The sequence below is a fragment of the Nothobranchius furzeri genome, chromosome 15 (assembly GCF_043380555.1).
Source record: "Nothobranchius furzeri strain GRZ-AD chromosome 15, NfurGRZ-RIMD1, whole genome shotgun sequence".
In the NCBI taxonomy this organism is placed as follows: Eukaryota; Metazoa; Chordata; class Actinopteri; order Cyprinodontiformes; family Nothobranchiidae; genus Nothobranchius; species Nothobranchius furzeri.
This window is the reverse complement of record NC_091755.1, coordinates 17,307,566-17,379,654: the sequence shown is the minus strand read 5'-3', so window position 1 is coordinate 17,379,654 and position 72,089 is coordinate 17,307,566.

Below are 72,089 nucleotides of genomic sequence, written 5' to 3'. Positions count from 1 at the left end.
CCTACAACCACAAAAAGGAATGGAGTCATTAGCACTTATGGTTTGTAAATGGCACCCAGAATTACGTTGCACGAAGCACAATTTCACATCATTCTGGGATCATTTGTATGAAAACAAGGTCCAATCAGGCTGAAATGTTACAGGAAGGTAGAATCTATTGAGTTGTAAGTGATCTGAACGTTTCATGATGATAGCACTTTCCTAAGGGGGTCAAACCATGTCCCAAAGGTCACCGGATCTGGTGTCAATTTAAAGAAGTAGTCCAGTTACACATTTGTGGGCTTATAACTTGGCTTCTGAATGTCCTAGAGCGATCAGGTTTGTTTTAGTGTACTCCAATCAACAGCCCCTACAACCACAAAAAGGAATGGAGTCATTAGCACTTATGGTTTTTAAATGGCACCCAGAATTATGTTGCACGAAGCACAATTTCACATCATTCTGGGTTCATTTGTGTGAAAACAAGGTCCAATCAGGCTGAAACGTTACAGGAAGGTAGAATCTATTGAGTTATAAGTGATCTGAACGTTTCATGATGATAGCACTTTCCTAAGGGGTTCAAACCATGTCCCAAAGGTCACCGGATCTGGTGTCAATTTAAATGTCGTCCAGTTACACATTTGTGGGCTTATAACTTGGCTTCTGAATGTCCTAGAGAGATCACGTTTGTTTTAGTGTACTCCAATCAACAGCCCCTACAACCACAAAAAGGAATGGAGTCATTAGCACTTATGGTTTGTAAATGGCACCCAGAATTATGTTGCACGAAGCACAATTTCACATCATTCTGGGTCCATTTGTGTGAAAACAAGGTCCAATCAGGCTGAAACATTACAGGAAGGTAGAATCTATTAAGTTGTAAGTGATCTGAACGTTTCATGATGATAGCACTTCCCTAAGGGGGTCAAACCATGTCCCAAAGGTCACCGGATCTGGTGTCTAAAAAAGTAGTCCAGTTACACATTTGTGGGCTTATAACTTGGCTTCTGAATGTCCTAGAGAGATCAGGTTTGTTTTAGTATACTCCAATCAACAGCCCCTAAAACCACAAAAAGGAATGGAGTCATTAGCACTTATGGTTTGTAAATGGCACCCAGAATTATGTTGCACGAAGCACAATTTCACATCATTCTGGGTTCATTTGTGTGAAAACAAGGTCCAATCAGGCTGAAACGTTACAGGAAGGTAGAATCTATTGAGTTGAAAGTGATCTGAACGTTTCATGATGATAGCACTTTCCTAAGGGGGTCAAACCATGTCCCAAAGGTCACCGGATCTGGTGTCAATTTAAAGAAGTAGTCCAGTTACACATTTGTGGGCTTATAACTTGGCTTCTGAATGTCCTAGATCGATCAGGTTTGCTTTTGTTACTCCAATCAACAGCCCCTACAACCACAAAAAGGAATGGAGACATTAGCACTTATGGTTTTTAAATGGCACCCAGAATTATGTTGCACGAAGCACAATTTCACATCATTCTGGGTTCATTTGTGGTAAAACAAGGTCCAATCAGGCTGAAACGTTACAGGAAGGTAGAATCTACTGAGTTGTAAGTGATCTGAACGTTTCATGATGATAGCACTTTCCTAAGGGGGTCAAACCATGTCCCAAAGATCACCGGATCTGGTGTCAATTTAAAGAAGTAGTCCAGTTACACATTTGTGGGCTTATAACTTGGCTTCTGAATGTCCTAGAGAAATCAGGTTTGTTTTAGTGTACTCCAATCAACAGCCCCTACAACCACAAAAAGGAATGGAGTCATTAGCACTTATGGTTTGTAAATGGCACCCAGAATTATGTTGCACGAAGCACAATTTCACATCATTCTGGGTCCATTTGTGTGAAAAAAAGGTCCAATCAGGCTGAAACGCTACAAGAAGGTAGAATCTATTGAGTTGTAAGTGATCTGAACATTTCAAGATGATCGCACATTCCTATAGGGGGTAAAACCATGTCCCAAAGGTCACCGGGCCTGGTGTCACTTTAAAGAAGTAGTCCAGTTACACCTTTGTGGGCTTATAACTTGGCTTCTGAATGTCCTAACGTGGTTAGGTTTGTTTTAGTGTACTCCAATCAACAGCCCCTACAACCACAAAAAGGAATGGAGTCATTAGCACTTATGGTTTGTAAATGGCACCCAGAATTATGTTGCACGAAGCACAATTTCACATCATTCTGGGTCCATTTGTGTGAAAACAAGGTCCAATCAGGCTGAAACGTTACAGGAAGGTAGAATCTATTGAGTTGTAAGTGATCTGAACGTTTCATGATGATAGCACTTTCCTAAGGGGGTCAAACCATGTCCCAAATGTCACCGGATCTGGTGTCAATTTAAAGAAGTAGTCCAGTTACACATTTGTGGGCTTATAACTTGGCTTCTGAATGTCCTAGAGAGATCAGGTTTATTTTAGTGTACTCCAATCAACAGTCCCTACAACTACAAAAAGGAATGGAGTCATTAGCACTTATGGTTTTTAAATGGCACCCAGAATTATGTTGCACGAAGCACAATTTCACATCATACTGGGTTCATTTGTGTGAAAACAAGGTCCAATCAGGCTGAAACGTTACAGGAAGGTAGAATCTATTGAGTTGTAACTGATCTGAACGTTTCATGATGATAGCACTTTCCTAAGGGGGTCAAACCATGTCGCAAAGGTCACCGGATCTGGTGTCACTTTAAAGATCTAGTCCAGTTACACATTTGTGGGCTTATAACTTGGCTTCTGAATGTCCTAGATCGATCAGGTTTGCTTTTGTTACTCCAATCAACAGCCCCTACAACCACAAAAAGGAATGGAGACATTAGCACTTATGGTTTTTAAATGGCACCCAGAATTATGTTGCACAAAGCACAATTTCACATCATTCTGGGTTCATTTGTGGTAAAACAAGGTCCAATCAGGCTGAAACGTTACAGGAAGGTAGAATCTACTGAGTTGTAAGTGATCTGAACGTTTCATGATGATAGCACTTTCCTAAGGGGGTCAAACCATGTCCCAAAGATCACCGGATCTGGTGTCAATTTAAAGAAGTAGTCCAGTTACACATTTGTGGGCTTATAACTTGGCTTCTGAATGTCCTAGAGAAATCAGGTTTGTTTTAGTGTACTCCAATCAACAGCCCCTACAACCACAAAAAGGAATGGAGTCATTAGCACTTATGGTTTGTAAATGGCACCCAGAATTATGTTGCACGAAGCACAATTTCACATCATTCTGGGTCCATTTGTGTGAATACAAGGTCCAATCAGGCTGAAACGCTACAAGAAGGTAGAATCTATTGAGTTGTAAGTGATCTGAACATTTCAAGATGATCGCACATTCCTATAGGGGGTAAAACCATGTCCCAAAGGTCACTGGATCTGGTGTCTAAAGAAGTAGTCCAGTTACAAATTTGTGGGCTTATAACTTGGCTTCTGAATGTCCTAGAGAGATCAGGTTTGTTTTAGTATACTCCAATCAACAGCCCCTACAACCACAAAAAGGAATGGAGTCATTAGACTTATGGTTTTTAAATGGCACCCAGAATTATGTTGCACGAAGCACAATTTCACATCATTCTGGGTTCATTTGTGTGAAAACAAGGTCCAATCAGGCTGAAACGTTACAGGAAGGTAGAATCTATTGCGTTGTAAGTGATCTGAACGTTTCATGATGATAGCACTTTCCTAAGGGGGTCAAACCATGTCCCAAAGGTCACCGGATCTGGTGTCAATTTAAAGAAGTAGTCCAGTTACACATTTGTGGGCTTAAACCTTGGCTTCTGAATGTCCTAGAGCGATCAGGTTTGTTTTAGTGTACTCCAATCAACAGCCGCTACAACCACAAAAAGGAATGGAGACATTAGCACTTATGGTTTTTAAATGGCACCCAGAATTATGTTGCACGAAGCACAATTTCACATCATTCTGGGTTCATTTGTGTAAAAACAAGGTCCAATCAGGCTGAAACAATACAGGAAGGTAAAATCTATTGAGTTGTAAGTGATCTGAAAGTTTCAAGATGATCGCACATGCCTATAGGGGGTCAAACCATGTCCCAAATGTCACCGGGCCTGGTGTCACTTTAAAGAAGTAGTCCAGTTACACCTTTGTGGGCTTATAACTTGGCTTCTGAATGTCCTAGAGAGGTTAGGTTTGTTTTAGTGTACTCTAATCAAAAGCCCCTACAACCACAAAAAGGAATGGAGTCATTAGCACTTATGGTTTGTAAATGGCACCCAGAATTACGTTGCACGAAGCACAATTTCACATCATTCTGGGATCATTTGTATGAAAACAAGGTCCAATCAGGCTGAAATGTTACAGGAAGGTAGAATCTATTGAGTTGTAAGTGATCTGAACGTTTCATGATGATAGCACTTTCCTAAGGGGGTCAAACCATGTCCCAAAGGTCACCGGATCTGGTGTCAATTTAAAGAAGTAGTCCAGTTACACATTTGTGGGCTTATAACTTGGCTTCTGAATGTCCTAGAGCGATCAGGTTTGTTTTAGTGTACTCCAATCAACAGCCCCTACAACCACAAAAAGGAATGGAGTCATTAGCACTTATGGTTTTTAAATGGCACCCAGAATTATGTTGCACGAAGCACAATTTCACATCATTCTGGGTTCATTTGTGTGAAAACAAGGTCCAATCAGGCTGAAACGTTACAGGAAGGTAGAATCTATTGAGTTGTAAGTGATCTGAACGTTTCATGATGATAGCACTTTCCTAAGGGGTTCAAACCATGTCCCAAAGGTCACCGGATCTGGTGTCAATTTAAATGTCGTCCAGTTACACATTTGTGGGCTTATAACTTGGCTTCTGAATGTCCTAGAGAGATCACGTTTGTTTTAGTGTACTCCAATCAACAGCCCCTACAACCACAAAAAGGAATGGAGTCATTAGCACTTATGGTTTGTAAATGGCACCCAGAATTATGTTGCACGAAGCACAATTTCACATCATTCTGGGTCCATTTGTGTGAAAACAAGGTCCAATCAGGCTGAAACATTACAGGAAGGTAGAATCTATTAAGTTGTAAGTGATCTGAACGTTTCATGATGATAGCACTTCCCTAAGGGGGTCAAACCATGTCCCAAAGGTCACCGGATCTGGTGTCTAAAAAAGTAGTCCAGTTACACATTTGTGGGCTTATAACTTGGCTTCTGAATGTCCTAGAGAGATCAGGTTTGTTTTAGTATACTCCAATCAACAGCCCCTAAAACCACAAAAAGGAATGGAGTCATTAGCACTTATGGTTTGTAAATGGCACCCAGAATTATGTTGCACGAAGCACAATTTCACATCATTCTGGGTTCATTTGTGTGAAAACAAGGTCCAATCAGGCTGAAACGTTACAGGAAGGTAGAATCTATTGAGTTGAAAGTGATCTGAACGTTTCATGATGATAGCACTTTCCTAAGGGGGTCAAACCATGTCCCAAAGGTCACCGGATCTGGTGTCAATTTAAAGAAGTAGTCCAGTTACACATTTGTGGGCTTATAACTTGGCTTCTGAATGTCCTAGATCGATCAGGTTTGCTTTTGTTACTCCAATCAACAGCCCCTACAACCACAAAAAGGAATGGAGACATTAGCACTTATGGTTTTTAAATGGCACCCAGAATTATGTTGCACGAAGCACAATTTCACATCATTCTGGGTTCATTTGTGTAAAAACAAGGTCCAATCAGGCTGAAACAATACAGGAAGGTAAAATCTATTGAGTTGTAAGTGATCTGAAAGTTTCAAGAAGATCGCACATGCCTATAGGGGGTCAAACCATGTCCCAAATGTCACCGGGCCTGGTGTCACTTTAAAGAAGTAGTCCAGTTACACCTTTGTGGGCTTAAAACTTGGCTTCTGAATGTCCTAGAGAGGTTAGGTTTGTTTTAGTGTACTCTAATCAAAAGCCCCTACAACCACAAAAAGGAATGGAGTCATTAGCACTTATGGTTTGTAAATGGCACCCAGAATTACGTTGCACGAAGCACAATTTCACATCATTCTGGGATCATTTGTATGAAAACAAGGTCCAATCAGGCTGAAATGTTACAGGAAGGTAGAATCTATTGAGTTGTAAGTGATCTGAACGTTTCATGATGATAGCACTTTCCTAAGGGGGTCAAACCATGTCCCAAAGGTCACCGGATCTGGTGTCAATTTAAAGAAGTAGTCCAGTTACACATTTGTGGGCTTATAACTTGGCTTCTGAATGTCCTAGAGCGATCAGGTTTGTTTTAGTGTACTCCAATCAACAGCCCCTACAACCACAAAAAGGAATGGAGTCATTAGCACTTATGGTTTTTAAATGGCACCCAGAATTATGTTGCACGAAGCACAATTTCACATCATTCTGGGTTCATTTGTGTGAAAACAAGGTCCAATCAGGCTGAAACGTTACAGGAAGGTAGAATCTATTGAGTTGTAAGTGATCTGAACGTTTCATGATGATAGCACTTTCCTAAGGGGTTCAAACCATGTCCCAAAGGTCACCGGATCTGGTGTCAATTTAAATGTCGTCCAGTTACACATTTGTGGGCTTATAACTTGGCTTCTGAATGTCCTAGAGAGATCACGTTTGTTTTAGTGTACTCCAATCAACAGCCCCTACAACCACAAAAAGGAATGGAGTCATTAGCACTTATGGTTTGTAAATGGCACCCAGAATTATGTTGCACGAAGCACAATTTCACATCATTCTGGGTCCATTTGTGTGAAAACAAGGTCCAATCAGGCTGAAACATTACAGGAAGGTAGAATCTATTAAGTTGTAAGTGATCTGAACGTTTCATGATGATAGCACTTCCCTAAGGGGGTCAAACCATGTCCCAAAGGTCACCGGATCTGGTGTCTAAAAAAGTAGTCCAGTTACACATTTGTGGGCTTATAACTTGGCTTCTGAATGTCCTAGAGAGATCAGGTTTGTTTTAGTATACTCCAATCAACAGCCCCTAAAACCACAAAAAGGAATGGAGTCATTAGCACTTATGGTTTGTAAATGGCACCCAGAATTATGTTGCACGAAGCACAATTTCAGATCATTCTGGGTTCATTTGTGTGAAAACAAGGTCCAATCAGGCTGAAACGTTACAGGAAGGTAGAATCTATTGAGTTGAAAGTGATCTGAATGTTTCATGATGATAGCACTTTCCTAAGGGGGTCAAACCATGTCCCAAAGGTCACCGGATCTGGTGTCAATTTAAAGAAGTAGTCCAGTTACACATTTGTGGGCTTATAACTTGGCTTCTGAATGTCCTAGATCGATCAGGTTTGCTTTTGTTACTCCAATCAACAGCCCCTACAACCACAAAAAGGAATGGAGACATTAGCACTTATGGTTTTTAAATGGCACCCAGAATTATGTTGCACGAAGCACAATTTCACATCATTCTGGGTTCATTTGTGGTAAAACAAGGTCCAATCAGGCTGAAACGTTACAGGAAGGTAGAATCTACTGAGTTATAAGTGATCTGAACGTTTCATGATGATAGCACTTTCCTAAGGGGGTCAAACCATGTCCCAAAGATCACCGGATCTGGTGTCAATTTAAAGAAGTAGTCCAGTTACACATTTGTGGGCTTATAACTTGGCTTCTGAATGTCCTAGAGAAATCAGGTTTGTTTTAGTGTACTCCAATCAACAGCCCCTACAACCACAAAAAGGAATGGAGTCATTAGCACTTATGGTTTGTAAATGGCACCCAGAATTATGTTGCACGAAGCACAATTTCACATCATTCTGGGTCCATTTGTGTGAAAACAAGGTCCAATCAGGCTGAAACGCTACAAGAAGGTAGAATCTATTGAGTTGTAAGTGATCTGAACATTTCAAGATGATCGCACATTCCTATAGGGGGTAAAACCATGTCCCAAAGGTCACCGGGCCTGGTGTCACTTTAAAGAAGTAGTCCAGTTACACCTTTGTGGGCTTATAACTTGGCTTCTGAATGTCCTAACGTGGTTAGGTTTGTTTTAGTGTACTCCAATCAACAGCCCCTACAACCACAAAAAGGAATGGAGTCATTAGCACTTATGGTTTGTAAATGGCACCCAGAATTATGTTGCACGAAGCACAATTTCACATCATTCTGGGTCCATTTGTGTGAAAACAAGGTCCAATCAGGCTGAAACGTTACAGGAAGGTAGAATCTATTGAGTTGTAAGTGATCTGAACGTTTCATGATGATAGCACTTTCCTAAGGGGGTCAAACCATGTCCCAAAGGTCACCGGATCTGGTGTCAATTTAAAGAAGTAGTCCAGTTACACATTTGTGGGCTTATAACTTGGCTTCTGAATGTCCTAGAGAGATCAGGTTTATTTTAGTGTACTCCAATCAACAGTCCCTACAACTACAAAAAGGAATGGAGTCATTAGCACTTATGGTTTTTAAATGGCACCCAGAATTATGTTGCACAAAGCACAATTTCACATCATACTGGGTTCATTTGTGTGAAAACAAGGTCCAATCAGGCTGAAACGTTACAGGAAGGTAGAATCTATTGAGTTGTAACTGATCTGAACGTTTCATGATGATAGCACTTTCCTAAGGGGGTCAAACCATGTCGCAAAGGTCACCGGATCTGGTGTCACTTTAAAGAATTAGTCCAGTTACACATTTGTGGGCTTATAACTTGGCTTCTGAATGTCCTAGATCGATCAGGTTTGCTTTTGTTACTCCAATCAACAGCCCCTACAACCACAAAAAGGAATGGAGACATTAGCACTTATGGTTTTTAAATGGCACCCAGAATTATGTTGCACGAAGCACAATTTCACATCATTCTGGGTTCATTTGTGGTAAAACAAGGTCCAATCAGGCTGAAACGTTACAGGAAGGTAGAATCTACTGAGTTGTAAGTGATCTGAACGTTTCATGATGATAGCACTTTCCTAAGGGGGTCAAACCATGTCCCAAAGATCACCGGATCTGGTGTCAATTTAAAGAAGTAGTCCAGTTACACATTTGTGGGCTTATAACTTGGCTTCTGAATGTCCTAGAGAAATCAGGTTTGTTTTAGTGTACTCCAATCAACAGCCCCTACAACCACAAAAAGGAATGGAGTCATTAGCACTTATGGTTTGTAAATGGCACCCAGAATTATGTTGCACGAAGCACAATTTCACATCATTCTGGGTCCATTTGTGTGAAAACAAGGTCCAATCAGGCTGAAACGCTACAAGAAGGTAGAATCTATTGAGTTGTAAGTGATCTGAACATTTCAAGATGATCGCACATTCCTATAGGGGGTAAAACCATGTCCCAAAGGTCACCGGGCCTGGTGTCACTTTAAAGAAGTAGTCCAGTTACACCTTTGTGGGCTTATAACTTGGCTTCTGAATGTCCTAACGTGGTTAGGTTTGTTTTAGTGTACTCCAATCAACAGCCCCTACAACCACAAAAAGGAATGGAGTCATTAGCACTTATGGTTTGTAAATGGCACCCAGAATTATGTTGCACGAAGCACAATTTCACATCATTCTGGGTCCATTTCTGTGAAAACAAGGTCCAATCAGGCTGAAACGTTACAGGAAGGTAGAATCTATTGAGTTGTAAGTGATCTGAACGTTTCATGATGATAGCACTTTCCTAAGGGGGTCAAACCATGTCCCAAAGGTCACCGGATCTGGTGTCAATTTAAAGAAGTAGTCCAGTTACACATTTGTGGGCTTATAACTTGGCTTCTGAATGTCCTAGAGAGATCAGGTTTATTTTAGTGTACTCCAATCAACAGTCCCTACAACTACAAAAAGGAATGGAGTCATTAGCACTTATGGTTTTTAAATGGCACCCAGAATTATGTTGCACGAAGCACAATTTCACATCATACTGGGTTCATTTGTGTGAAAACAAGGTCCAATCAGGCTGAAACGTTACAGGAAGGTAGAATCTATTGAGTTGTAACTGATCTGAACGTTTCATGATGATAGCACTTTCCTAAGGGGGTCAAACCATGTCGCAAAGGTCACCGGATCTGGTGTCACTTTAAAGAATTAGTCCAGTTACACATTTGTGGGCTTATAACTTGGCTTCTGAATGTCCTAGAGAGATCAGGTTTGTTTTAGTTACTCCAATCAACAGCCCCTACAACCACAAAAAGGAATGGAGACATTAGCACTTATGGTTCTTAAATGGCACCCAGAATTATGTTGCACGACGCACAATTTCACATCATTCTGGGACCATTTGTGTGAAAACAAGGTCCAATCAGGCTGAAACGTTACAGGAAGGTAGAATCTATTGAGTTGTAAGTGATCTGAACGTTTCAAGATGATCGCACATTCCTATAGGGGGTAAAACCATGTCCCAAAGGTCACCGGGCCTGGTGTCACTTTAAAGAAGTAGTCCAGTTACACCTTTGTGGGCTTATAACTTGGCTTCTGAATGTCCTAGAGAGATCAGGGTTGTTTTAGTGTACTCCAATCAACAGCCCCTACAACCACAAAAAGGAATGGAGTCATTAGCACTTATGGTTCTTAAATTGCACCCAGAATTATGTTGCACGAAGCACAATTTCACATCATTCTGGGTCCATTTGTGTGAAAACAAGGTCCAATCAGGCTGAAACGTTACAGAAAGGTAGAATCTATTGAGTTGTAAGTGATCTGAACGTTTCAAGATGATCGCACATTCCTATAGGGGGTAAAACCATGTCCCAAAGGTCACCGGGCCTGGTGTCACTTTAAAGAAGTAGTCCAGTTACATCTTTGTAGGCTTATAACTTGGCTTCTGAATGTCCTAGAGAGATCAGGTTTGTTTTAATGTACTCCAATCAACAGCCCCTACAACCACAAAAAGGAATGGAGTCATTAGCACTTATGGTTTGTAAATGGCACCCAGAATTATGTTGCACGAAGCACAATTTCACGTCATTCTGGGTCCATTTGTGTGAAAACAAGGTCCAATCAGGCTGAAACGCTATAAGAAGGTAGAATCTATTGAGTTGTATGTGATCTGAACGTTTCAAGATGATCGCACATTCCTATAGGGGGTAAAACCATGTCCCAAAGGTCACCGGGCCTGGTGTCACTTTAAAGAAGTAGTCCAGTTACATCTTTGTGGGCTTATAACTTGGCTTCTGAATGTCCTAGAGAGGTTAGGTTTGTTTTAGTCTACTCCAATCAACAGCCCCTACAACCACAAAAAGGAATGGAGTCATTAGCACTTATGGTTTGTAAATGGCACCCAGAATTATGTTGCACGAAGCACAATTTCACATCATTCTGGGTTCATTTGTGTGAAAACAAGGTCCAATCAGGCTGAAACGTTACAAGAAGGTAGAATCTATTGAGTTGTAAGTGATCTGAACGTTTCATGATGATCGCACATTCCTATAGGGGGTCAAACCATGTCCCAAAGGTCACCGGGCCTGGTGTCACTTTAAAGAAGTAGTTCAGTTACACATTTGTGGGCTTATAACTTGGCTTCTGAATATCCTAGAGAGGTCAGGTTTGTTTTAGAGTACTCCAGTTAACAGCCCCCATTACCCCAAAGAGGAATGGAGTCATTAGCACTTATGGTTTTTAAATGGCACACAGAATTATGTTGCACGAAGCACACTTTCACATCATTCTGGGTTCATTTGTGTGAAAACAAGGTCCAATCAGGCTGAAACGTTACAGGAAGTTAGAATCTATTGAGTTGTAAGTGATCTGAACGTTTCATGATGATAGCACTTTCCTAAGGGGGTCAAACCATGTCCCAAAGGTCACCGGATCTGGTGTCAATTTAAAGAAGTAGTCCAGTTACACATTTGTGGGCTTATAACGTGGCTTCTGAATGTCCTAGAGAGATCAGGTTTGTTTTAGTATACTCCAGTCAACAGCCCCTACAACCACAAAAAGGAATGGAGTCATTAGCACTTATGGTTTTTAAATGGCACCCAGAATTATGTTGCACGAAGCACAATTTCACATGATTCTGGGTCGATTTGTGTGAAAACAAGGTCCAATCAGGCTGAAACGTTACAGGAAGGTAGAATCTATTGAGTTGTAAGTGATCTGAACGTTTCATGATGATAGCACTTTCCTAAGGGGGTCAAACCATGTCCCAAATGTCACCGGATCTGGTGTCAATTTAAAGAAGTAGTCCAGTTACACATTTGTGGGCTTATAACTTGGCTTCTGAATGTCCTAGAGAGATCAGGTTTATTTTAGTGTACTCCAATCAACAGCCCCTACAACCACAAAAAGGAATGGAGTCATTAGCACTTATGGTTTGTAAATGGCACCCAGAATTATGTTGCACGAAGCACTATTTCACATCATTCTGGGTCCATTTGTGTGAAAACAAGGTCCAATCAGTCTGAAACGTTACATGACGGTAGAATCTATTGAGTTGTAAGTGATCTGAACGTTTCATGATGATCGCACTTTCCTAAGGGGGTCAAACCATGTCCCAAAGTTCACCGGATCTGGTGTCAATTTAAAGAAGTAGTCCAGTTACACATGTGTGGGCTTATAACTTGGTTTCTGAATGTCCTAGAGAGATCAAGTTTATTTTAGTGTACTCCAATCAACAGCCCCTACAACCACAAAAAGGAATGGAGTCATTAGCACTTATGGTTTGTAAATGGCACCCAGAATTATGTTGCACGAAGCACTATTTCACTTCATTCTGGGTCCATTTGTGTGAAAACAAGGTCCAATCAGGCTGAAACGTTACAAGAAGGTAGAATCTACTGAGTTGTAAGTGATCTGAACGTTTCATGATGATAGCACTTTCCTAAGGGGGTCAAACCATGTCCCAAAGGTCACCGGATCTGGTGTCAATTTAAAGAAGTAGTCCAGTTACACATTTGTGGGCTTATAACGTGGCTTCTGAATGTCCTAGAGAGATCAGGTTTGTTTTAGTATACTCCAGTCAACAGCCCCTACAACCACAAAAAGGAATGGAGTCATTAGCACTTATGGTTTTTAAATGGCACCCAGAATTATGTTGCACGAAGCACAATTTCACATGATTCTGGGTCGATTTGTGTGAAAACAAGGTCCAATCAGGCTGAAACGTTACAGGAAGGTAGAATCTATTGAGTTGTAAGTGATCTGAACGTTTCATGATGATAGCACTTTCCTAAGGGGGTCAAACCATGTCCCAAATGTCACCGGATCTGGTGTCAATTTAAAGAAGTAGTCCAGTTACACATTTGTGGGCTTATAACTTGGCTTCTGAATGTCCTAGAGAGATCAGGTTTATTTTAGTGTACTCCAATCAACAGCCCCTACAACCACAAAAAGGAATGGAGTCATTAGCACTTATGGTTTGTAAATGGCACCCAGAATTATGTTGCACGAAGCACTATTTCACATCATTCTGGGTCCATTTGTGTGAAAACAAGGTCCAATCAGTCTGAAACGTTACATGACGGTAGAATCTATTGAGTTGTAAGTGATCTGAACGTTTCATGATGATCGCACTTTCCTAAGGGGGTCAAACCATGTCCCAAAGTTCACCGGATCTGGTGTCAATTTAAAGAAGTAGTCCAGTTACACATGTGTGGGCTTATAACTTGGTTTCTGAATGTCCTAGAGAGATCAAGTTTATTTTAGTGTACTCCAATCAACAGCCCCTACAACCACAAAAAGGAATGGAGTCATTAGCACTTATGGTTTGTAAATGGCACCCAGAATTATGTTGCACGAAGCACTATTTCACTTCATTCTGGGTCCATTTGTGTGAAAACAAGGTCCAATCAGGCTGAAACGTTACAAGAAGGTAGAATCTACTGAGTTGTAAGTGATCTGAACATTTCATGATGATAGCACTTTCCTAAGGGGGTCAAACCATGTCTCAAAGGTCACCGGATCTGGTGTCAATTTAAAGAAGTAGTCCAGTTACACCTTTGTGGGCTTATAACTTGGCTTCTGAATGTCCTAGAGAGGTTAGGTTTGTTTTAGTGTACTCCAATCTACAGCCCCTACAACCACAAAAAGGAATGGAGTCATTAGCACTTATGGTTTGTAAATGGCACCCAGAATTATGTTGCACGAAGCACAATTTCACATCATTCTGGGTTCATTTGTGTGAAAACAAGGTCCAATCAGGCTGAAACGTTACAGGAAGGTAGAATCTATTGAGTTGTAAGTGATCTGAACGTTTAATGATGATAGCACTTTCCTAAGGGGGTCAAACCATGTCCCAAAGGTCACCGGATCTGGTGTCAATTTAAATAAGTAGTCCAGTTACACATTTGTGGGCTTATAACTTGGCTTCTGAATGTCCTAGAGAGATCAGGTTTATTGTAGTGTACTCCAATCAACAGCCCCTACAACCACAAAAAGGAATGGAGTCATTAGCACTTATGGTTTGTAAATGGCACCCAGAATTATGTTGCACGAAGCACAATTTCACATCATTCTGGGTCCATTTGTGTGAAAACAAGGTCCAATCAGGCTGAAACGTTACAGGAAGGTAGAATCTATTGAGTTGTAAGTGATCTGAACGTTTAATGATGATAGCACTTTCCTAAGGGGGTCAAACCATGTCCCAAAGGTCACAGGATCTGGTGTCAATTTAAAGAAGTAGTCCAGTTACACATTTGTGGGCTTATAACTTGGCTTCTGAATGTCCTAGAGCGATCAGGTTTGTTTTAGTGTACTCCAATCAACAGCCCCTACAACCACAAAAAGGAATGGAGTCATTAGCACTTATGGCTTTTAAATGGCACCCAGAATTATGTTGCACGAAGCACAATTTCACATCATTCTGGGTTCATTTGTGTGAAAACAAGGTCCAATCAGGCTGAAACGTTACAAGAAGGTAGAATCTATTGAGTTGTAAGTGATCTGAAGGTTTCATGATGATAGCGCTTTCCTAAGGGGGTCAAACCATGTCTCAAAGGTCACCGGATCTGGTGTCAATTTAAAGAAGTAGTCCAGTTACACATTTGTGGGCTTATAACTTGGCTTCTGAATGTCCTAGAGCGATCAGGTTTGTTTTAGTGTACTCCAATCAACAGCCCCTAGAACCACAAAAAGGAATGGAGACATTAGCACTTATGGTTTTTAAATGGCACCCAGAATTATGTTGCACGAAGGACAATTTCACATCATTCTGGGTTCATTTGTGTGAAAACAAGGTCCAATCAGGCTGAAACGTTACAGGAAGGTAGAATCTATTGAGTTGTAAGTGATCTGAACGTTTCATGATGATAGCACTTTCCTAAGTGGGTCAAACCATGTCCCAAAGGTCACCGGATCTGGTATCTAAAGAAGTAGTCCAGTTACACATTTGTGGGCTTATAACTTGGCTTCTGAATGTCCTAGAGAGATCAGGTTTGTTTTAGTATACTCCAATCAACAGCCCCTACAACCACAAAAAGGAATGGAGTCATTAGCACTTATGGTTTTTAAATGGCACCCAGAATTATGTTGCACGAAGCACAATTTCACATTGTTCTGGGTTCATTTGTGTGAAAACAAGGTCCAATCAGGCTGAAACGTTACAGGAAGGTAGAATCTATTGAGTTGTAAGTGATCTGAACGTTTCATGATGATAGCACTTTCCTAAGGGGGTCAAACAATGTCCCAAAGGTCACCGGATCTGGTGTCAATTTAAAGAAGTAGTCCAGTTACACATTTGTGGGCTTATAACTTGGCTTCTGAATGTCCTAGAGCGATCAGGTTTGCTTTAGTGTACTCCAATCAAAAGCCCCTACAACCACAAACAGGAATGGAGACATCAGCACTTATGGTTTTTAAATGGCACCCAGAATTATGTTGCACGAAGCACAATTTCACATCATTCTGGGTTCATTTGTGTGAAAACAAGGTCCAATCAGGCTGAAACAATACAGGAAGGTAGAATCTATTGAGTTGTAAGTGATCTGAACGTTTCATGATGATCGCACTTTCCTAAGGGGGTCAAACCATGTTCCAAAGGTCACCGGATCTGGTGTCACTTTAAAGAAGTTGTCCAGTTACACATTTGTGGGCTTATAACTTGGCTTCTGAATGTCCTAGAGAGGTCAGGGTTGTTTTAGTGTACTCCAATCAACAGCCCCTACAACCACAAAAAGGAATGGAGTCATTAGCACTTATGGTTTGTAAATGGCACCCAGAATTATGTTGCACGAAGCACAATTTCACATCATTCTGCGTCCATTTGTGTGAAAACAAGGTCCAATCAGGCTGAAACGTTACAGGAAGGTAGAATCTATTGAGTTGTAAGTGATCTGAACGTTTCATGATGATAGCACTTTCCTAAGGGGGTCACACCATGTCCCAAAGGTCACCGGATCTGGTGTCAATTTAAAGTAGTAGTCCAGTTACACATGTGTGGGCTTATAACTTGGCTTCTGAATGCCCTAGAGAGATCAGGTTTGTTTTAGTGTACTCCAATCAACAGCCCCTACAACCACAAAAAGGAATGGAGTCATTAGCACTTATGGTTTTTAAATTGCACCCAGAATTATGTTGCACGAAGCACAATTTCACATCATTCTGGGTTCATTTGTGTGAAAACAAGGTCCAATCAGGCTGAAACGTTACAGGAAGCTAGAATCTATTGAGTTGTAAGTGATCTGAACGTTTCATGATGATAGCACTTTCCTATAGGGGGTAAAACCATGTCCCAAAGGTCACGGGGCCTGGTGTCACTTTAAAGAAGTAGTCCAGTTACATCTTTGTGGGCTTATAACTTGGCTTCTGAATGTCCTAGAGAGGTTAGGTTTGTTTTAGTCTACTCCAATCAACAGCCCCTACAACCACAAAAAGGAATGGAGTCATTAGCACTTATGGTTTGTAAATGGCACCCAGAATTATGTTGCACGAATCACAATTTCACATCATTCTGGGTTCATTTGTGTGAAAACAAGGTCCAATCAGGCTGAAACGTTACAAGAAGGTAGAATCTATTGAGTTGTAAGTGATCTGAACGTTTCATGATGATCGCACATTCCTATAGGGGGTCAAACCATGTCCCAAAGGTCACCGGGCCTGGTGTCACTTTAAAGAAGTAGTTCAGTTACACATTTGTGGGCTTATAACTTGGCTTCTGAATATCCTAGAGAGGTCAGGTTTGTTTTAGAGTACTCCAGTTAACAGCCCCCATTACCCCAAAGAGGAATGGAGTCATTAGCACTTATGGTTTTTAAATGGCACACAGAATTATGTTGCACGAAGCACACTTTCACATCAATCTGGGTTCATTTGTGTGAAAACAAGGTCCAATCAGGCTGAAACGTTACAGGAAGTTAGAATCTATTGAGTTGTAAGTGATCTGAACGTTTCATGATGATAGCACTTTCCTAAGGGGGTCAAACCATGTCCCAAAGGTCACCGGATCTGGTGTCAATTTAAAGAAGTAGTCCAGTTACACATTTGTGGGCTTATAACGTGGCTTCTGAATGTCCTAGAGAGATCAGGTTTGTTTTAGTATACTCCAATCAACAGCCCCTACAACCACAAAAAGGAATGGAGTCATTAGCACTTATGGTTTTTAAATGGCACCCAGAATTATGTTGCACGAAGCACAATTTCACATGATTCTGGGTCGATTTGTGTGAAAACAAGGTCCAATCAGGCTGAAACGTTACAGGAAGGTAGAATCTATTGAGTTGTAAGTGATCTGAACGTTTCATGATGATAGCACTTTCCTAAGGGGGTCAAACCATGTCCCAAAGGTCACCGGATCTGGTGTCAATTTAAAGAAGTAGTCCAGTTACACATTTGTGGGCTTATAACTTGGCTTCTGAATGTCCTAGAGAGATCAGGTTTATTTTAGTGTACTCCAATCAACAGCCCCTACAACCACAAAAAGGAATGGAGTCATTAGCACTTATGGTTTGTAAATGGCACCCAGAATTATGTTGCACGAAGCACTATTTCACATCATTCTGGGTCCATTTGTGTGAAAACAAGGTCCAATCAGTCTGAAACGTTACATGAAGGTAGAATCTATTGAGTTGTAAGTGATCTGAACGTTTCATGATGATCGCACTTTCCTAAGGGGGTCAAACCATGTCCCAAAGTTCACCGGATCTGGTGTCAATTTAAAGAAGTAGTCCAGTTACACGTGTGGGCTTATAACTTGGTTTCTGAATGTCCTAGAGAGATCAAGTTTATTTTAGTGTACTCCAATCAACAGCCCCTACAACCACAAAAAGGAATGGAGTCATTAGCACTTATGGTGTGTAAATGGCACTCAGAATTATGTTGCACGAAGCACTATTTCACTTCATTCTGGGTCCATTTGTGTGAAAACAAGGTCCAGTCAGGCTGAAACGTTACAAGAAGGTAGAATCTACTGAGTTGTAAGTGATCTGAACATTTCATGATGATAGCACTTTCCTAAGGGGGTCAAACCATGTCCCAAAGGTCACCGGATCTGGTGTCAATTTAAAGAAGTAGTCCAGTTACACATTTGTGGGCTTATAACTTGGCTTCTGAATGTCCTAGAGAGGTTAGGTTTGTTTTAGTGTACTCCAATCTACAGCCCCTACAACCACAAAAAGGAATGGAGTCATTAGCACTTATGGTTTGTAAATGGCACCCAGAATTATGTTGCACGAAGCACAATTTCACATCATTCTGGGTTCATTTGTGTGAAAACAAGGTCCAATCAGGCTGAAACGTTACAGGAAGGTAGAATCTATTGAGTTGTAAGTGATCTGAACATTTAATGATGATAGCACTTTCCTAAGGGGGTCAAACCATGTCCCAAAGGTCACCGGATCTGGTGTCAATTTAAATAAGTAGTCCAGTTACACATTTGTGGGCTTATAACTTGGCTTCTGAATGTCCTAGAGAGATCAGGTTTATTGTAGTGTACTCCAATCAACAGCCCCTACAACCACAAAAAGGAATGGAGTCATTAGCACTTATGGTTTGTAAATGGCACCCAGAATTATGTTGCACGAAGCACAATTTCACATCATTCTGGGTCCATTTGTGTGAAAACAAGGTCCAATCAGGCTGAAACGTTACAGGAAGGTAGAATCTATTGAGTTGTAAGTGATCTGAACGTTTAATGATGATAGCACTTTCCTAAGGGGGTCAAACCATGTCCCAAAGGTCACCGGATCTGGTGTCAATTTAAAGAAGTAGTCCAGTTACACATTTGTGGGCTTATAACTTGGCTTCTGAATGTCCTAGAGCGATCAGGTTTGTTTTAGTGTACTCCAATCAACAGCCCCTACAACCACAAAAAGGAATGGAGTCATTAGCACTTATGGCTTTTAAATGGCACCCAGAATTATGTTGCACGAAGCACAATTTCACATCATTCTGGGTTCATTTGTGTGAAAACAAGGTCCAATCAGGCTGAAACGTTACATGAAGGTAGAATCTATTGAGTTGTAAGTGATCTGAAGGTTTCATGATGATAGCGCTTTCCTAAGGGGGTCAAACCATGTCTCAAAGGTCACCGGATCTGGTGTCAATTTAAAGAAGTAGTCCAGTTACACATTTGTGGGCTTATAACTTGGCTTCTGAATGTCCTAGAGCGATCAGGTTTGTTTTAGTGTACTCCAATCAACAGCCCCTAGAACCACAAAAAGGAATGGAGACATTAGCACTTATGGTTTGTAAATGGCACCCAGAATTATGTTGCACGAAGGACAATTTCACATCATTCTGGGTTCATTTGTGTGAAAACAAGGTCCAATCAGGCTGAAACGTTACAGGAAGGTAGAATCTATTGAGTTGTAAGTGATCTGAACGTTTCATGATGATAGCACTTTCCTAAGTGGGTCAAACCATGTCCCAAAGGTCACCGGATCTGGTATCTAAAGAAGTAGTCCAGTTACACATTTGTGGGCTTATAACTTGGCTTCTGAATGTCCTAGAGAGATCAGGTTTGTTTTAGTATACTCCAATCAACAGCCCCTACAACCACAAAAAGGAATGGAGTCATTAGCACTTATGGTTTTTAAATGGCACGCAGAATTATGTTGCACGAAGCACAATTTCACATCATTCTGGGTTCATTTGTGTGAAAACAAGGTCCAATCAGGCTGAAACGTTACAGGAAGGTAGAATCTATTGAGTTGTAAGTGATCTGAACGTTTCATGATGATAGCACTTTCCTAAGGGGGTCAAACAATGTCCCAAAGGTCACCGGATCTGGTGTCAATTTAAAGAAGTAGTCCAGTTACACATTTGTGGGCTTATAACTTGGCTTCTGAATGTCCTAGAGCGATCAGGTTTGCTTTAGTGTACTCCAATCAAAAGCCCCTACAACCACAAACAGGAATGGAGACATTAGCACTTATGGTTTTTAAATAACACCCAGAATTATGTTGCACGAAGCACAATTTCACATCATTCTGGGTTCATTTGTGTGAAAACAAGGTCCAATCAGGCTGAAACAATACAGGAAGGTAGAATCTATTGAGTTGTAAGTGATCTGAACGTTTCATGATGATCGCACTTTCCTAAGGGGGTCAAACCATGTTCCAAAGGTCACCGGATCTGGTGTCACTTTAAAGAAGTAGTCCAGTTACACATTTGTGGGCTTATAACTTGGCTTCTGAATGTCCTAGAGAGGTCAGGGTTGTTTTAGTGTACTCCAATCAACAGCCCCTACAACCACAAAAAGGAATGGAGTCATTAGCACTTATGGTTTGTAAATGGCACCCAGAATTATGTTGCACGAAGCACAATTTCACATCATTCTGCGTCCATTTGTGTGAAAACAAGGTCCAATCAGGCTGAAACGTTACAGGAAGGTAGAATCTATTGAGTTGTAAGTGATCTGAACGTTTCATGATGATAGCACTTTCCTAAGGGGGTCACACCATGTCCCAAAGGTCACCGGATCTGGTGTCAATTTAAAGAAGTAGTCCAGTTACACATGTGTGGGCTTATAACTTGGCTTCTGAATGCCCTAGAGAGATCAGGTTTGTTTTAGTGTACTCCAATCAACAGCCCCTACAACCACAAAAAGGAATGGAGTCATTAGCACTTATGGTTTTTAAATTGCACCCAGAATTATGTTGCACGAAGCACAATTTCACATCATTCTGGGTTCATTTGTGTGAAAACAAGGTCCAATCAGGCTGAAACGTTACAGGAAGCTAGAATCTATTGAGTTGTAAGTGATCTGAACGTTTCATGATGATAGCACTTTCCTAAGGGGGTCAAACAATGTCCCAAAGATCACCGGATCTGGTGTCAATTTAAAGAAGTAGTCCAGTTACACATTTGTGGGCTTATAACTTGGCTTCTGAATGTCCTAGAGAGATCAGGTTTGTTTTAGTGTACTCCAATCAACAGCCCCTACAACCACAAAAAAGGAATGGAGTCATTAGCACTTATGGTTTGTAAATGGCACCCAGAATTATGTTGCACGAAGCACAATTTCACATCATTCTGGGTCCATTTGTGTTAAAACAAGGTCCAATCAGGCTGAAACATTACAGGAAGGTAGAATCTATTAAGTTGTAAGTGATCTGAACGTTTCATGATGATAGCCCTTCCCTAAGGGGGTCAAACCATGTCCCAAAGGTCACTGGATCTGGTGTCTAAAGAAGTAGTCCAGTTACAAATTTGTGGGCTTATAACTTGGCTTCTGAATGTCCTAGAGAGATCAGGTTTGTTTTAGTATACTCCAATCAACAGCCCCTACAACCACAAAAAGGAATGGAGTCATTAGACTTATGGTTTTTAAATGGCACCCAGAATTATGTTGCACGAAGCACAATTTCACATCATTCTGGGTTCATTTGTGTGAAAACAAGGTCCAGTCAGGCTGAAACGTTACAGGAAGGTAGAATCTATTGCGTTGTAATTGATCTGAACGTTTCATGATGATAGCACTTTCCTAAGGGGGTCAAACCATGTCCCAAAGGTCACCGGATCTGGTGTCAATTTAAAGAAGTAGTCCAGTTACACATTTGTGGGCTTAAACCTTGGCTTCTGAATGTCCTAGAGCGATCAGGTTTGTTTTAGTGTACTCCAATCAACAGCCGCTACAACCACAAAAAGGAATGGAGACATTAGCACATATGGTTTTTAAATGGCACCCAGAATTATGTTGCACGAAGCACAATTTCACATCATTCTGGGTTCATTTGTGTAAAAACAAGGTCCAATCAGGCTGAAACAATACAGGAAGGTAGAATCTATTGAGTTGTAAGTGATCTGAAAGTTTCAAGATGATCGCACATGCCTATAGGGGGTCAAACCATGTCCCAAATGTCACCGGGCCTGGTGTCACTTTAAAGAAGTAGTCCAGTTACACCTTTGTGGGCTTATAACTTGGCTTCTGAATGTCCTAGAGAGGTTAGGTTTGTTTTAGTGTACTCTAATCAAAAGCCCCTACAACCACAAAAAGGAATGGAGTCATTAGCACTTATGGTTTGTAAATGGCACCCAGAATTACATTGCACGAAGCACAATTTCACATCATTCTGGGTTCATTTGTATGAAAACAAGGTCCAATCAGGCTGAAATGTTACAGGAAGGTAGAATCTATTGAGTTGTAAGTGATCTGAACGTTTCATGATGATAGCACTTTCCTAAGGGGGTCAAACCATGTCCCAAAGGTCACCGGATCTGGTGTCAATTTAAAGAAGTAGTCCAGTTACACATTTGTGGGCTTATAACTTGGCTTCTGAATGTCCTAGAGCGATCAGGTTTGTTTTAGTGTACTCCAATCAACAGCCCCTACAACCACAAAAAGGAATGGAGTCATTAGCACTTATGGTTTTTAAATGGCACCCAGAATTATGTTGCACGAAGCACAATTTCACATCATTCTGGGTTCATTTGTGTGAAAACAAGGTCCAATCAGGCTGAAACGTTACAGGAAGGTAGAATCTATTGAGTTGTAAGTGATCTGAACGTTTCATGATGATAGCACTTTCCTAAGGGGTTCAAACCATGTCCCAAAGGTCACCGGATCTGGTGTCAATTTAAAGAAGTCGTCCAGTTACACATTTGTGGGCTTATAACTTGGCTTCTGAATGTCCTAGAGAGATCACGTTTGTTTTAGTGTACTCCAATCAACAGCCCCTACAACCACAAAAAGGAATGGAGTCATTAGCACTTATGGTTTGTAAATGGCACCCAGAATTATGTTGCACGAAGCACAATTTCACATCATTCTGGGTCCATTTGTGTGAAAACAAGGTCCAGTCAGGCTGAAACGTTACAAGAAGGTAGAATCTATTGAGTTGTAAGAGATCTGAACATTTCAAGATGATCGCACATTCCTATAGGGGGTAAAACCATGTCCCAAAGGTCACCGGGCCTGGTGTCACTTTAAAGAAGTAGTCCAGTTACACCTTTGTGGGCTTATAACTTGGCTTCTGAATGTCCTAACGAGGTTAGGTTTGTTTTAGTGTACTCCAATCAACAGCCCCTACAACCACAAAAAGGAATGGAGTCATTAGCAATTATGGTTTGTAAATGGCACCCAGAATTATGTTGCACAAAGCACAATTTCACATCATTCTGGGTCCATTTGTGTGAAAACAAGGTCCAATCAGGCTGAAACGTTACAGGAAGGTAGAATCTATTGAGTTGTAAGTGATCTGAACGTTTCATGATGATAGCACTTTCCTAAGGGGGTCAAACCATGTCCCAAAGGTCACCGGATCTGGTGTCAATTTAAAGAAGTAGTCCAGTTACACATTTGTGGGCTTATAACTTGGCTTCTGAATGTCCTAGAGAGATCAGGTTTATTTTAGTGTACTCCAATCAACAGTCCCTACAACTACAAAAAGGAATGGAGTCATTAGCACTTATGGTTTTTAAATGGCACCCAGAATTATGTTGCACAAAGCACAATTTCACATCATTCTGGGTCCATTTGTGTGAAAACAAGGACCAATCAGGCTGAAACGTTACAGGAAGGTAGAATCTATTGAGTTGTAAGTGATCTGAACGTTTCATGATGATAGCACTTTCCTAAGGGGGTCAAACCATGTCCCAAAGGTCACCGGATCTGGTGTCAATTTAAAGAAGTAGTCCAGTTACACATTTGTGGGCTTATAACGTGGCTTCTGAATGTCCTAGAGAGATCAGGTTTATTTTAGTGTACTCCAATCAACAGTCCCTACAACTACAAAAAGGAATGGAGTCATTAGCACTTATGGTTTTTAAATGGCACCCAGAATTATGTTGCACGAAGCACAATTTCACATCATTCTGGGTTCATTTGTGTGAAAACAAGGTCCAATCAGGCTGAAACGTTACAGGAAGGTAGAATCTATTGAGTTGTAACTGATCTGAACGTTTCATGATGATAGCACTTTCCTAAGGGGGTCAAACCATGTCGCAAAGGTCACCGGATCTGGTGTCTTTTTAAAGAATTAGTCTAGTTACACATTTGTGGGCTTATAACTTGGCTTCTGAATGTCCTAGAGAGATCAGGTTTGTTTTAGTGTACTCCAATCAACAGCCCCTACAACCACAAAAAGGAATGGAGACATTAGCACTTATGGTTCTTAAATGGCACCCAGAATTATGTTGCACGAAGCACAATTTCATATCATTCTGGGTCCATTTGTGTGAAAACAAGGTCCAATCAGGCTGAAACGTTACAGGAAGGTAGAATCTATTGAGTTGTAAGTGATCTGAACGTTTCAAGATGATCGCACATTCCTATAGGGGGTAAAACCATGTCCCAAAGGTCACCGGGCCTGGTGTCACTTTAAAGAAGTAGTCCAGTTACACCTTTGTGGGCTTATAACTTGGCTTCTGAATGTCCTAGAGAGATCAGGGTTGTTTTAGTGTACTCCAATCAACAGCCCCTACAACCACAAAAAGGAATGGAGTCATTAGCACTTATGGTTCTTAAATGGCACCCAGAATTATGTTGCACGAAGCACAATTTCACATCATTCTGGGTCCATTTGTGTGAAAACAAGGTCCAATCAGGCTGAAACGTTACAGAAAGGTAGAATCTATTGAGTTGTAAGTAATCTGAACGTTTCAAGATGATCGCACATTCCTATAGGGGGTAAAACCATGTCCCAAAGGTCACCGGGCCTGGTGTCGCTTTAAAGAAGTAGTCCAGTTACATCTTTGTAGGCTTATAACTTGGCTTCTGAATGTCCTAGAGAGATCAGGTTCTTTTTAATGTACTCCAATCAACAGCCCCTACAACCACAAAAAGGAATGGAGTCATTAGCACTTATGGTTTGTAAATGGCACCCATAATTATGTTGCACGAAGCACAATTTCACATCATTCTGGGTTCATTTGTGTGAAAACAAGTTACAATCAGGCAGAAACATTACAGGAAGGTAGAATCTATTGAGTTGTAAGTGATCTGAACGTTTCATGATGATAGCACTTTCCTAAGGGGGTCAAACCATGTCGCAAAGGTCACCGGATCTGGTTACACTTTAAAGAATTAGTCCAGTTACACATTTGTGGGCTTATAACTTGGCTTCTGAATGTCCTAGAGAGATCAGGTTTGTTTTAGTGTACTCCAATCAACAGCCCCTACAACCACAAAAAGGAATGGAGTCATTAGCACTTATGGTTTGTAAATGGCACCCAGAATTATGTTGCACGAAGTACAATTTCACATCATTCTGGGTCCATTTGTGTGAAAACAAGGTCCAATCAGGCTGAAACGTTACAAGAAGGTAGAATCTATTGAGTTGTAAGGGATCTGAACGTTTCATGATGATAGCACTTTCCTAAGGGGGTCAAACCATGTCCCAAAGGTCACCGGATCTGGTGTCAATTTAAAGAAGTAGTCCAGTTACACATTTGTGGGCTTATAACTTCGCTTCTGAATGTCCTAGAGAGATCAGGTTTGTTTTAGTGTACTCCTATCAACAGCCCCTACAACCACAAAAAGGAATGGAGTCATTAGCACTTATGGTTTGTAAATGGCACCCAGAATTACGTTGCACGAAGCACAATTTCACTTCATTCTGGGTCCATTTGTGTGAAAACAAGGTCCAATCAGGCTGAAACGCTATAAGAAGGTAGAATCTATTGAGTTGTAAGTGATCTGAACGTTTCAAAATGATCGCACATTCCTATAGGGGGTAAAACCATGTCCCACAGGTCACCGGGCCTGGTGTCACTTTAAAGAAGTAGTCCAGTTACATCTTTGTGGGCTTATAACTTGGCTTCTGAATGTCCTAGAGAGGTTAGGTTTGTTTTAGTGTACTCCAATCAACAGCCCCTACAACCAAAAAAAGGAATGGAGTCATTAGCACTTATGGTTTGTAAATGGCACCCAGAATTATGTTGCACGAAGCACAATTTCACATCATTCTGGGTTCATTTGTGTGAAAACAAGGTCCAATCAGGCTGAAACGTTACAAGAAGGTAGAATCTATTGAGTTGTAAGTGATCTGAACGTTTCATGATGATCGCACTTTCCTATAGGGGGTCAAACCATGTCCCAAAGGTCACAGGGCCTGGTGTCACTTTAAAGAAGTAGTCCAGTTACACATTTGTGGGCTTATAACTTGGCTTCTGAATATCCTAGAGAGGTCAGGTTTGTTTTAGAGTACTCCAGTTAACAGCCCCCATTACCCCAAAGAGGAATGGAGTCATTAGCACTTATGGTTTTTAAATGGCACCCAGAATTATGTTGCACGAAGCACACTTTCACATCATTCTGGGTTCATTTGTGTGAAAACAAGGTCCAATCAGGCTGAAACGTTACAGGAAGTTAGAATCTATTGAGTTGTAAGTGATCTGAACGTTTCATGATGATAGCACTTTCCTAAGGGGGTCAAACCATGTCCCAAAGGTCACCGGATCTGGTGTCAATTTAAAGAAGTAGTCCAGTTACACATTTGTGGGCTTATAACGTGGCTTCTGAATGTCCTAGAGAGATCAGGTTTGTTTTAGTATACTCCAGTCAACAGCCCCTACAACCACAAAAAGGAATGGAGTCATTAGCACTTATGGTTTTTAAATGGCACCCAGAATTATGTTGCACGAAGCACAATTTCACATGATTCTGGGTCGATTTGTGTGAAAACAAGGTCCAATCAGGCTGAAACGTTACAGGAAAGTAGAATCTATTGAGTTGTAAGTGATCTGAACGTTTCATGATGATAGCACTTTCCTAAGGGGGTCAAACCATGTCCCAAAGGTCACCGGATCTGGTGTCAATTTAAAGAAGTAGTCCAGTTACACATTTGTGGGCTTATAACTTGGCTTCTGAATGTCCTAGAGAGATCAGGTTAATTTTAGTGTACTCCAATCAACAGCCCCTACAACCACAAAAAGGAATGGAGTCATTAGCACTTATGGTTTGTAAATGGCACCCAGAATTATGTTGCACGAAGCACTATTTCACATCATTCTGGGTCCATTTGTGTGAAAACCAGGTCAAATCAGGCTGAAACGTTACAAGAAGGTAGAATCTACTGAGTTGTAAGTGATCTGAACATTTCATGATGATAGCACTTTCCTAAGGGGGTCAAACCATGTCCCAAAGGTCACCGGATCTGGTGTCAATTTAAAGAAGTAGTCCAGTTACACCTTTGTGGGCTTATAACTTGGCTTCTGAATGTCCTAGAGAGATCAGGTTTATTGTAGTGTACTCCAATCTACAGCCCCTACAACCACAAAAAGGAATGGAGTCATTAGCACTTATGGTTTGTAAATGGCACCCAGAATTATGTTGCACGAAGCACAATTTCACATCATTCTGGGTTCATTTGTGTGAAAACAAGTTACAATCAGGCAGAAACGTTACAGGAAGGTAGAATCTATTGAGTTGTAAGTGATCTGAACGTTTCATGATGATAGCACTTTCCTAAGGGGGTTAAACCATGTCGCAAAGGTCACCGGATCTGGTTACACTTTAAAGAATTAGTCCAGTTACACATTTGTGGGCTTATAACTTGGCTTCTGAATGTCCTAGAGAGATCAGGTTTGTTTTAGTGTACTCCAATCAACAGCCACTACAACCACAAAAAGGAATGGAGTCATTAGCACTTATGGTTTGTAAATGGCACCCAGAATTATGTTGCACGAAGCACAATTTCACATCATTCTGGGTCCATTTGTGTGAAAACAAGGTCCAATCAGGCTGAAACGTTACAAGAAGGTAGAATCTATTGAGTTGTAAGGGATCTGAACGTTTCATGATGATAGCACTTTCCTAAGGGGGTCAAACCATGTCCCAAAGGTCACCGGATCTGGTGTCAATTTAAAGAAGTAGTCCAGTTACACATTTGTGGGCTTATAACTTGGCTTCTGAATGTCCTAGAGAGATCAGGTTTGTTTTAGTGTACTCCAATCAACAGCCCCTACAACCACAAAAAGGAATGGAGTCATTAGCACTTATGGTTTGTAAATGGCACCCAGAATTATGTTGCACGAAGCACAATTTCACTTCATTCTGGGTCCATTTGTGTGAAAACAAGGTCCAATCAGGCTGAAACGCTATAAGAAGGTAGAATCTATTGAGTTGTAAGTGATCTGAACGTTTCAAGATGATCGCACATTCCTATAGGGGGTAAAACCATGTCCCAAAGGTCACCGGGCCTGGTGTCACTTTAAAGAAGTAGTCCAGTTACATCTTTGTGGGCTTATAACTTGGCTTCTGAATGTCCTAGAGAGGTTAGGTTTGTTTTAGTGTACTCCAATCAACAGCCCCTACAACCACAAAAAGGAATGGAGTCATTAGCACTTATGGTTTGTAAATGGCACCCAGAATTATGTTGCACGAAGCACAATTTCACATCATTCTGGGTTCATTTGTGTGAAAACAAGGTCCAATCAGGCTGAAACGTTACAAGAAGGTAGAATCTATTGAGTTGTAAGTGATCTGAACGTTTCATGATGATCGCACATTCCTATAGGGGGTCAAACCATGTCCCAAAGGTCACAGGGCCTGGTGTCACTTTAAAGAAGTAGTCCAGTTACACATTTGTGGGCTTATAACTTGGCTTCTGAATATCCTAGAGAGGTCAGGTTTGTTTTAGAGTACTCCAGTTAACAGCCCCCATTACCCCAAAGAGGAATGGAGTCATTAGCACTTATGGTTTTTAAATGGCACCCAGAATTATGTTGCACGAAGCACAATTTCACATGATTCTGGGTCGATTTGTGTGAAAACAAGGTCCAATCAGGCTGAAACGTTACAGGAAGGTAGAATCTATTGAGTTGTAAGTGATCTGAACGTTTCATGATGATAGCACTTTCCTAAGGGGGTCAAACCATGTCCCAAAGGTCACCGGATCTGGTGTCAATTTAAAGAAGTAGTCCAGTTACACATTTGTGGGCTTATAACTTGGCTTCTGAATGTCCTAGAGAGATCAGGTTTATTTTAGTGTACTCCAATCAAAAGCCCCTACAACCACAAAAAGGAATGGAGTCATTAGCACTTATGGTTTGTAAATGGCACCCAGAATTATGTTGCACGAAGCACTATTTCACATCATTCTGGGTCCATTTGTGTGAAAACAAGGTCCAATCAGGCTGAAACGTTGCAGGATGGTAGAATCTATTGAGTTGTAAGTGATCTGAACGTTTCATGATGATCGCACTTTCCTAAGGGGGTCAAACCATGTCCCAAAGGTCACCGGATCTGGTGTCAATTTAAAGAAGTAGTCCAGTTACACATGTGTGGGCTTATAACTTTGTTTCTGAATGTCCTAGAGAGATCAAGTTTATTTTAGTGTACTTCAATCAACAGCCCCTACAACCACAAAAAGGAATGGAGTCATTAGCACTTATGGTTCTTAAATGGCACCCAGAATTATGTTGCACGAAGCACAATTTCACATCATTCTGGGTCCATTTGTGTGAAAACAAGGTCCAATCAGGCTGAAACGTTACAGAAAGGTAGAATCTATTGAGTTGTAAGTGATCTGAACGTTTCAAGATGATCGCACATTCCTATAGGGGGTAAAACCATGTCCCAAAGGTCACCGGGCCTGGTGTCGCTTTAAAGAAGTAGTCCAGTTACATCTTTGTAGGCTTATAACTTGGCTTCTGAATGTCCTAGAGAGATCAGGTTCTTTTTAATGTACTCCAATCAACAGCCCCTACAACCACAAAAAGGAATGGAGTCATTAGCACTTATGGTTTGTAAATGGCACCCATAATTATGTTGCACGAAGCACAATTTCACATCATTCTGGGTTCATTTGTGTGAAAACAAGTTACAATCAGGCAGAAACATTACAGGAAGGTAGAATCTATTGAGTTGTAATTGATCTGAACGTTTCATGATGATAGCACTTTCCTAAGGGGGTCAAACCATGTCGCAAAGGTCACCGGATCTGGTTACACTTTAAAGAATTAGTCCAGTTACACATTTGTGGGCTTATAACTTGGCTTCTGAATGTCCTAGAGAGATCAGGTTTGTTTTAGTGTACTCCAATCAACAGCCCCTACAACCACAAAAAGGAATGGAGTCATTAGCACTTATGGTTTGTAAATGGCACCCAGAATTATGTTGCACGAAGTACAATTTCACATCATTCTGGGTCCATTTGTGTGAAAACAAGGTCCAATCAGGCTGAAACGTTACAAGAAGGTAGAATCTATTGAGTTGTAAGGGATCTGAACGTTTCATGATGATAGCACTTTCCTAAGGGGGTCAAACCATGGCCCAAAGGTCACCGGATCTGGTGTCAATTTAAAGAAGTAGTCCAGTTACACATTTGTGGGCTTATAACTTGGCTTCTGAATGTCCTAGAGAGATCAGGTTTGTTTTAGTGTACTCCTATCAACAGCCCCTACAACCACAAAAAGGAATGGAGTCATTAGCACTTATGGTTTGTAAATGGCACCCAGAATTACGTTGCACGAAGCACAATTTCACTTCATTCTGGGTCCATTTGTGTGAAAACAAGGTCCAATCAGGCTGAAACGCTATAAGAAGGTAGAATCTATTGAGTTGTAAGTGATCTGAACGTTTCAAAATGATCGCACATTCCTATAGGGGGTAAAACCATGTCCCAAAGGTCACCGGGCCTGGTGTCACTTTAAAGAAGTAGTCCAGTTACATCTTTGTGGGCTTATAACTTGGCTTCTGAATGTCCTAGAGAGGTTAGGTTTGTTTTAGTGTACTCCAATCAACAGCCCCTACAACCAAAAAAAGGAATGGAGTCATTAGCACTTATGGTTTGTAAATGGCACCCAGAATTATGTTGCACGAAGCACAATTTCACATCATTCTGGGTTCATTTGTGTGAAAACAAGGTCCAATCAGGCTGAAACGTTACAAGAAGGTAGAATCTATTGAGTTGTAAGTGATCTGAACGTTTCATGATGATCGCACTTTCCTATAGGGGGTCAAACCATGTCCCAAAGGTCACAGGGCCTGGTGTCACTTTAAAGAAGTAGTCCAGTTACACATTTGTGGGCTTATAACTTGGCTTCTGAATATCCTAGAGAGGTCAGGTTTGTTTTAGAGTACTCCAGTTAACAGCCCCCATTACCCCAAAGAGGAATGGAGTCATTAGCACTTATGGTTTTTAAATGGCACCCAGAATTATGTTGCACGAAGCACACTTTCACATCATTCTGGGTTCATTTGTGTGAAAACAAGGTCCAATCAGGCTGAAACGTTACAGGAAGTTAGAATCTATTGAGTTGTAAGTGATCTGAACGTTTCATGATGATAGCACTTTCCTAAGGGGGTCAAACCATGTCCCAAAGGTCACCGGATCTGGTGTCAATTTAAAGAAGTAGTCCAGTTACACATTTGTGGGCTTATAACGTGGCTTCTGAATGTCCTAGAGAGATCAGGTTTGTTTTAGTATACTCCAGTCAACAGCCCCTACAACCACAAAAAGGAATGGAGTCATTAGCACTTATGGTTTTTAAATGGCACCCAGAATTATGTTGCACGAAGCACAATTTCACATGATTCTGGGTCGATTTGTGTGAAAACAAGGTCCAATCAGGCTGAAACGTTACAGGAAAGTAGAATCTATTGAGTTGTAAGTGATCTGAACGTTTCATGATGATAGCACTTTCCTAAGGGGGTCAAACCATGTCCCAAAGGTCACCGGATCTGGTGTCAATTTAAAGAAGTAGTCCAGTTACACATTTGTGGGCTTATAACTTGGCTTCTGAATGTCCTAGAGAGATCAGGTTTATTTTAGTGTACTCCAATCAACAGCCCCTACAACCACAAAAAGGAATGGAGTCATTAGCACTTATGGTTTGTAAATGGCACCCAGAATTATGTTGCACGAAGCACTATTTCACATCATTCTGGGTCCATTTGTGTGAAAACCAGGTCAAATCAGGCTGAAACGTTACAAGAAGGTAGAATCTACTGAGTTGTAAGTGATCTGAACATTTCATGATGATAGCACTTTCCTAAGGGGGTCAAACCATGTCCCAAAGGTCACCGGATCTGGTGTCAATTTAAAGAAGTAGTCCAGTTACACCTTTGTGGGCTTATAACTTGGCTTCTGAATGTCCTAGAGAGATCAGGTTTATTGTAGTGTACTCCAATCTACAGCCCCTACAACCACAAAAAGGAATGGAGTCATTAGCACTTATGGTTTGTAAATGGCACCCAGAATTATGTTGCACGAAGCACAATTTCACATCATTCTGGGTTCATTTGTGTGAAAACAAGTTACAATCAGGAAGAAACGTTACAGGAAGGTAGAATCTATTGAGTTGTAAGTGATCTGAACGTTTCATGATGATAGCACTTTCCTAAGGGGGTTAAACCATGTCGCAAAGGTCACCGGATCTGGTTACACTTTAAAGAATTAGTCCAGTTACACATTTGTGGGCTTATAACTTGGCTTCTGAATGTCCTAGAGAGATCAGGTTTGTTTTAGTGTACTCCAATCAACAGCCACTACAACCACAAAAAGGAATGGAGTCATTAGCACTTATGGTTTGTAAATGGCACCCAGAATTATGTTGCACGAAGCACAATTTCACATCATTCTGGGTCCATTTGTGTGAAAACAAGGTCCAATCAGGCTGAAACGTTACAAGAAGGTAGAATCTATTGAGTTGTAAGGGATCTGAACGTTTCATGATGATAGCACTTTCCTAAGGGGGTCAAACCATGTCCCAAAGGTCACCGGATCTGGTGTCAATTTAAAGAAGTAGTCCAGTTACACATTTGTGGGCTTATAACTTGGCTTCTGAATGTCCTAGAGAGATCAGGTTTGTTTTAGTGTACTCCAATCAACAGCCCCTACAACCACAAAAAGGAATGGAGTCATTAGCACTTATGGTTTGTAAATGGCACCCAGAATTATGTTGCACGAAGCACAATTTCACTTCATTCTGGGTCCATTTGTGTGAAAACAAGGTCCAATCAGGCTGAAACGCTATAAGAAGGTAGAATCTATTGAGTTGTAAGTGATCTGAACGTTTCAAGATGATCGCACATTCCTATAGGGGGTAAAACCATGTCCCAAAGGTCACCGGGCCTGGTGTCACTTTAAAGAAGTAGTCCAGTTACATCTTTGTGGGCTTATAACTTGGCTTCTGAATGTCCTAGAGAGGTTAGGTTTGTTTTAGTGTACTCCAATCAACAGCCCCTACAACCACAAAAAGGAATGGAGTCATTAGCACTTATGGTTTGTAAATGGCACCCAGAATTATGTTGCACGAAGCACAATTTCACATCATTCTGGGTTCATTTGTGTGAAAACAAGGTCCAATCAGGCTGAAACGTTACAAGAAGGTAGAATCTATTGAGTTGTAAGTGATCTGAACGTTTCATGATGATCGCACATTCCTATAGGGGGTCAAACCATGTCCCAAAGGTCACAGGGCCTGGTGTCACTTTAAAGAAGTAGTCCAGTTACACATTTGTGGGCTTATAACTTGGCTTCTGAATATCCTAGAGAGGTCAGGTTTGTTTTAGAGTACTCCAGTTAACAGCCCCCATTACCCCAAAGAGGAATGGAGTCATTAGCACTTATGGTTTTTAAATGGCACCCAGAATTATGTTGCACGAAGCACAATTTCACATGATTCTGGGTCCATTTGTGTGAAAACAAGGTCCAATCAGGCTGAAACGTTACAGGAAGGTAGAATCTATTGAGTTGTAAGTGATCTGAACGTTTCATGATGATAGCACTTTCCTAATGGGGTCAAACCATGTCCCAAAGGTCACCGGATCTGGTGTCAATTTAAAGAAGTAGTCCAGTTACACATTTGTGGGCTTATAACTTGGCTTCTGAATGTCCTAGAGAGATCAGGTTTATTTTAGTGTACTCCAATCAAAAGCCCCTACAACCACAAAAAGGAATGGAGTCATTAGCACTTATGGTTTGTAAATGGCACCCAGAATTATGTTGCACGAAGCACTATTTCACATCATTCTGGGTCCATTTGTGTGAAAACAAGGTCCAATCAGGCTGAAACGTTGCAGGATGGTAGAATCTATTGAGTTGTAAGTGATCTGAACGTTTCATGATGATCGCACTTTCCTAAGGGGGTCAAACCATGTCCCAAAGGTCACCGGATCTGGTGTCAATTTAAAGAAGTAGTCCAGTTACACATGTGTGGGCTTATAACTTTGTTTCTGAATGTCCTAGAGAGATCAAGTTTATTTTAGTGTACTTCAATCAACAGCCCCTACAACCACAAAAAGGAATGGAGTCATTAGCACTTATGGTTTGTAAATGGCACCCAGAATTATGTTGCACGAAGCACTATTTCACATCATTCTGGGTCCATTTGTGTGAAAACAAGGTCCAATCAGGCTGAAACGTTACAAGAAGGTAGAATCTACTGAGTTGTAAGTGATCTGAACATTTCATGATGATAGCACTTTCCTAAGGGGGTCAAACCATATCCCAAAGGTCACCGGATCTGGTGTCAATTTAAAGAAGTAGTCCAGTTACACCTTTGTGGGCTTATAACTTGGCTTCTGAATGTCCTAGAGAGGTTAGGTTTGTTTTAGTTTACTCCAATCTACAGCCCCTACAACCACAAAAAGGAATGGAGTCATTAGCACTTATGGTTTGTAAATGGCACCCAGAATTATGTTGCACGAAGCACAATTTCACATCATTCTGGGTTCATTTGTGTGAAAACAAGGTCCAATCAGGCTGAAACGTTACAGGAAGGTAGAATCTATTGAGTTGTAAGTGATCTGAACGTTTAATGATGATAGCACTTTCCTAAGGGGGTCAAACCATGTCCCAAAGGTCACCGGATCTGGTGTCAATTTAAAGAAGTAGTCCAGTTACACATTTGTGGGCTTATAACTTGGCTTCTGAATGTCCTAGAGAGATCAGGTTTATTGTAGTGTACTCCAATCAACAGCCCCTACAACCACAAAAAGGAATGGAGTCATTAGCACTTATGGTTTGTAAATGGCACCCAGAATTATGTTGCACGAAGCACAATTTCACATCATTCTGGGTTCATTTGTGTGAAAATAAGGTCCAATCAGGCTGAAATGTTACAAGAAGGTAGACTCTATTGAGTTGTAAGTGATCTGAACGTTTCATGATGATCGCACATTCCTATAGGGGGTCAAACCATGTCCCAAAGGTCACCGGGCCTGGTGTCACTTTAAAGAAGTAGTCCAGTTACACATTTGTGGGCTTATAACTTGGCTTCTGAATATCCTAGAGAGGTCAGGTTTGTTTTAGAGTACTCCAGTTAACAGCCCCCATTACCCCAAAGAGGAATGGAGTCATTAGCACTTATGGTTTTTAAATGGCACCCAGAATTATGTTGCACGAAGCACACTTTCACATCATTCTGGGTTCATTTGTGTGAAAACAAGGTCCAATCAGGCTGAAACGTTACAGGAAGTTAGAATCTATTGAGTTGTAAGTGATCTGAACGTTTCATGATGATAGCACTTTCCTAAGGGGGTCAAACCATGTCCCAAAGGTCACCGGATCTGGTGTCAATTTAAAGAAGTAGTCCAGTTACACATTTGTGGGCTTATAACGTGGCTTCTGAATGTCCTAGAGAGATCAGGTTTGTTTTAGTATACTCCAATCAACAGCCCCTACAACCACAAAAAGGAATGGAGTCATTAGCACTTATGGTTTTTAAATGGCACCCAGAATTATGTTGCACGAAGCACAATTTCACATGATTCTGGGTCGACTTGTGTGAAAACAAGGTCCAATCAGGCTGAAACGTTACAGGAAGGTAGAATGTATTGAGTTGTAAGTGATCTGAACGTTTCATGATGATAGCACTTTCCTAAGGGGGTCAAACCATGTCCCAAAGGTCACCGGATCTGGTGTCAATTTAAAGAAGTAGTCCGGTTACACATTTGTGGGCTTATAACTTGGCTTCTGAATGTCCTAGAGAGATCAGGTTTATTTTAGTGTACTCCAATCAACAGCCCCTACAACCACAAAAAGGAATGGAGTCATTAGCACTTATGGTATGTAAATGGCACCCAGAATTATGTTGCACGAAGCACTATTTCACATCATTCTGGGTCCATTTGTGTGAAAACAAGGTCCAATCAGGCTGAAACGTTACAGGAAGGTAGAATCTATTGAGTTGTAAGTGATCTGAACGTTTCATGATGATCGCACTTTCCTAAGGGGGTCAAACCATGTCCCAAAGGTCACCGGATCTGGTGTCAATTTAAAGAAGTAGTCCAGTTACACATGTGTGGGCTTATAACTTGGTTTCTGAATGTCCTAGAGAGATCAAGTTTATTTTAGTGTACTCCAATCAACAGCCCCTACAACCACAAAAAGGAATGGAGTCATTAGCACTTATGGTTTGTAAATGGCACCCAGAATTATGTTGCACGAAGCACTATTTCACATCAATCTGGGTCCATTTGTGTGAAAACAAGGTCCAATCAGGCTGAAACGTTACAAGAAGGTAGAATCTACTGAGTTGTAAGTGATCTGAACATTTCATGATGATAGCACTTTCCTAAGGGGGTCAAACCATGTCCCAAAGGTCACCGGATCTGGTGTCAATTTAAAGAAGTAGTCCAGTTACACCTTTGTGGGCTTATAACTTGGCTTCTGAATGTCCTAGAGAGGTTAGGTTTGTTTTATTGTACTCCAATCTACAGCCCCTACAACCACAAAAAGGAATGGAGTCATTAGCACTTATGGTTTGTAAATGGCACCCAGAATTATGTTGCACGAAGCACAATTTCACATCATTCTGGGTTCATTTGTGTGAAAACAAGGTCCAATCAGGCTGAAACGTTACAGGAAGGTAGAATCTATTGAGTTGTAAGTGATCTGAACGTTTAATGATGATAGCACTTTCCTAAGGGGGTCAAACCATGTCCCAAAGGTCACCGGATCTGGTGTCAATTTAAAGAAGTAGTCCAGTTACACATTTGTGGGCTTATAACTTGGCTTCTGAATGTCCTAGAGAGATCAGGTTTATTGTAGTGTACTCCAATCAACAGCCCCTACAACCACAAAAAGGAATGGAGTCATTAGCACTTATGGTTTGTAAATGGCACCCAGAATTATGTTGCACGAAGCACAATTTCACATCATTCTGGGTCCATTTGTGTGAAAACAAGGTCCAATCAGGCTGAAACGTTACAGGAAGGTAGAATCTATTGAGTTGTAAGTGATCCGAACGTTTAATGATGATAGCACTTTCCTAAGGGGGTCAAACCATGTCCCAAAGGTCACCGGATCTGGTGTCAATTTAAAGAAGTAGTCCAGTTACACATTTGTGGGCTTATAACTTGGCTTCTGAATGTCCTAGAGCGATCAGGTTTGTTTTAGTGTACTCCAATCAACAGCCCCTACAACCACAAAAAGGAATGGAGTCATTAGCACTTATGGTTTGTAAATGGCACCCATAATTATGTTGCACGAAGCACAATTTCACATCATTCTGGGTTCATTTGTGTGAAAACAAGGTCCAATCAGGCATAAACGTTACAGGAAGGTAGAATCTATTGAGTTGTAAGTGATCTGAACGTTTCATGATGATAGCACTTTCCTAAGGGGGTCAAACCATGTCGCAAAGGTCACCGGATCTGGTTACACTTTAAAGAATTAGTCCAGTTACACATTTGTGGGCTTATAACTTGGCTTCTGAATGTCCTAGAGAGATCAGGTTTGTTTTAGTGTACTCCAATCAACAGCCCCTACAACCACAAAAAGGAATGGAGTCATTAGCACTTATGGTTTGTAAATGGCACCCAGAATTATGTTGCACGAAGCACAATTTCACATCATTCTGGGTCCATTTGTGTGAAAACAAGGTCCAATCAGGCTGAAACGTTACAAGAAGGTAGAATCTATTGAGTTGTAAGGGATCTGAACGTTTCATGATTATAGCACTTTCCTAAGGGGGTCAAACCATGTCCCAAAGGTCACCGGATCTGGTGTCAATTTAAAGAAGTAGTCCAGTTACACATTTGTGGGCTTATAACGTGGCTTCTGAATGTCCTAGAGAGATCAGGTTTGTTTTAGTATACTCCAATCAACAGCCCCTACAACCACAAAAAGGAATGGAGTCATTAGCACTTATGGTTTGTAAATGGCACCCAGAATTATGTTGCACGAAGCACAATTTCACATCATTCTGGGTTCATTTGTGTGAAAACAAGTTACAATCAGGCAGAAACGTTACAGGAAGGTAGAATCTATTGAGTTGTAAGTGATCTGAACGTTTCATGATGATAGCACTTTCCTAAGGGGGTTAAACCATGTCGCAAAGGTCACCGGATCTGGTTACACTTTAAAGAATTAGTCCAGTTACACATTTGTGGGCTTATAACTTGGCTTCTGAATGTCCTAGAGAGATCAGGGTTGTTTTAGTGTACTCCAATCAACAGCCACTACAACCACAAAAAGGAATGGAGTCATTAGCACTTATGGTTTGTAAATGGCACCCAGAATTATGTTGCACGAAGCACAATTTCACATCATTCTGGGTCCATTTGTGTGAAAACAAGGTCCAATCAGGCTGAAACGTTACAAGAAGGTAGAATCTATTGAGTTGTAAGGGATCTGAACGTGTCAAGATGATCGCACATTCCTATAGGAGGTAAAACCATGTCCCAAAGGTCACCTGGCCTGGTGTCAATTTAAAGAAGTAGTCCAGTTACATCTTTGTGGGCTTATAACTTGGCTTCTGAATGTCCTAGAGAGATCAGGTTTGTTTTAATGTACTCCAATCAACAGCCCCTACAACCACAAAAAGGAATGGAGTCATTAGCACTTATGGTTTGTAAATGGCACCCAGAATTATGTTGCACGAAGCACAATTTCACATGATTCTGGGTCGACTTGTGTGAAAACAAGGTCCAATCAGGCTGAAACGTTACAGGAAGGTAGAATGTATTGAGTTGTAAGTGATCTGAATGTTTCATGATGATAGCACTTTCCTAAGGGGGTCAAACCATGTCCCAAAGGTAACCGGATCTGGTGTCAATTTAAAGAAGTAGTCCGGTTACACATTTGTGGGCTTATAACTTGGCTTCTGAATGTCCTAGAGAGATCAGGTTTATTTTAGTGTACTCCAATCAACAGCCCCTACAACTACAAAAAGGAATGGAGTCATTAGCACTTATGGTATGTAAATGGCACCCAGAATTATGTTGCACGAAGCACTATTTCACATCATTCTGGGTCCATTTGTGTGAAAACAAGGTCCAATCAGGCTGAAACGTTACAGGAAGGTAGAATCTATTGAGTTGTAAGTGATCTGAACGTTTCATGATGATCGCACTTTCCTAAGGGGGTCAAACCATGTCCCAAAGGTCACCGGATCTGGTGTCAATTTAAAGTAGTCCAGTTACACATGTGTGGGCTTATAACCTGGTTTCTGAATGTCCTAGAGAGATCAAGTTTATTTTAGTGTACTCCAATCAACAGCCCCTACAACCACAAAAAGGAATGGAGTAATTAGCACTTATGGTTTGTAAATGGCACCCAGAATTATGTTGCACGAAGCACTATTTCACATCAATCTGGGTCCATTTGTGTGAAAACAAGGTCCAATCAGGCTGAAACGTTACAAGAAGGTAGAATCTACTGAGTTGTAAGTGATCTGAACATTTAATGATGATAGCACTTTCCTAAGGGGGTCAAACCCTGTCCCAAAGGTCACCGGATCTGGTGTCAATTTAAAGAAGTAGTCCAGTTACACCTTTGTGGGCTTATAACTTGGCTTCTGAATGTCCTAGAGAGGTTAGGTTTGTTTTATTGTACTCCAATCTACAGCCCCTACAACCACAAAAAGGAATGGAGTCATTAGCACTTATGGTTTGTAAATGGCACCCAGAATTATGTTGCACGAAGCACAATTTCACATCATTCTGGGTTCATTTGTGTGAAAACAAGGTCCAATCAGGCTGAAACGTTACAGGAAGGTAGAATCTATTGAGTTGTAAGTGATCTGAACGTTTAATGATGATAGCACTTTCCTAAGGGGGTCAAACCATGTCCCAAAGGTCACCGGATCTGGTGTCAATTTAAAGAAGTAGTCCAGTTACACATTTGTGGGCTTATAACTTGGCTTCTGAATGTCCTAGAGAGATCAGGTTTATTGTAGTGTACTCCAATCAACAGCCCCTACAACCACAAAAAGGAATGGAGTCATTAGCACTTATGGTTTGTAAATGGCACCCAGAATTATGTTGCACGAAGCACAATTTCACATCATTCTGGGTCCATTTGTGTGAAAACAAGGTCCAATCAGGCTGAAACGTTACAGGAAGGTAGAATCTATTGAGTTGTAAGTGATCCGAACGTTTAATGATGATAGCACTTTCCTAAGGGGGTCAAACCATGTCCCAAAGGTCACCGGATCTGGTTACACTTTAAAGAATTAGTCCAGTTACACATTTGTGGGCTTTTAACTTGGCTTCTGAATGTCCTAGAGAGATCAGGTTTGTTTTAGTGTACTCCAATCAACAGCCCCTACAACCACAAAAAGGAATGGAGTCATTAGCACTTATGGTTTGTAAATGGCACCCAGAATTATGTTGCACGAAGCACAATTTCACATCATTCTGGGTCCATTTGTGTGAAAACAAGGTCCAATCAGGCTGAAACGTTACAAGAAGGTAGAATCTATTGAGTTGTAAGGGATCTGAACGTTTCATGATTATAGCACTTTCCTAAGGGGGTCAAACCATGTCCCAAAGGTCACCGGATCTGGTGTCAATTTAAAGAAGTAGTCCAGTTACACATTTGTGGGCTTATAACGTGGCTTCTGAATGTCCTAACGAGGTTAGGTTTGTTTTAGTGTACTCCAATCAACAGCCCCTACAACCACAAAAAGGAATGGAGTCATTAGCAATTATGGTTTGTAAATGGCACCCAGAATTATGTTGCACAAAGCACAATTTCACATCATTCTGGGTCCATTTGTTTGAAAACAAGGTCCAATCAGGCTGAAACGTTACAGGAAGGTAGAATCTATTGAGTTGTAAGTGATCTGAACGTTTCATGATGATAGCACTTTCCTAAGGGGGTCAAACCATGTCCCAAAGGTCACCGGATCTGGTGTCAATTTAAAGAAGTAGTCCAGTTACACATTTGTGGGCTTATAACTTGGCTTCTGAATGTCCTAGAGAGATCAGGTTTATTTTAGTGTACTCCAATCAACAGTCCCTACAACTACAAAAAGGAATGGAGTCATTAGCACTTATGGTTTTTAAATGGCACCCAGAATTATGTTGCACAAAGCACAATTTCACATCATTCTGGGTCCATTTGTGTGAAAACAAGGTCCAATCAGGCTGAAACGTTACAGGAAGGTAGAATCTATTGAGTTGTAAGTGATCTGAACGTTTCATGATGATAGCACTTTCCTAAGGGGGTCAAACCATGTCCCAAAGGTCACCGGATCTGGTGTCAATTTAAAGAAGTTGTCCAGTTACACATTTGTGGGCTTATAACGTGGCTTCTGAATGTCCTAGAGAGATCAGGTTTATTTTAGTGTACTCCAATCAACAGTCCCTACAACTACAAAAAGGAATGGAGTCATTAGCACTTATGGTTTTTAAATGGCACCCAGAATTATGTTGCACGAAGCACAATTTCACATCATTCTGGGTTCATTTGTGTGAAAACAAGGTCCAATCAGGCTGAAACGTTACAGGAAGGTAGAATCTATTGAGTTGTAACTGATCTGAACATTTCATGATGATAGCACTTTCCTAAGGGGGTCAAACCATGTCCCAAAGGTCACCGGGCCTGGTGTCACTTTAAAGAAGTAGTCCAGTTACACCTTTGTGGGCTTATAACGTGGCTTCTGAATGTCCTAACGAGGTTAGGTTTGTTTTAGTGTACTCCAATCAACAGCCCCTACAACCACAAAAAGGAATGGAGTCATTAGCAATTATGGTTTGTAAATGGCACCCAGAATTATGTTGCACAAAGCACAATTTCACATCATTCTGGGTCCATTTGTGTGAAAACAAGGTCCAATCAGGCTGAAACGTTACAGGAAGGTAGAATCTATTGAGTTGTAAGTGATCTGAACGTTTCATGATGATAGCACTTTCCTAAGGGGGTCAAACCATGTCCCAAAGGTCACCGGATCTGGTGTCAATTTAAAGAAGTAGTCCAGTTACACATTTGTGGGCTTATAACTTGGCTTCTGAATGTCCTAGAGAGATCAGGTTTATTTTACTGTACTCCAATCAACAGTCCCTACAACTACAAAAAGGAATGGAGTCATTAGCACTTATGGTTTTTAAATGGCACCCAGAATTATGTTGCACAAAGCACAATTTCACATCATTCTGGGTCCATTTGTGTGAAAACAAGGTCCAATCAGGCTGAAACGTTACAGGAAGGTAGAATCTATTGAGTTGTAAGTGATCTGAACGTTTCATGATGATAGCACTTTCCTAAGGGGGTCAAACCATGTCCCAAAGGTCACCGGATCTGGTGTCAATTTAAAGAAGTAGTCCAGTTACACATTTGTGGGCTTATAACGTGGCTTCTGAATGTCCTAGAGAGATCAGGTTTATTTTAGTGTACTCCAATCAACAGTCCCTACAACTACAAAAAGGAATGGAGTCATTAGCACTTATGGTTTTTAAATGGCACCCAGAATTATGTTGCACGAAGCACAATTTCACATCATTCTGGGTTCATTTGTGTGAAAACAAGGTCCAATCAGGCTGAAACGTTACAGGAAGGTAGAATCTATTGAGTTGTAACTGATCTGAACGTTTCATGATGATAGCACTTTCCTAAGGGGGTCAAACCATGTCGCAAAGGTCACCGGATCTGGTGTCTTTTTAAAGAATTAGTCTAGTTACACATTTGTGGGCTTATAACTTGGCTTCTGAATGTCCTAGAGAGATCAGGTTTGTTTTAGTGTACTCCAATCAACAGCCCCTACAACCACAAAAAGGAATGGAGACATTAGCACTTATGGTTCTTAAATGGCACCCAGAATTATGTTGCACGAAGCACAATTTCATATCATTCTGGGTCCATTTGTGTGAAAACAAGGTCCAATCAGGCTGAAACGTTACAGGAAGGTAGAATCTATTGAGTTGTAAGTGATCTGAACGTTTCAAGATGATCGCACATTCCTATAGGGGGTAAAACCATGTCCCAAAGGTCACCGGGCCTGGTGTCACTTTAAAGAAGTAGTCCAGTTACACCTTTGTGGGCTTATAACTTGGCTTCTGAATGTCCTAGAGAGATCAGGGTTGTTTTAGTGTACTCCAATCAACAGCCCCTACAACCACAAAAAGGAATGGAGTCATTAGCACTTATGGTTCTTAAATGGCACCCAGAATTATGTTGCACGAAGCACAATTTCACATCATTCTGGGTCCATTTGTGTGAAAACAAGGTCCAATCAGGCTGAAACGTTACAGAAAGGTAGAATCTATTGAGTTGTAAGTGATCTGAACGTTTCAAGATGATCGCACATTCCTATAGGGGGTAAAACCATGTCCCAAAGGTCACCGGGCCTGGTGTCGCTTTAAAGAAGTAGTCCAGTTACATCTTTGTAGGCTTATAACTTGGCTTCTGAATGTCCTAGAGAGATCAGGTTCTTTTTAATGTACTCCAATCAACAGCCCCTACAACCACAAAAAGGAATGGAGTCATTAGCACTTATGGTTTGTAAATGGCACCCATAATTATGTTGCACGAAGCACAATTTCACATCATTCTGGGTTCATTTGTGTGAAAACAAGTTACAATCAGGCAGAAACATTACAGGAAGGTAGAATCTATTGAGTTGTAAGTGATCTGAACGTTTCATGATGATAGCACTTTCCTAAGGGGGTCAAACCATGTCGCAAAGGTCACCGGATCTGGTTACACTTTAAAGAATTAGTCCAGTTACACATTTGTGGGCTTATAACTTGGCTTCTGAATGTCCTAGAGAGATCAGGTTTGTTTTAGTGTACTCCAATCAACAGCCCCTACAACCACAAAAAGGAATGGAGTCATTAGCACTTATGGTTTGTAAATGGCACCCAGAATTATGTTGCACGAAGTACAATTTCACATCATTCTGGGTCCATTTGTGTGAAAACAAGGTCCAATCAGGCTGAAACGTTACAAGAAGGTAGAATCTATTGAGTTGTAAGGGATCTGAACGTTTCATGATGATAGCACTTTCCTAAGTGGGTCAAACCATGTCCCAAAGGTCACCGGATCTGGTGTCAATTTAAAGAAGTAGTCCAGTTACACATTTGTGGGCTTATAACTTGGCTTCTGAATGTCCTAGAGAGGTTAGGTTTGTTTTAGTGTACTCCAATCAACAGCCCCTACAACCAAAAAAAGGAATGGAGTCATTAGCACTTATGGTTTGTAAATGGCACCCAGAATTATGTTGCACGAAGCACAATTTCACATCATTCTGGGTTCATTTGTGTGAAAACAAGGTCCAATCAGGCTGAAACGTTACAAGAAGGTAGAATCTATTGAGTTGTAAGTGATCTGAACGTTTCATGATGATCGCACTTTCCTATAGGGGGTCAAACCATGTCCCAAAGGTCACAGGGCCTGGTGTCACTTTAAAGAAGTAGTCCAGTTACACATTTGTGGGCTTATAACTTGGCTTCTGAATATCCTAGAGAGGTCAGGTTTGTTTTAGAGTACTCCAGTTAACAGCCCCCATTACCCCAAAGAGGAATGGAGTCATTAGCACTTATGGTTTTTAAATGGCACCCAGAATTATGTTGCACGAAGCACACTTTCACATCATTCTGGGTTCATTTGTGTGAAAACAAGGTCCAATCAGGCTGAAACGTTACAGGAAGTTAGAATCTATTGAGTTGTAAGTGATCTGAACGTTTCATGATGATAGCACTTTCCTAAGGGGGTCAAACCATGTCCCAAAGGTCACCGGATCTGGTGTCAATTTAAAGAAGTAGTCCAGTTACACATTTGTGGGCTTATAACGTGGCTTCTGAATGTCCTAGTGAGATCAGGTTTGTTTTAGTATACTCCAGTCAACAGCCCCTACAACCACAAAAAGGAATGGAGTCATTAGCACTTATGGTTTTTAAATGGCACCCAGAATTATGTTGCACGAAGCACAATTTCACATGATTCTGGGTCGATTTGTGTGAAAACAAGGTCCAATCAGGCTGAAACGTTACAGGAAAGTAGAATCTATTGAGTTGTAAGTGATCTGAACGTTTCATGATGATAGCACTTTCCTAAGGGGGTCAAACCATGTCCCAAAGGTCACCGGATCTGGTGTCAATTTAAAGAAGTAGTCCAGTTACACATTTGTGGGCTTATAACTTGGCTTCTGAATGTCCTAGAGAGATCAGGTTTATTTTAGTGTACTCCAATCAACAGCCCCTACAACCACAAAAAGGAATGGAGTCATTAGCACTTATGGTTTGTAAATGGCACCCAGAATTATGTTGCACGAAGCACTATTTCACATCATTCTGGGTCCATTTGTGTGAAAACCAGGTCAAATCAGGCTGAAACGTTACAAGAAGGTAGAATCTACTGAGTTGTAAGTGATCTGAACATTTCATGATGATAGCACTTTCCTAAGGGGGTCAAACCATGTCCCAAAGGTCACCGGATCTGGTGTCAATTTAAAGAAGTAGTCCAGTTACACCTTTGTGGGCTTATAACTTGGCTTCTGAATGTCCTAGAGAGATCAGGTTTATTGTAGTGTACTCCAATCTACAGCCCCTACAACCACAAAAAGGAATGGAGTCATTAGCACTTATGGTTTGTAAATGGCACCCAGAATTATGTTGCACGAAGCACAATTTCACATCATTCTGGGTTCATTTGTGTGAAAACAAGTTACAATCAGGCAGAAACGTTACAGGAAGGTAGAATCTATTGAGTTGTAAGTGATCTGAACGTTTCATGATGATAGCACTTTCCTAAGGGGGTTAAACCATGTCGCAAAGGTCACCGGATCTGGTTACACTTTAAAGAATTAGTCCAGTTACACATTTGTGGGCTTATAACTTGGCTTCTGAATGTCCTAGAGAGATCAGGTTTGTTTTAGTGTACTCCAATCAACAGCCACTACAACCACAAAAAGGAATGGAGTCATTAGCACTTATGGTTTGTAAATGGCACCCAGAATTATGTTGCACGAAGCACAATTTCACATCATTCTGGGTCCATTTGTGTGAAAACAAGGTCCAATCAGGCTGAAACGTTACAAGAAGGTAGAATCTATTGAGTTGTAAGGGATCTGAACGTTTCATGATGATAGCACTTTCCTAAGGGGGTCAAACCATGTCCCAAAGGTCACCGGATCTGGTGTCAATTTAAAGAAGTAGTCCAGTTACACATTTGTGGGCTTATAACTTGGCTTCTGAATGTCCTAGAGAGATCAGGTTTGTTTTAGTGTACTCCAATCAACAGCCCCTACAACCACAAAAAGGAATGGAGTCATTAGCACTTATGGTTTGTAAATGACACCCAGAATTATGTTGCACGAAGCACAATTTCACTTCATTCTGGGTCCATTTGTGTGAAAACAAGGTCCAATCAGGCTGAAACGCTATAAGAAGGTAGAATCTATTGAGTTGTAAGTGATCTGAACGTTTCAAGATGATCGCACATTCCTATAGGGGGTAAAACCATGTCCCAAAGGTCACCGGGCCTGGTGTCACTTTAAAGAAGTAGTCCAGTTACATCTTTGTGGGCTTATAACTTGGCTTCTGAATGTCCTAGAGAGGTTAGGTTTGTTTTAGTGTACTCCAATCAACAGCCCCTACAACCACAAAAAGGAATGGAGTCATTAGCACTTATGGTTTGTAAATGGCACCCAGAATTATGTTGCACGAAGCACAATTTCACATCATTCTGGGTTCATTTGTGTGAAAACAAGGTCCAATCAGGCTGAAACGTTACAAGAAGGTAGAATCTATTGAGTTGTAAGTGATCTGAACGTTTCATGATGATCGCACATTCCTATAGGGGGTCAAACCATGTCCCAAAGGTCACAGGGCCTGGTGTCACTTTAAAGAAGTAGTCCAGTTACACATTTGTGGGCTTATAACTTGACTTCTGAATATCCTAGAGAGGTCAGGTTTGTTTTAGAGTACTCCAGTTAACAGCCCCCATTACCCCAAAGAGGAATGGAGTCATTAGCACTTATGGTTTTTAAATGGCACCCAGAATTATGTTGCACGAAGCACAATTTCACATGATTCTGGGTCGATTTGTGTGAAAACAAGGTCCAATCAGGCTGAAACGTTACAGGAAGGTAGAATCTATTGAGTTGTAAGTGATCTGAACGTTTCATGATGATAGCACTTTCCTAAGGGGGTTAAACCATGTCGCAAAGGTCACCGGATCTGGTTACACTTTAAAGAATTAGTCCAGTTACACATTTGTGGGCTTATAACTTGGCTTCTGAATGTCCTAGAGAGATCAGGTTTGTTTTAGTGTACTCCAATCAACAGCCACTACAACCACAAAAAGGAATGGAGTCATTAGCACTTATGGTTTGTAAATGGCACCCAGAATTATGTTGCACGAAGCACAATTTCACATCATTCTGGGTCCATTTGTGTGAAAACAAGGTCCAATCAGGCTGAAACGTTACAAGAAGGTAGAATCTATTGAGTTGTAAGGGATCTGAGCGTTTCATGATGATAGCACTTTCCTAAGGGGGTCAAACCATGTCCCAAAGGTCACCGGATCTGGTGTCAATTTAAAGAAGTAGTCCAGTTACACATTTGTGGGCTTATAACTTGGCTTCTGAATGTCCTAGAGAGATCAGGTTTGTTTTAGTGTACTCCAATCAACAGCCCCTACAACCACAAAAAGGAATGGAGTCATTAGCACTTATGGTTTGTAAATGGCACCCAGAATTATGTTGCACGAAGCACAATTTCACTTCATTCTGGGTCCATTTGTGTGAAAACAAGGTCCAATCAGGCTGAAACGCTATAAGAAGGTAGAATCTATTGAGTTGTAAGTGATCTGAACGTTTCAAGATGATCGCACATTCCTATAGGGGGTAAAACCATGTCCCAAAGGTCACCGGGCCTGGTGTCACTTTAAAGAAGTAGTCCAGTTACATCTTTGTGGGCTTATAACTTGGCTTCTGAATGTCCTAGAGAGGTTAGGTTTGTTTTAGTGTACTCCAATCAACAGCCCCTACAACCACAAAAAGGAATGGAGTCATTAGCACTTATGGTTTGTAAATGGCACCCAGAATTATGTTGCACGAAGCACAATTTCACATCATTCTGGGTTCATTTGTGTGAAAACAAGGTCCAATCAGGCTGAAACGTTACAAGAAGGTAGAATCTATTGAGTTGTAAGTGATCTGAACGTTTCATGATGATCGCACATTCCTATAGGGGGTCAAACCATGTCCCAAAGGTCACAGGGCCTGGTGTCACTTTAAAGAAGTAGTCCAGTTACACATTTGTGGGCTTATAACTTGGCTTCTGAATATCCTAGAGAGGTCAGGTTTGTTTTAGAGTACTCCAGTTAACAGCCCCCATTACCCCAAAGAGGAATGGAGTCATTAGCACTTATGGTTTTTAAATGGCACCCAGAATTATGTTGCACGAAGCACAATTTCACATGATTCTGGGTCGATTTGTGTGAAAACAAGGTCCAATCAGGCTGAAACGTTACAGGAAGGTAGAATCTATTGAGTTGTAAGTGATCTGAACGTTTCATGATGATAGCACTTTCCTAAGGGGGTCAAACCATGTCCCAAAGGTCACCGGATCTGGTGTCAATTTAAAGAAGTAGTCCAGTTACACATTTGTGGGCTTATAACTTGGCTTCTGAATGTCCTAGAGAGATCAGGTTTATTTTAGTGTACTCCAATCAAAAGCCCCTACAACCACAAAAAGGAATGGAGTCATTAGCACTTATGGTTTGTAAATGGCACCCAGAATTATGTTGCACGAAGCACTATTTCACATCATTCTGGGTCCATTTGTGTGAAAACAAGGTCCAATCAGGCTGAAACGTTGCAGGATGGTAGAATCTATTGAGTTGTAAGTGATCTGAACGTTTCAAGATGATCGCACTTTCCTAAGGGGGTCAAACCATGTCCCAAAGGTCACCGGATCTGGTGTCAATTTAAAGAAGTAGTCCAGTTACACATGTGTGGGCTTATAACTTTGTTTCTGAATGTCCTAGAGAGATCAAGTTTATTTTAGTGTACTTCAATCAACAGCCCCTACTACCACAAAAAGGAATGGAGTCATTAGCACTTATGGTTTGTAAATGGCACCCAGAATTATGTTGCACGAAGCACTATTTCACATCATTCTGGGTCCATTTGTGTGAAAACAAGGTCCAATCAGGCTGAAACGTTACAAGAAGGTAGAATCTACTGAGTTGTAAGTGATCTGAACATTTCATGATGATAGCACTTTCCTAAGGGGGTCAAACCATGTCCCAAAGGTCACCGGATCTGGTGTCAATTTAAAGAAGTAGTCCAGTTACACCTTTGTGGGCTTATAACTTGGCTTCTGAATGTCCTAGAGAGGTTAGGTTTGTTTTAGTTTACTCCAATCTACAGCCCCTACAACCACAAAAAGGAATGGAGTCATTAGCACTTATGGTTTGTAAATGGCACCCAGAATTATGTTGCACGAAGCACAATTTCACATCATTCTGGGTTCATTTGTGTGAAAACAAGGTCCAATCAGGCTGAAACGTTACAGGAAGGTAGAATCTATTGAGTTGTAAGTGATCTGAACGTTTAATGATGATAGCACTTTCCTAAGGGGGTCAAACCATGTCCCAAAGGTCACCGGATCTGGTGTCAATTTAAAGAAGTAGTCCAGTTACACATTTGTGGGCTTATAACTTGGCTTCTGAATGTCCTAGAGAGATCAGGTTTATTGTAGTGTACTCCAATCAACAGTCCCTACAACCACAAAAAGGAATGGAGTCATTAGCACTTATGGTTTGTAAATGGCACCCAGAATTATGTTGCACGAAGCACAATTTCACATCATTCTGGGTTCATTTGTGTGAAAATAAGGTCCAATCAGGCTGAAATGTTACAAGAAGGTAGACTCTATTGAATTGTAAGTGATCTGAACGTTTCATGATGATCGCACATTCCTATAGGGGGTCAAACCATGTCCCAAAGGTCACCGGGCCTGGTGTCACTTTAAAGAAGTAGTCCAGTTACACATTTGTGGGCTTATAACTTGGCTTCTGAATATCCTAGAGAGGTCAGGTTTGTTTTAGAGTACTCCAGTTAACAGCCCCCATTACCCCAAAGAGGAATGGAGTCATTAGCACTTATGGTTTTTAAATGGCACCCAGAATTATGTTGCACGAAGCACACTTTCACATCATTCTGGGTTCATTTGTGTGAAAACAAGGTCCAATCAGGCTGAAACGTTACAGGAAGTTAGAATCTATTGAGTTGTAAGTGATCTGAACGTTTCATGATGATAGCACTTTCCTAAGGGGGTCAAACCATGTCCCAAAGGTCACCGGATCTGGTGTCAATTTAAAGAAGTAGTCCAGTTACACATTTGTGGGCTTATAACGTGGCTTCTGAATGTCCTAGAGAGATCAGGTTTGTTTTAGTATACTCCAATCAACAGCCCCTACAACCACAAAAAGGAATGGAGTCATTAGCACTTATGGTTTTTAAATGGCACCCAGAATTATGTTGCACGAAGCACAATTTCACATGATTCTGGGTCGACTTGTGTGAAAACAAGGTCCAATCAGGCTGAAACGTTACAGGAAGGTAGAATGTATTGAGTTGTAAGTGATCTGAACGTTTCATGATGATAGCACTTTCCTAAGGGGGTCAAACCATGTCCCAAAGGTCACCGGATCTGGTGTCAATTTAAAGAAGTAGTCCGGTTACACATTTGTGGGCTTATAACTTGGCTTCTGAATGTCCTAGAGAGATCAGGTTTATTTTAGTGTACTCCAATCAACAGCCCCTACAACCACAAAAAGGAATGGAGTCATTAGCACTTATGGTATGTAAATGGCACCCAGAATTATGTTGCACGAAGCACTATTTCACATCATTCTGGGTCCATTTGTGTGAAAACAAGGTCCAATCAGGCTGAAACGTTACAGGAAGGTAGAATCTATTGAGTTGTAAGTGATCTGAACGTTTCATGATGATCGCACTTTCCTAAGGGGGTCAAACCATGTCCCAAAGGTCACCGGATCTGGTGTCAATTTAAAGAAGTAGTCCAGTTACACATGTGTGGGCTTATAACTTGGTTTCTGAATGTCCTAGAGAGATCAAGTTTATTTTAGTGTACTCCAATCAACAGCCCCTACAACCACAAAAAGGAATGGAGTCATTAGCACTTATGGTTTGTAAATGGCACCCAGAATTATGTTGCACGAAGCACTATTTCACATCAATCTGGGTCCATTTGTGTGAAAACAAGGTCCAATCAGGCTGAAACGTTACAAGAAGGTAGAATCTACTGAGTTGTAAGTGATCTGAACATTTCATGATGATAGCACTTTCCTAAGGGGGTCAAACCATGTCCCAAAGGTCACCGGATCTGGTGTCAATTTAAAGAAGTAGTCCAGTTACACCTTTGTGGGCTTATAACTTGGCTTCTGAATGTCCTAGAGAGGTTAGGTTTGTTTTATTGTACTCCAATCTACAGCCCCTACAACCACAAAAAGGAATGGAGTCATTAGCACTTATGGTTTGTAAATGGCACCCAGAATTATGTTGCACGAAGCACAATTTCACATCATTCTGGGTTCATTTGTGTGAAAACAAGGTCCAATCAGGCTGAAACGTTACAGGAAGGTAGAATCTATTGAGTTGTAAGTGATCTGAACGTTTAATGATGATAGCACTTTCCTAAGGGGGTCAAACCATGTCCCAAAGGTCACCGGATCTGGTGTCAATTTAAAGAAGTAGTCCAGTTACACATTTGTGGGCTTATAACTTGGCTTCTGAATGTCCTAGAGAGATCAGGTTTATTGTAGTGTACTCCAATCAACAGCCCCTACAACCACAAAAAGGAATGGAGTCATTAGCACTTATGGTTTGTAAATGGCACCCAGAATTATGTTGCACGAAGCACAATTTCACATCATTCTGGGTCCATTTGTGTGAAAACAAGGTCCAATCAGGCTGAAACGTTACAGGAAGGTAGAATCTATTGAGTTGTAAGTGATCCGAACGTTTAATGATGATAGCACTTTCCTAAGGGGGTCAAACCATGTCCCAAAGGTCACCGGATCTGGTGTCAATTTAAAGAAGTAGTCCAGTTACACATTTGTGGGCTTATAACTCTGCTTCTGAATGTCCTAGAGCGATCAGGTTTGTTTTAGTGTACTCCAATCAACAGCCCCTACAACCACAAAAAGGAATGGAGTCATTAGCACTTATGGTTTGTAAATGGCACCCAGAATTATGTTGCACGAAGCACAATTTCACATCATTCTGGGTTCATTTGTGTGAAAACAAGGTCCAATCAGGCATAAACGTTACAGGAAGGTAGAATCTATTGAGTTGTAAGTGATCTGAACGTTTCATGATGATAGCACTTTCCTAAGGGGGTCAAACCATGTCGCAAAGGTCACCGGATCTGGTTACACTTTAAAGAATTAGTCCAGTTACACATTTGTGGGCTTATAACTTGGCTTCTGAATGTCCTAGAGAGATCAGGTTTGTTTTAGTGTACTCCAATCAACAGCCCCTACAACCACAAAAAGGAATGGAGTCATTAGCACTTATGGTTTGTAAATGGCACCCAGAATTATGTTGCACGAAGCACAATTTCACATCATTCTGGGTCCATTTGTGTGAAAACAAGGTCCAATCAGGCTGAAAAGTTACAAGAAGGTAGAATCTATTGAGTTGTAAGGGATCTGAACGTTTCATGATTATAGCACTTTCCTAAGGGGGTCAAACCATGTCCCAAAGGTCACCGGATCTGGTGTCAATTTAAAGAAGTAGTCCAGTTACACATTTGTGGGCTTATAACGTGGCTTCTGAATGTCCTAGAGAGATCAGGTTTGTTTTAGTATACTCCAATCAACAGCCCCTACAACCACAAAAAGGAATGGAGTCATTAGCACTTATGGTTTGTAAATGGCACCCAGAATTATGTTGCACGAAGCACAATTTCACATCATTCTGGGTTCATTTGTGTGAAAACAAGTTACAATCAGGCAGAAACGTTACAGGAAGGTAGAATCTATTGAGTTGTAAGTTATCTGAACGTTTCATGATGATAGCACTTTCCTAAGGGGGTTAAACCATGTCGCAAAGGTCACCGGATCTGGTTACACTTTAAAGAATTAGTCCAGTTACACATTTGTGGGCTTATAACTTGGCTTCTGAATGTCCTAGAGAGATCAGGTTTGTTTTAGTGTACTCCAATCAACAGCCACTACAACCACAAAAAGGAATGGAGTCATTAGCACTTATGGTTTGTAAATGGCACCCAGAATTATGTTGCACGAAGCACAATTTCACATCATTCTGGGTCCATTTGTGTGAAAACAAGGTCCAATCAGGCTGAAACGTTACAAGAAGGTAGAATCTATTGAGTTGTAAGGGATCTGAACGTTTCATGATGATAGCACTTTCCTAAGGGGGTCAAACCATGTCCCAAAGGTCACCGGATCTGGTGTCAATTTAAAGAAGTAGTCCAGTTACACATTTGTGGGCTTATAACGTGGCTTCTGAATGTCCTACAGAGATCAGGTTTGTTTTAGTATACTCCAATCAACAGCCCCTACAACCACAAAAAGGAATGGAGTCATTAGCACTTATGGTTTTTAAATGGCACCCAGAATTATGTTGCACGAAGCACAATTTCACATGATTCTGGGTCGACTTGTGTGAAAACAAGGTCCAATCAGGCTGAAACGTTACAGGAAGGTAGAATGTATTGAGTTGTAAGTGATCTGAATGTTTCATGATGATAGCACTTTCCTAAGGGGGTCAAACCATGTCCCAAAGGTAACCGGATCTGGTGTCAATTTAAAGAAGTAGTCCGGTTACACATTTGTGGGCTTATAACTTGGCTTCTGAATGTCCTAGAGAGATCAGGTTTATTTTAGTGTACTCCAATCAACAGCCCCTACAACCACAAAAAGGAATGGAGTCATTAGCACTTATGGTATGTAAATGGCACCCAGAATTATGTTGCACGAAGCACTATTTCACATCATTCTGGGTCCATTTGTGTGAAAACAAGGTCCAATCAGGCTGAAACGTTACAGGAAGGTAGAATCTATTGAGTTGTAAGTGATCTGAACGTTTCATGATGATCGCACTTTCCTAAGGGGGTCAAACCATGTCCCAAAGGTCACCGGATCTGGTGTCAATTTAAAGAAGTAGTCCAGTTACACATGTGTGGGCTTATAACTTGGTTTCTGAATGTCCTAGAGAGATCAAGTTTATTTTAGTGTACTTCAATCAACAGCCCCTACTACCACAAAAAGGAATGGAGTCATTAGCACTTATGGTTTGTAAATGGCACCCAGAATTATGTTGCACGAAGCACTATTTCACATCATTCTGGGTCCATTTGTGTGAAAACAAGGTCCAATCAGGCTGAAACGTTACAAGAAGGTAGAATCTACTGAGTTGTAAGTGATCTGAACATTTCATGATGATAGCACTTTCCTAAGGGGGTCAAACCATGTCCCAAAGGTCACCGGATCTGGTGTCAATTTAAAGAAGTAGTCCAGTTACACCTTTGTGGGCTTATAACTTGGCTTCTGAATGTCCTAGAGAGGTTAGGTTTGTTTTAGTTTACTCCAATCTACAGCCCCTACAACCACAAAAAGGAATGGAGTCATTAGCACTTATGGTTTGTAAATGGCACCCAGAATTATGTTGCACGAAGCACAATTTCACATCATTCTGGGTTCATTTGTGTGAAAACAAGGTCCAATCAGGCTGAAACGTTACAGGAAGGTAGAATCTATTGAGTTGTAAGTGATCTGAACGTTTAATGATGATAGCACTTTCCTAAGGGGGTCAAACCATGTCCCAAAGGTCACCGGATCTGGTGTCAATTTAAAGAAGTAGTCCAGTTACACATTTGTGGGCTTATAACTTGGCTTCTGAATGTCCTAGAGAGATCAGGTTTATTGTAGTGTACTCCAATCAACAGTCCCTACAACCACAAAAAGGAATGGAGTCATTAGCACTTATGGTTTGTAAATGGCACCCAGAATTATGTTGCACGAAGCACAATTTCACATCATTCTGGGTTCATTTGTGTGAAAATAAGGTCCAATCAGGCTGAAATGTTACAAGAAGGTAGACTCTATTGAATTGTAAGTGATCTGAACGTTTCATGATGATCGCACATTCCTATAGGGGGTCAAACCATGTCCCAAAGGTCACCGGGCCTGGTGTCACTTTAAAGAAGTAGTCCAGTTACACATTTGTGGGCTTATAACTTGGCTTCTGAATATCCTAGAGAGGTCAGGTTTGTTTTAGAGTACTCCAGTTAACAGCCCCCATTACCCCAAAGAGGAATGGAGTCATTAGCACTTATGGTTTTTAAATGGCACCCAGAATTATGTTGCACGAAGCACACTTTCACATCATTCTGGGTTCATTTGTGTGAAAACAAGGTCCAATCAGGCTGAAACGTTACAGGAAGTTAGAATCTATTGAGTTGTAAGTGATCTGAACGTTTCATGATGATAGCACTTTCCTAAGGGGGTCAAACCATGTCCCAAAGGTCACCGGATCTGGTGTCAATTTAAAGAAGTAGTCCAGTTACACATTTGTGGGCTTATAACGTGGCTTCTGAATGTCCTAGAGAGATCAGGTTTGTTTTAGTATACTCCAATCAACAGCCCCTACAACCACAAAAAGGAATGGAGTCATTAGCACTTATGGTTTTTAAATGGCACCCAGAATTATGTTGCACGAAGCACAATTTCACATGATTCTGGGTCGACTTGTGTGAAAACAAGGTCCAATCAGGCTGAAACGTTACAGGAAGGTAGAATGTATTGAGTTGTAAGTGATCTGAACGTTTCATGATGATAGCACTTTCCTAAGGGGGTCAAACCATGTCCCAAAGGTCACCGGATCTGGTGTCAATTTAAAGAAGTAGTCCGGTTACACATTTGTGGGCTTATAACTTGGCTTCTGAATGTCCTAGAGAGATCAGGTTTATTTTAGTGTACTCCAATCAACAGCCCCTACAACCACAAAAAGGAATGGAGTCATTAGCACTTATGGTATGTAAATGGCACCCAGAATTATGTTGCACGAAGCACTATTTCACATCATTCTGGGTCCATTTGTGTGAAAACAAGGTCCAATCAGGCTGAAACGTTACAGGAAGGTAGAATCTATTGAGTTGTAAGTGATCTGAACGTTTCATGATGATCGCACTTTCCTAAGGGGGTCAAACCATGTCCCAAAGGTCACCGGATCTGGTGTCAATTTAAAGAAGTAGTCCAGTTACACATGTGTGGGCTTATAACTTGGTTTCTGAATGTCCTAGAGAGATCAAGTTTATTTTAGTGTACTCCAATCAACAGCCCCTACAACCACAAAAAGGAATGGAGTCATTAGCACTTATGGTTTGTAAATGGCACCCAGAATTATGTTGCACGAAGCACTATTTCACATCAATCTGGGTCCATTTGTGTGAAAACAAGGTCCAATCAGGCTGAAACGTTACAAGAAGGTAGAATCTACTGAGTTGTAAGTGATCTGAACATTTCATGATGATAGCACTTTCCTAAGGGGGTCAAACCATGTCCCAAAGGTCACCGGATCTGGTGTCAATTTAAAGAAGTAGTCCAGTTACACCTTTGTGGGCTTATAACTTGGCTTCTGAATGTCCTAGAGAGGTTAGGTTTGTTTTATTGTACTCCAATCTACAGCCCCTACAACCACAAAAAGGAATGGAGTCATTAGCACTTATGGTTTGTAAATGGCACCCAGAATTATGTTGCACGAAGCACTATTTCACATCATTCTGGGTCCATTTGTGTGAAAACAAGGTCCAATCAGGCTGAAACGTTACAGGAAGGTAGAATCTACTGAGTTGTAAGTGATCTGAACGTTTCATGATGATCGCACATTTCTATAGGGGGTCAAACCATGTCCCAAAGGTCACCGGGCCTGGTGTCAATTTAAAGAAGTAGTCCAGTTACACATTTGTGGGCTTATAACTTGGATTCTGAATGTCCTAGAGAGATCAGGTTTGTTTTAGTGTACTCCAATCAACAGCCCCTACAACCACAAAAAGGAATGGAGTCATTAGCACTTATGGTTTGTAAATGGCACCCAGAATTATGTTGCACGAAGCACTATTTCACATCATTCTGGGTCCATTTGTGTGAAAACAAGGTCCAATCAGGCTGAAACGTTACAAGAAGGTAGAATCTACTGAGTTGTAAGTGATCTGAACATTTCATGATGATAGCACTTTCCTAAGGGGGTCAAACCATGTCCCAAAGGTCACCGGATCTGGTGTCAATTTAAAGAAGTAGTCCAGTTACACCTTTGTGGGCTTATAACTTGGCTTCTGAATGTCCTAGAGAGGTTAGGTTTGTTTTAGTTTACTCCAATCTACAGCCCCTACAACCACAAAAAGGAATGGAGTCATTAGCACTTATGGTTTGTAAATGGCACCCAGAATTATGTTGCACGAAGCACAATTTCACATCATTCTGGGTCCATTTGTGTGAAAACAAGGTCCAATCAGGCTGAAACGTTACAAGAAGGTAGAATCTACTGAGTTGTAAGTGATCTGAACATTTCATGATGATAGCACTTTCCTAAGGGGGTCAAACCATGTCCCAAAGGTCACCGGATCTGGTGTCAATTTAAAGAAGTAGTCCAGTTACACATTTGTGGGCTTATAACTTGGCTTCTGAATGTCCTAGAGAGATCAGGTTTATTGTAGTGTACTCCAATCAACAGTCCCTACAACCACAAAAAGGAATGGAGTCATTAGCACTTATGGTTTGTAAATGGCACCCAGAATTATGTTGCACGAAGCACAATTTCACATCATTCTGGGTTCATTTGTGTGAAAATAAGGTCCAATCAGGCTGAAATGTTACAAGAAGGTAGACTCTATTGAATTGTAAGTGATCTGAACGTTTCATGATGATCGCACATTCCTATAGGGGGTCAAACCATGTCCCAAAGGTCACCGGGCCTGGTGTCACTTTAAAGAAGTAGTCCAGTTACACATTTGTGGGCTTATAACTTGGCTTCTGAATATCCTAGAGAGGTCAGGTTTGTTTTAGAGTACTCCAGTTAACAGCCCCCATTACCCCAAAGAGGAATGGAGTCATTAGCACTTATGGTTTTTAAATGGCACCCAGAATTATGTTGCACGAAGCACACTTTCACATCATTCTGGGTTCATTTGTGTGAAAACAAGGTCCAATCAGGCTGAAACGTTACAGGAAGTTAGAATCTATTGAGTTGTAAGTGATCTGAACGTTTCATGATGATAGCACTTTCCTAAGGGGGTCAAACCATGTCCCAAAGGTCACCGGATCTGGTGTCAATTTAAAGAAGTAGTCCAGTTACACATTTGTGGGCTTATAACGTGGCTTCTGAATGTCCTAGAGAGATCAGGTTTGTTTTAGTATACTCCAATCAACAGCCCCTACAACCACAAAAAGGAATGGAGTCATTAGCACTTATGGTTTTTAAATGGCACCCAGAATTATGTTGCACGAAGCACAATTTCACATGATTCTGGGTCGACTTGTGTGAAAACAAGGTCCAATCAGGCTGAAACGTTACAGGAAGGTAGAATGTATTGAGTTGTAAGTGATCTGAACGTTTCATGATGATAGCACTTTCCTAAGGGGGTCAAACCATGTCCCAAAGGTCACCGGATCTGGTGTCAATTTAAAGAAGTAGTCCGGTTACACATTTTTGGCTTATAACTTGGCTTCTGAATGTCCTAGAGAGATCAGGTTTATTTTAGTGTACTCCAATCAACAGCCCCTACAACCACAAAAAGGAATGGAGTCATTAGCACTTATGGTATGTAAATGGCACCCAGAATTATGTTGCACGAAGCACTATTTCACATCATTCTGGGTCCATTTGTGTGAAAACAAGGTCCAATCAGGCTGAAACGTTACAGGAAGGTAGAATCTATTGAGTTCTAAGTGATCTGAACGTTTCATGATGATCGCACTTTCCTAAGGGGGTCAAACCATGTCCCAAAGGTCACCGGATCTGGTGTCAATTTAAAGAAGTAGTCCAGTTACACATGTGTGGGCTTATAACTTGGTTTCTGAATGTCCTAGAGAGATCAAGTTTATTTTAGTGTACTCCAATCAACAGCCCCTACAACCACAAAAAGGAATGGAGTCATTAGCACTTATGGTTTGTAAATGGCACCCAGAATTATGTTGCACGAAGCACTATTTCACATCAATCTGGGTCCATTTGTGTGAAAACAAGGTCCAATCAGGCTGAAACGTTACAAGAAGGTAGAATCTACTGAGTTGTAAGTGATCTGAACATTTCATGATGATAGCACTTTCCTAAGGGGGTCAAACCATGTCCCAAAGGTCACCGGATCTGGTGTCAATTTAAAGAAGTAGTCCAGTTACACCTTTGTGGGCTTATAACTTGGCTTCTGAATGTCCTAGAGAGGTTAGGTTTGTTTTATTGTACTCCAATCTACAGCCCCTACAACCACAAAAAGGAATGGAGTCATTAGCACTTATGGTTTGTAAATGGCACCCAGAATTATGTTGCACGAAGCACAATTTCACATCATTCTGGGTTCATTTGTGTGAAAACAAGGTCCAATCAGGCTGAAACGTTACAGGAAGGTAGAATCTATTGAGTTGTAAGTGATCTGAACGTTTAATGATGATAGCACTTTCCTAAGGGGGTCAAACCATGTCCCAAAGGTCACCGGATCTGGTGTCAATTTAAAGAAGTAGTCCAGTTACACATTTGTGGGCTTATAACTTGGCTTCTGAATGTCCTAGAGAGATCAGGTTTATTGTAGTGTACTCCAATCAACAGCCCCTACAACCACAAAAAGGAATGGAGTCATTAGCACTTATGGTTTGTAAATGGCACCCAGAATTATGTTGCACGAAGCACAATTTCACATCATTCTGGGTCCATTTGTGTGAAAACAAGGTCCAATCAGGCTGAAACGTTACAGGAAGGTAGAATCTATTGAGTTGTAAGTGATCCGAACGTTTAATGATGATAGCACTTTCCTAAGGGGGTCAAACCATGTCCCAAAGGTCACCGGATCTGGTGTCAATTTAAAGAAGTAGTCCAGTTACACATTTGTGGGCTTATAACTTGGCTTCTGAATGTCCTAGAGCGATCAGGTTTGTTTTAGTGTACTCCAATCAACAGCCCCTACAACCACAAAAAGGAATGGAGTCATTAGCACTTATGGTTTGTAAATGGCACCCATAATTATGTTGCACGAAGCACAATTTCACATCATTCTGGGTTCATTTGTGTGAAAACAAGGTCCAATCAGGCATAAACGTTACAGGAAGGTAGAATCTATTGAGTTGTAAGTGATCTGAACGTTTCATGATGATAGCACTTTCCTAAGGGGGTCAAACCATGTCGCAAAGGTCACCGGATCTGGTTACACTTTAAAGAATTAGTCCAGTTACACATTTGTGGGCTTATAACTTGGCTTCTGAATGTCCTAGAGAGATCAGGTTTGTTTTAGTGTACTCCAATCAACAGCCCCTACAAACACAAAAAGGAATGGAGTCATTAGCACTTATGGTTTGTAAATGGCACCCAGAATTATGTTGCACGAAGCACAATTTCACATCATTCTGGGTCCATTTGTGTGAAAACAAGGTCCAATCAGGCTGAAAAGTTACAAGAAGGTAGAATCTATTGAGTTGTAAGGGATCTGAACGTTTCATGATTATAGCACTTTCCTAAGGGGGTCAAACCATGTCCCAAAGGTCACCGGATCTGGTGTCAATTTAAAGAAGTAGTCCAGTTACACATTTGTGGGCTTATAACGTGGCTTCTGAATGTCCTAGAGAGATCAGGTTTGTTTTAGTATACTCCAATCAACAGCCCCTACAACCACAAAAAGGAATGGAGTCATTAGCACTTATGGTTTGTAAATGGCACCCAGAATTATGTTGCACGAAGCACAATTTCACATCATTCTGGGTTCATTTGTGTGAAAACAAGTTACAATCAGGCAGAAACGTTACAGGAAGGTAGAATCTATTGAGTTGTAAGTGATCTGAACGTTTCATGATGATAGCACTTTCCTAAGGGGGTTAAACCATGTCGCAAAGGTCACCGGATCTGGTTACACTTTAAAGAATTAGTCCAGTTACACATTTGTGGGCTTATAACTTGGCTTCTGAATGTCCTAGAGAGATCAGGTTTGTTTTAGTGTACTCCAATCAACAGCCACTACAACCACAAAAAGGAATGGAGTCATTAGCACTTATGGTTTGTAAATGGCACCCAGAATTATGTTGCACGAAGCACAATTTCACATCATTCTGGGTCCATTTGTGTGAAAACAAGGTCCAATCAGGCTGAAACGTTACAAGAAGGTAGAATCTATTGAGTTGTAAGGGATCTGAACGTTTCATGATGATAGCACTTTCCTAAGGGGGTCAAACCATGTCCCAAAGGTCACCGGATCTGGTGTCAATTTAAAGAAGTAGTCCAGTTACACATTTGTGGGCTTATAACGTGGCTTCTGAATGTCCTACAGAGATCAGGTTTGTTTTAGTATACTCCAATCAACAGCCCCTACAACCACAAAAAGGAATGGAGTCATTAGCACTTATGGTTTTTAAATGGCACCCAGAAATATGTTGCACGAAGCACAATTTCACATGATTCTGGGTCGACTTGTGTGAAAACAAGGTCCAATCAGGCTGAAACGTTACAGGAAGGTAGAATGTATTGAGTTGTAAGTGATCTGAATGTTTCATGATGATAGCACTTTCCTAAGGGGGTCAAACCATGTCCCAAAGGTAACCGGATCTGGTGTCAATTTAAAGAAGTAGTCCGGTTACACATTTGTGGGCTTATAACTTGGCTTCTGAATGTCCTAGAGAGATCAGGTTTATTTTAGTGTACTCCAATCAACAGCCCCTACAACCACAAAAAGGAATGGAGTCATTAGCACTTATGGTATGTAAATGGCACCCAGAATTATGTTGCACGAAGCACTATTTCACATCATTCTGGGTCCATTTGTGTGAAAACAAGGTCCAATCAGGCTGAAACGTTACAGGAAGGTAGAATCTATTGAGTTGTAAGTGATCTGAACGTTTCATGATGATCGCACTTTCCTAAGGGGGTCAAACCATGTCCCAAAGGTCACCGGATCTGGTGTCAATTTAAAGAAGTAGTCCAGTTACACATGTGTGGGCTTATAACTTGGTTTCTGAATGTCCTAGAGAGATCAAGTTTATTTTAGTGTACTCCAATCAACAGCCCCTACAACCACAAAAAGGAATGGAGTAATTAGCACTTATGGTTTGTAAATGGCACCCAGAATTATGTTGCACGAAGCACTATTTCACATCATTCTGGGTCCATTTGTGTGAAAACAAGGTCCAATCAGGCTGAAACGTTACAGGAAGGTAGAATCTATTGAGTTGTAAGTGATCCGAACGTTTAATGATGATAGCACTTTCCTAAGGGGGTCAAACCATGTCCCAAAGGTCACCGGATCTGGTTACACTTTAAAGAATTAGTCCAGTTACACATTTGTGGGCTTTTAACTTGGCTTCTGAATGTCCTAGAGAGATCAGGTTTGTTTTAGTGTACTCCAATCAACAGCCCCTACAACCACAAAAAGGAATGGAGTCATTAGCACTTATGGTTTGTAAATGGCACCCAGAATTATGTTGCACGAAGCACAATTTCACATCATTCTGGGTCCATTTGTGTGAAAACAAGGTCCAATCAGGCTGAAATGTTACAAGCAGGTAGAATCTATTGAGTTGTAAGGGATCTGAACGTTTCATGATTATAGCACTTTCCTAAGGGGGTCAAACCATGTCCCAAAGGTCACCGGATCTGGTGTCAATTTAAAGAAGTAGTCCAGTTACACATTTGTGGGCTTATAACGTGGCTTCTGAATGTCCTAGAGAGATCAGGTTTGTTTTAGTATACTCCAATCAACAGCCCCTACAACCACAAAAAGGAATGGAGTCATTAGCACTTATGGTTTTTAAATGGCACCCAGAATTATGTTGCACGAAGCACAATTTCACATGATTCTGGGTCGACTTGTGTGAAAACAAGGTCCAATCAGGCTGAAACGTTACAGGAAGGTAGAATGTATTGAGTTGTAAGTGATCTGAACGTTTCATGATGATAACACTTTCCTAAGGGGGTCAAACCATGTCCCAAAGGTCACCGGATCTGGTGTCAATTTAAAGAAGTAGTCCGGTTACACATTTGTGGGCTTATAACTTGGCTTCTGAATGTCCTAGAGAGATCAGGTTTATTTTAGTGTACTCCAATCAACAGCCCCTACAACCACAAAAAGGAATGGAGTCATTAGCACTTATGGTATGTAAATGGCACCCAGAATTATGTTGCACGAAGCACTATTTCACATCATTCTGGGTCCATTTGTGTGAAAACAAGGTCCAATCAGGCTGAAACGTTACAGGAAGGTAGAATCTATTGAGTTGTAAGTGATCTGAACGTTTCATGATGATCGCACTTTCCTAAGGGGGTCAAACCATGTCCCAAAGGTCACCGGATCTGGTGTCAATTTAAAGAAGTAGTCCAGTTACACATGTGTGGGCTTATAACTTGGTTTCTGAATGTCCTAGAGAGATCAAGTTTATTTTAGTGTACTCCAATCAACAGCCCCTACAACCACAAAAAGGAATGGAGTCATTAGCACTTATGGTTTGTAAATGGCACCCAGAATTATGTTGCACGAAGCACTATTTCACATCAATCTGGGTCCATTTGTGTGAAAACAAGGTCCAATCAGGCTGAAACGTTACAAGAAGGTAGAATCTACTGAGTTGTAAGTGATCTGAACATTTCATGATGATAGCACTTTCCTAAGGGGGTCAAACCATGTCCCAAAGGTCACGGGATCTGGTGTCAATTTAAAGAAGTAGTCCAGTTACACCTTTGTGGGCTTATAACTTGGCTTCTGAATGTCCTAGAGAGGTTAGGTTTGTTTTATTGTACTCCAATCTACAGCCCCTACAACCACAAAAAGGAATGGAGTCATTAGCACTTATGGTTTGTAAATGGCACCCAGAATTATGTTGCACGAAGCACAATTTCACATCATTCTGGGTTCATTTGTGTGAAAACAAGGTCCAATCAGGCTGAAACGTTACAGGAAGGTAGAATCTATTGAGTTGTAAGTGATCTGAACGTTTAATGATGATAGCACTTTCCTAAGGGGGTCAAACCATGTCCCAAAGGTCACCGGATCTGGTGTCAATTTAAAGAAGTAGTCCAGTTACACATTTGTGGGCTTATAACTTGGCTTCTGAATGTCCTAGAGAGATCAGGTTTATTGTAGTGTACTCCAATCAACAGCCCCTACAACCACAAAAAGGAATGGAGTCATTAGCACTTATGGTTTGTAAATGGCACCCAGAATTATGTTGCACGAAGCACAATTTCACATCATTTTGGGTCCATTTGTGTGAAAACAAGGTCCAATCAGGCTGAAACGTTACAGGAAAGTAGAATCTATTGAGTTGTAAGTGATCCGAACGTTTAATGATGATAGCACTTTCCTAAGGGGGTCAAACCATGTCCCAAAGGTCACCGGATCTGGTGTCAATTTAAAGAAGTAGTCCAGTTACACATTTGTGGGCTTATAACTTGGCTACTGAATGTCTTAGAGCGATCAGGTTTGTTTTAGTGTACTCCAATCAACAGCCCCTACAACCACAAAAAGGAATGGAGTCATTAGCACTTATGGTTTGTAAATGGCACCCATAATTATGTTGCACGAAGCACAATTTCACATCATTCTGGGTTCATTTGTGTGAAAACAAGGTCCAATCAGGCATAAACGTTACAGGAAGGTAGAATCTATTGAGTTGTAAGTGATCTGAACGTTTCATGATGATAGCACTTTCCTAAGGGGGTCAAACCATGTCGCAAAGGTCACCGGATCTGGTTACACTTTAAAGAATTAGTCCAGTTACACATTTGTGGGCTTATAACTTGGCTTCTGAATGTCCTAGAGAGATCAGGTTTGTTTTAGTGTACTCCAATCAACAGCCCCTACAACCACAAAAAGGAATGGAGTCATTAGCACTTATGGTTTGTAAATGGCACCCAGAATTATGTTGCACGAAGCACAATTTCACATCATTCTGGGTCCATTTGTGTGAAAACAAGGTCCAATCAGGCTGAAACGTTACAAGAAGGTAGAATCTATTGAGTTGTAAGGGATCTGAACGTTTCAAGATGATCGCACATTCCTATAGGGGGTAAAACCATGTCCCAAAGGTCACCGGGCCTGGTGTCACTTTAAAGAAGTAGTCCAGTTACATCTTTGTGGGCTTATAACTTGGCTTCTGAATGTCCTAGAGAGGGTAGGTTTGTTTTAGTCTACTCCAATCAACAGCCCCGACAACCAAAAAAAGGAATGGAGTCATTAGCACTTATGGTTTGTAAATGGCACCCAGAATTATGTTGCACGAAGCACAATTTCACATCATTCTGGGTTCATTTGTGTGAAAACAAGGTCCAATCAGGCTGAAACGTTACAGGAAGGTAGAATCTATTGAGTTGTAAGTGATCTGAACGTTTCATGATGATTGCACTTTCCTAAGGGGGTCAAACCATGTCCCAAAGGTCACCGGATCTGGTGTCAATTTAAAGAAGTAGTCCAGTTACACATGTGTGGGCTTATAACTTGGTTTCTGAATGTCCTAGAGAGATCAAGTTTATTTTAGTGTACTCCAATCAACAGCCCCTACAACCACAAAAAGGAATGGAGTCATTAGCACTTATGGTTTGTAAATGGCATCCAGAATTATGTTGCACGAAGCACTATTTCACATCATTCTGGGTCCATTTGTGTGAAAACAAGGTCCAATCAGGCTGAAACGTTACAAGAAGGTAGAATCTACTGAGTTGTAAGTGATCTGAACATTTCATGATGATAGCACTTTCCTAAGGGGGGTCAAACCATGTCCCAAAGGTCACCGGATCTGGTGTCACTTTAAAGAAGTAGTCCAGTTACACCTTTGTGGGCTTATAACTTGGCTTCTGAATGTCCTAGAGAGGTTAGGTTTGTTTTAGTGTACTCCAATCTACAGCCCCTACAACCACAAAAAGGAATGGAGTCATTAGCACTTATGGTTTGTAAATGGCACCCAGAATTATGTTGCACGAAGCACAATTTCACATCATTCTGGGTTCATTTGTGTGAAAACAAGGTCCAATCAGGCTGAAACGTTACAGGAAGGTAGAATCTATTGAGTTGTAAGTGATCTGAACGTTTAATGATGATAGCACTTTCCTAAGGGGGTCAAACCATGTCCCAAAGGTCACCGGATCTGGTGTCAATTTAAAGAAGTAGTCCAGTTACACATTTGTGGGCTTATAACTTGGCTTCTGAATGTCCTAGAGAGATCAGGTTTATTGTAGTGTACTCCAATCAACAGCCCCTACAACCACAAAAAGGAATGGAGTCATTAGCACTTATGGTTTGTAAATGGCACCCAGAATTATGTTGCACGAAGCACAATTTCACATCATTCTGGGTCCATTTGTGTGAAAACAAGGTCCAATCAGGCTGAAACGTTACAGGAAGGTAGAATCTATTGAGTTGTAAGTGATCTGAACGTTTAATGATGATAGCACTTTCCTAAGGGGGTCAAACCATGTCCCAAAGGTCACCGGATCTGGTGTCAATTTAAAGAAGTAGTCCAGTTACACATTTGTGGGCTTATAACTTGGCTTCTGAATGTCCTAGAGCAATCAGGTTTGTTTTAGTGTACTCCAATCAACAGCCCCTACAACCACAAAAAGGAATGGAGTCACTAGCACTTATGGTTTGTAAATGGCACCCATAATTATGTTAAACGAAGCACAATTTCACATCATTCTGGGTTCATTTGTGTGAAAACAAGGTCCAATCAGGCAGAAACGTTACAGGAAGGTAGAATCTATTGAGTTGTAAGTGATCTGAACGTTTCATGATGATAGCACTTTCCTAAGGGGGTCAAACCATGTCGCAAAGGTCACCGGATCTGGTTACACTTTAAAGAATTAGTCCAGTTACACATTTGTGGGCTTATAACTTGGCTTCTGAATGTCCTAGAGAGATCAGGTTTGTTTTAGTGTACTCCAATCAACAGCCCCTACAACCACAAAAAGGAATGGAGTCATTAGCACTTATGGTTTGTAAATGGCACCCAGAATTATGTTGCACGAAGCACAATTTCACATCATTCTGGGTCCATTTGTGTGAAAACAAGGTCCAATCAGGCTGAAACGTTACAAGAAGGTAGAATCTATTGAGTTGTAAGGGATATGAACGTTTCATGATGATAGCACTTTCCTAAGGGGGTCAAACCATGTCCCAAAGGTCACCGGATCTGGTGTCAATTTAAAGAAGTAGTCCAGTTACACATTTGTGGGCTTATAACTTGGCTTCTGAATGTCCTAGAGAGATCAGGTTTGTTTTAGTGTACTCCAATCAACAGCCCCTACAAACACAAAAAGGAATGGAGTCATTAGCACTTATGGTTTGTAAATGGCACCCAGAATTATGTTGCACGAAGCACAATTTCACTTCATTCTGGGTCCATTTGTGTGAAAACAAGGTCCAATCAGGCTGAAACGCTATAAGAAGGTAGAATCTATTGAGTTGTAAGTGATCTGAACGTTTCAAGATGATCGCACATTCCTATAGGGGGTAAAAAAATGTCCCAAAGGTCACCGGGCCTGGTGTCACTTTAAAGAAGTAGTCCAGTTACATCTTTGTGGGCTTATAACTTGGCTTCTGAATGTCCTAGAGAGGTTAGGTTTGTTTTAGTCTACTCCAATCAACAGCCCCTACAACCACAAAAAGGAATGGAGTCATTAGCACTTATGGTTTGTAAATGGCACCCAGAATTATGTTGCACGAAGCACAATTTCACATCATTCTGGGTTCATTTGTGTGAAAACAAGGTCCAATCAGGCTGAAACGTTACAAGAAGGTAGAATCTATTGAGTTGTAAGTGATCTGAATGTTTCATGATGATCGCACATTCCTATAGGGGGTCAAACCATGTCCCAAAGGTCACAGGGCCTGGTGTCACTTTAAAGAAGTAGTCCAGTTACACATTTGTGGGCTTATAACTTGGCTTCTGAATATCCTAGAGAGGTCAGGTTTGTTTTAGAGTACTCCAGTTAACAGCCCCCATTACCCCAAAGAGGAATGGAGTCATTAGCACTTATGGTTTTTAAATGGCACCCAGAATTATGTTGCACGAAGCACACTTTCACATCATTCTGGGTTCATTTGTGTGAAAACAAGGTCCAATCAGGCTGAAACGTTACAGGAAGTTAGAATCTATTGAGTTGTAAGTGATCTGAACGTTTCATGATGATAGCACTTTCCTAAGGGGGTCAAACCATGTCCCAAAGGTCACCGGATCTGGTGTCAATTTAAAGTAGTCCAGTTACACATTTGTGGGCTTATAACGTGGCTTCTGAATGTCCTAGAGAGATCAGGTTTGTTTTAGTATACTCCAATCAACAGCCCCTACAACCACAAAAAGGAATGCAGTCATTTGCACTTATGGTTTTTAAATGGCACCCAGAATTATGTTGCACGAAGCACAATTTCACATGATTCTGGGTCGATTTGTGTGAAAACAAGGTCCAATCAGGCTGAAACGTTACAGGAAGGTAGAATCTATTGAGTTGTAAGTGATCTGAACGTTTCATGATGATAGCACTTTCCTAAGGGGGTCAAACCATGTCCCAAAGGTCACCGGATCTGGTGTCAATTTAAAGAAGTAGTCCAGTTACACATTTGTGGGCTTATAACTTGGCTTCTGAATGTCCTAGAGAGATCAGGTTTATTTTAGTGTACTCCAATCAACAGCCCCTACAACCACAAAAAGGAATGGAGTCATTAGCACTTATGGTTTGTAAATGGCACCCAGAATTATGTTGCACGAAGCACTATTTCACATCATTCTGGGTCCATTTGTGTGAAAACAAGGTCCAATCAGGCTGAAACGTTACAAGAAGGTAGAATCTACTGAGTTGTAAGTGATCTGAACATTTCATGATGATAGCACTTTCCTAAGGGGGTCAAACCATGTCCCAAAGGTCACCGGATCTGGTGTCAATTTAAAGAAGTAGTCCAGTTACACATTTGTGGGCTTATAACTTGGCTTCTGAATGTCCTAGAGAGATCAGGTTTGTTTTAGTGTACTCCAATCAACAGCCCCTACAACCACAAAAAGGAATGGAGTCATTAGCACTTATGGTTTGTAAATGGCACCCAGAATTATGTTGCACGAAGCACAATTTCACTTCATTCTGGGTCCATTTGTGTGAAAACAAGGTCCAATCAGGCTGAAACGCTATAAGAAGGTAGAATCTATTGAGTTGTAAGTGATCTGAACGTTTCAAGATGATCGCACATTCCTATAGGGGGTAAAAAAATGTCCCAAAGGTCACCGGGCCTGGTGTCACTTTAAAGAAGTAGTCCAGTTACATCTTTGTGGGCTTATAACTTGGCTTCTGAATGTCCTAGAGAGGTAAGGTTTGTTTTAGTCTACTCCAATCAACAGCCCCTACAACCACAAAAAGGAATGGAGTCATTAGCACTTATGGTTTGTAAATGGCACCCAGAATTATGTTGCACGAAGCACAATTTCACATCATTCTGGGTTCATTTGTGTGAAAACAAGGTCCAATCAGGCTGAAACGTTACAAGAAGGTAGAATCTATTGAGTTGTAAGTGATCTGAACGTTTCATGATGATCGCACATTCCTATAGGGGGTCAAACCATGTCCCAAAGGTCACAGGGCCTGGTGTCACTTTAAAGAAGTAGTCCAGTTACACATTTGTGGGCTTATAACTTGGCTTCTGAATATCCTAGAGAGGTCAGGTTTGTTTTAGAGTACTCCAGTTAACAGCCCCCATTACCCCAAAGAGGAATGGAGTCATTAGCACTTATGGTTTTTAAATGGCACCCAGAATTATGTTGCACGAAGCACACTTTCACATCATTCTGGGTTCATTTGTGTGCAAACAAGGTCCAATCAGGCTGAAACGTTACAGGAAGTTAGAATCTATTGAGTTGTAAGTGATCTGAACGTTTCATGATGATAGCACTTTCCTAAGGGGGTCAAACCATGTCCCAAAGGTCACCGGATCTGGTGTCAATTTAAAGTAGTCCAGTTACACATTTGTGGGCTTATAACGTGGCTTCTGAATGTCCTGGAGAGATCAGGTTTGTTTTAGTATACTCCAATCAACAGCCCCTACAACCACAAAAAGGAATGCAGTCATTTGCACTTATGGTTTTTAAATGGCACCCAGAATTATGTTGCACGAAGCACAATTTCACATGATTCTGGGTCGATTTGTGTGAAAACAAGGTCCAATCAGGCTGAAACGTTACAGGAAGGTAGAATCTATTGAGTTGTAAGTGATCTGAACGTTTCATGATGATAGCACTTTCCTAAGGGGGTCAAACCATGTCCCAAAGGTCACCGGATCTGGTGTGAATTTAAAGAAGTAGTCCAGTTACACATTTGTGGGCTTATAACTTGGCTTCTGAATGTCCTAGAGAGATCAGGTTTATTTTAGTGTACTCCAATCAACAGCCCCTACAACCACAAAAAGGAATGGAGTCATTAGCACTTATGGTTTGTAAATGGCACCCAGAATTATGTTGCACGAAGCACTATTTCACATCATTCTGGGTCCATTTGTGTGAAAACAAGGTCCAATCAGGCTGAAACGTTACAAGAAGGTAGAATCTACTGAGTTGTAAGTGATCTGAACATTTCATGATGATAGCACTTTCCTAAGGGGGTCAAACCATGTCCCAAAGGTCACCGGATCTGGTGTCAATTTAAAGAAGTAGTCCAGTTACACATTTGTGGGCTTATAACTTGGCTTCTGAATGTCCTAGAGAGGTTAGGTTTGTTTTAGTGTACTCCAATCTACAGCCCCTACAACCACAAAAAGGAATAGAGTCATTAGCACTTATTGTTTGTAAATGGCACCCAGAATTATGTTGCACGAAGCACAATTTCACATCATTCTGGGTTCATTTGTGTGAAAACAAGGTCCAATCAGGCTGAAACGTTACAGGAAGGTAGAATCTATTGAGTTGTAAGTGATCTGAACGTTTAATGATGATAGCACTTTCCTAAGGGGGTCAAACCATGTCCCAAAGGTCACCGGATCTGGTGTCAATTTAAAGAAGTAGTCCAGTTATAAATTTGTGGGCTTATAACTTGGCTTCTGAATGTCCTAGAGAGATCAGGTTTATTGTAGTGTACTCCAATCAACAGCCCCTACAACCACAAAAAGGAATGGAGTCATTAGCACTTATGGTTTGTAAATGGCACCCAGAATTATGTTGCACGAAGCACAATTTCACATCATTCTGCGTCCATTTGTGTGAAAACAAGGTCCAATCAGGCTGAAACGTTACAGGAAGTCAGAATCTATTGAGTTGTAAGTGATCTGAACGTTTAATGATGATAGCACTTTCCTAAGGGGGTCAAACCATGTCCCAAAGGTCACCGGATCTGGTGTCAATTTAAAGAAGTAGTCCAGTTACACATTTGTGGGCTTATAACTTGGCTTCTGAATGTCCTAGAGCGATCAGGTTTGTTTTAGTGTACTCCAATCAACAGCCCCTACAACCACAAAAAGGAATGTAGTCATTAGCACTTATGGCTTTTAAATGGCACCCAGAAT